Genomic DNA, 72,089 nt, shown 5'->3' on the forward strand with positions numbered 1-72,089 from the left:
ATGTATGTCATGTGTGTATGCCAATGCATGTATCTTAGAGATGAATCATGTACTCACACTCTCAGAGTACTCAATCTCACTGTCTCACACTTTCCACTCATCATGCTCAACCACTCGGTACTGTATATGGCCCATTTGGCCCAGGGAAGATCCATCCCGGAATATATACATCATTGACCATCAGTCACTCAGTACCGAGGAAGGCCAATCCGGCCCCATGGAGAAGATCCATCTCCAGGTATATAAATACTTCAGACAAGATCCATGTCCAGGGAAGATCCATCCCTCAATATAATCAATCGCGCTCACTGGGGGTGTGTACAGACTCCGGAGGGGCTCCTTCAGCCCAAGCGCTATCACAAGCCAAATCCAAGCATAAATCAATATAACATGCTGCGACGTGCAGCCCGATCCCATAATTGTCACTCATAATCAGGCTCTCGGCCTTACTCAATCATCAATCTCTCCAGTCTCACCCACGGGCTCACAATGTCATGAAGACTAACCCGGAACAATGATATAATGTGTCAATGAATAACAACTGAGACTGAGATATGATATAAATGCAAGAATATGACTGAGTACGAAATATCAATGAAAACCATTAGGATGATAGTAATAAATGACCATTATGGGTCCCAACAGTATCGACATAAAGCCTAAATATGATATCTAGCATGATTACAGCTCAAACACAGATATCAACAAGATAGGGCCACTATACAATGCCATGAAAAATAACAGAGTCACAATTCACAAGGTGCACGCCCATACGCCCGTTATCTCACATGTGTGTCACCTCAACACCAATCACATAATACGTAATTCAGGGTTTCATACCCTCAGCACTAAATTTAGAAGAGTTACTTACCTCGAACAAGCCAATTCCAATATCGAGCAAGCCAAGGATGGTCCAAAATGCCATCTCGCGCTTTCTAACCTCCAAACGACTCGAAACTAACCAAAAAAACTCAAATACATCAAACAATGCTAAAAGAAGCAATCCCAATTGAAAAAGGTCGAATCTTTAATCAAAAACCCAAAATCGGCCAAAAAGCCCAACCTGGGCCCGCACCTCGAAACCTGACAAAACTCACAAAATCCGATAACTCATTCAATTATGAGTCCAACCATACTAATTTCACTCAAATCCGACTCTGAATCGATGTTCAAAACTTAAAAGTTCACTTTATGAAACTTTAGGCAAAACCCCCCAATTTTGCTTTAAAATCATAATCAAATCCCAAAAATGAAGATGGATTCATGAAATACAACCAAAATCGAATAGAGAACACTTATCCCAATCCATATGGTAAAAATCGCCCAAATTCGATCTCCCCAACTCAAAATATGACCAAATGAACAAACTCTTATTTAATATATATTTTCTACCAGTTATTCTGCCTCGTTTCTCATGCCAAATGATTCCAAAACTCGCTTTTATGCCTCCAATAGAGTTCTTGTGAAATTTTAGTCAAGTTAGGCTTTTGAATCACTCCATTTGACCCTACAATGAAGGAGATATGTGGGTTTTAATATTTATAAATAGTGCAGATTTTAAATACGAATTCAGTGACAATTTCGTAATTAATCTGAAAAATCTTGCAACCCAATTCTTAGTAAAATGACCATAAATTCCTCATACGATGTCCAAATTTGACGGTTCTTTTTGCTATGGCTCCATAATTACGATATGGATCTAGTGCTTCAATTAAAATAGAAACTAGAGATTATTTGCTTAATGTAGTACCATTTATGCTTGAAGAAACGACGTCGAAACATAAGAAAAACGAGCGCAACGCAGCCCATACCTATCTGAAACTCACCCCAGCCCCACGGGACACCGTAGAACATACCAACAAGTCTCATTAGATGACACGGACCGACTCGAGGCCTCAAATTATGCATAATAACATTGAGACGATGAAACGCGCCTCAAATCAAACTTAATGAACTTTCGACTTCCAAAAACTCGCGCCGAAATATATCAAATCAACTCGTAATGAACTCAAATTTTGCACACAAGTCCTAATATATCATACGGAGCTACTCGTGCCTCCAACTACTGAGCAAAATGCAAATACTCAAAACAACCGGTCAGATCATTACACTTTTGATATTGGGTCGGGTGCGTGTAGATGCCGCTTAAACCTAGTGATTTTGCTTTGTGGGCTAGCATGTTTGTTGCCCGTGTTATTACTTGGGGCTAGGCTATTGTGAGGTAGGCCCATTTTTAGGCCCACTCCTTTTTCCCTTTGTTGGGTTAATTGATTGTTTATTAGCGCGCATATGGTGCATAGTACCCCTCATTTTTTGGTTGTGGTCCCCGGAATTCATGGCATTATTAGGGTGGAGTTCATGGAACATACCTAAAAAGGTATTGAACCTCTTTACCTGGGTGTTAACTTCGTCTGGCTTATTCTCCTACTTATACCGTTATGGTTGGGCACCCTTGGTGGGGTTGCGTCTGTATTTGGAGAATGGGATAGTTCGTCATTGGGAGCTTTGTTCTTTTGTGATAGTATTACTATTGGAGCCACTGGTGGGTGTGGCTTGAGGATTTTTTTATGTATGAATGGTAATAAATTCATAGTTCCTCAAGGCATGGCCAATTGTTCCACATCCCGTACATAGTATCTCTTCCCCTTCGTACACGAGTGGTTGGTTGTGGTTACCAATGGTGATATTCGTGGTTACTGGAATCTCTAATGTGACTTGTACGGATATTCTAGCATATCTGCATCTTAGTATAGAAGAGGTGCAAGTATCAATCTTTAGCAGTTTGCCGACTTTATTGCCCACCTGTTCCATAATTGATTTGTCGTAGAACTCTGTTGGCAACTACGGAAGCCTTATCTATATCACCGTTATGGCTAATTTTGATTCTGTTGGTACAAAGTTCCAATATGCGGATTGATAAGAAGTGACAATCTACAAACCATGGACCCTCGCTTAGGACTTTGCTCATGCTTTCCTCCATATTGAATTTGACAATGAAGAAGTCACATCCTAAATCAATTAGGGTGAGTGGTTTGTTTGGTTCCCAAAGATTGGCGAGTTTAGCCTTCAATATATGATGTGGGATTTATCCCCCAAACAGTTTGATGATTAAGGATTATTTCCAAGGTTTGTATAGTTTGATTTTGTCTTCATTTGACAGTGAGATTGGTATGTTTCTAAGGTTTGGCTCAAAAGCTTGGTTTTGCGGCCCAGATTGGTATGGCTCATAATTTATGGAGGAAACTAGACTTTTCCAACAGTATTTGCTTGAAGGAATACTTCACAGTGTTGTCCCTATCCATAGCGGAGCTTGGAGCTAGAATTGGTATATCGGGGGAGGGGGGGGTTCCAGTGGTATTCCAATGGGGGGGTCTCTATCTGGGAGTAGGAAGTGGCCATTCCTGAGTGGTTGTTTGGTTAGTCCAGAGTTAGTCTGTTAAAAGTGGTGATGATGACAAAAGATGGTATTTATACCACTTCAAACAATTATAAGGGAGTCATAGGACCCCTTCAAAGTTTGGATGTTCAATTGAAAATTCCGAACAAGTACAGGGTGGTAAGTATGTATTATCCCTAAAAAACATATGTTAGTACATGCTTCCATAATTAAAATTTTCATTTGATTCGATTAGAAGATATACTTGTACATTTCATTCTATTATACAAAAGGTCTTATATGCATGATGTATAATATTTAAAGTCTTCCATTGGACAAAGTTTTCATCTTGTATAATGCTTAAGATTCAAAGATTTGCATATATCTTTTTCAGAGCTCTCTCTTGAGAGAATTTAATTCTCTAGTAACTTTAAAATGTGTACCTTAGAGTTTAAGTTTTTGTACAAAGTTTTTGTACATTAGTTATGAATTTATTAATAATAAATTAGTTTTCTTTAATATTTAAGTAGTAAAATATACATATCTTTTGAGATTTTAAATTTGAATAATTTCTTAACTTTTATATGTAACATTTTAAAAAAATTAATCTTTTGATAATCTTTATCTATAACAACTAGAAAATGTTAAAATATCAAATGTTATTATAGGTGTATAACATCAATTCACTATAAAAGCCTAAAAATGTCAGAATAAATGATGTTGTTATAAAGATGTTTGATTGTACAAGATAATAAGGGTCGCTTGGTACGATGCATTAGGAAAAATAATACATGTATTAACTTTAATATTATTAATCCCTTGTTTGGTAGTGCTTTTCAACCTATGTGTAACTAATGCCTATATTAGTTATACACACTATTGAGTATTATTCTTATACATAGCAAACCATGACATTAGTAATACCATAATTTTTAATATATGGATAAATATGTATAAAGATATAACAGGCCTTTCAAAATCTTTTCCAAATCCTCTTCTAAATTGTCGAAAGGTATTTTTGTAAGCAAATAATTTTTTAAACAAATTATGTAAGACATGTTATTTCTAATACACCAAACAAACAATCGATAAGAAATAATTGTAACATAACTAATTAATTCAGCATTACTAATATATTTTACGTAGTATTACTCTTATATTCCCTACCAAACTACCCGTAATTGTATGGAGTTTGAAAAGAGACATGTTCACAAGTATAAACACAACACATACATTACAATGTCAAAATTACGTATACTTAGAAGGATTGACTTCTACATATACTTGACTAAACTGTATTTCTAGATGTATTTCTCTTATATCTCTTTTGCCATACTTGCATTTTTTATACCTCCTCAATACTCGAGGATACTATTTAGGAAAGGAAAACGGGTCAATTTTGCCTTTTTACTATGCTAAAGGATCACATTTACACTCCATTATATTTTTTACACTAAAATATCCTTGTCGTTACACAAATGCCTCAAATATACCCGGTCTCTATTAGGACTGTTAAGGTGGACATCCAATCTCACGTAATACTAACATTTTTGCGGGGTGGACAACACATGGCATGCCACCTCACTACATTTCTTTTTGAATCAGAAGAGTATTTGCAAAGTTCAATTCCAACAATGCTTTGGTTTGCGACTCATTTTAGCGTGCCTTGTAGTAATAATTAGTATATTTTAACAATACTTTAAGCAGATTTGCGTTTGGCAATCATCTCAGAATGAGTACACAAAAGTGCCTATATTTTAAAAAGTAGGTATCAAATATATAGGGAGGAGACGCATCTCTTCTTATATTTTCTTGCATTTAACTTATGTTTCAGTCTTTTTATTAATTTATTACTTACTATTTTCAACTTTTCAAATTGGCTCCACTGGTTGGTTATCGAAAATGACATGATCTCGCCTTGGTCTTCGAAATTTTTTTTATAATAGTCAAAACACCTTAAAACCACGAATAAGGTGAAGATGAGGGTGATGAGTCGGGATCTTTTTGGGAGGGGGGAGGCAATATAGTCTAGCCTCTCCTCTTCTTTATATCCTTTGTTTCATTCCGATACTAGTATTGATCATGTCCATACAAAGTAAATGAACTAGATAAAACGGAATCTTTCGGTAAAAATTGGTTCATTTGTAATATTTATGTGTCTGTGTTGTCCTTACATCTTATTTCTTCCCACTAAGCTGATCAAACTGATTACTACCTTAAGAAATAGTAATATAGATTTCATTGTAGCTGTAATTAAGTAACTTTATTTATGAAGCAAATGATTTTCCGACTACCTCAGATCAAGTCCATTTTATTTTTTCCCGCAAATATTGTGACTTTTTCATTCCAAAACAGGAAAATCACCCTTGTAATGGTTTTCAAGAAAAATGCGTCAATGCTTGATGGTTTATATTAGCCAGTGCATATTCAGTTACCGGAAATGAGTAAAAATAAAGATGTACTAGCTATCTTTTACATTTAAAACAACTAGTATTCTTATAATAGCCTAAGAACTTAATTCGAAAGGTCCTCTAGTGAAAATCGTCATAGTTTGAATTTGAATTAATCGGTTAAAAATATCTTTGCTTTTCTTTACAAATCTGTTATATTATATAATTCAAATTAGGAAAGATTTAATATACAAAATTTAGTTAATTTCGAAATCCTAAATATTAGGAAATAAATTAAATACTTTTCTAAATATTAGTAAAATAGTTAGATAATTATTTTATCTTGTGTGAAATCTTCGTTTAAAAGTTAAAAAAGGCGAACCATATTTCGCAAAGGGATTTCATGTTTTTAATTAATACTGATTTTTGGACACGTGCTTTGCACGTGTTCACCTAACATTCATCAGTACTTAACTTGTAGCAAATAAATAGAATTAAGACAAAATACACAATTTACCCATCAACTTGGCAGTGAAACTCCCGTTACACACCTCTTTTTCACGAGAAACCTTTTACACACTTAACCTTTTAAAAGTGCGTCTAAGACGCACTACTTTTGCCCAGATAACACTTGCGTGTTTACATACAAAAAAAGCGCGTGAAACCGGGGAACCCCTCCCCCTCCCTCTGGTTTTCTTCCTCACTACCCTCCTCATTTTCTTCCCCAAATAGAATTTTTGAAAGAACATATCAATTTTAGATCTAAAATTGAGCGAATTTTGTTCGTTTGTTATCCAAATATTGTGAAAACTATTTATTTGTGATAGATTTAAAAGCTTTAACGGTAGTATTGAAAGTTTGGTGAAAAAATCTAGAATCCACCATTGTTAGAGTATCGAAAAAGTTTGAAAATTCAATTGGGTCTTGTTGATTATTGGGTTATTGAACTCAATTTGTTGCTCGATTATTTTCGGCTAGTTGTCTAGATAGTGTGGTTGAATTTTGGTAGTATTGGAAACTTTCTCACAAACAACCATGGTGTTAGCAACAATGGTGCGTAAGATAGAAAATGGAAAATGAAAAGATGAAGAAGATAGATTTTAATTTTAATTTCTAATATCTTTTTCCTTTTTAAAGTCAATGACACGTGTAACGACCCTATTAGGGCGTGACTTTCACGTTATCTGAAAAATTGGTCAAGCATAAAAGTAGTGTGTCTTAAACACACTTTTGAAAGGTTGAGTGTGTAAAAGGTTTCCCGTAAAAGGAAGGTGTGTAAAAGGAATTTCGCTGCAAGATTGATGGGTAAACTATATATTTTGCCTAAAATTATCAACTAAATTGCATAATGTTCTAAAGTGTTTGAGTTTAAACAAATTTATAGCATACAAAAAGTTAACCATTGTTTATCGGTTAATATCTTTAATTTTTTAACTTTCTTTCTTGAGTGATGTGTATGATTGGAAGTAATAGTTACGTCTTTAATTTGTTTGTATACTATCTAAAGAAAAAAAGAAAGGAACATTCAATTATCCCTACTTATGAAACTTCTTGCTTGAAATTTTCATACGTAATATTTTCGCAACAGTTTCAATTATAATTATCTCTTTCAAGACCAACCAGCCATCGACTGGTAAAAAAGTACTAATGCTTAAATTTACAATGTTTACCGTCATAATAAAACTCATAAAACCTAAAGATCTAAATCTTAATAAAAATGACAACAGACGAAATCTTGCAAATAGGTAACATGAAAAGTGAAGTGGTCAACCATTTGATACGACCTCCAAATACCCAAATAATACCCTTTATTTTGTCATAAATAATTACTATCAAACACTATATATTTTCTTTTTATCTCAAAAAATTGTAATCATAATACATTTAAAAGATTAAACCTTTTGAAGAAACCAGCCTTCCATATCTCACGAGTCTCCGCTAGCGTTGATAATAGGCTAGATTCATGTAATTTGGCGATTGTTTATGCCCCAACTTGACTATGCTTCACTGTTCTAGGATAGTTAAATGATAATAAATTAGCTCTAATTGTGAGTTTCATGTTTTGCAGGAGCTAGTTGCGCTTATGAGAACTTAGGACAGTGGTTGGAGCTAAATTAAGGCAAAGGAAGCCCCTCAGAGCTGAGTACATTGAAAGAAGAGAGAAAAGAAGAGCTGAAATGATGACTGATCACGCCCAACTATGTCTTATAAAAAGGACAATGCGGTCGTTGCAAATATAACCCGGTTTACAAGTCCGGAGTCGAATCCCACAGAGAACAAAGGCTTAGCTACAGCTGTTCACTATCACCAAGAAGACAAGCTTGAACAATTCCTAACTTATAGATATTTAGATTCTTGTGTTTAACTAATTGATTAACAAATTAAAATAATAAATTAACAACTAAAGATACTAAGAGTTAGAGACAAGATTAAGGAGGTCTAGAGTTATGATTTTCCCAATTGTCGGAATCCTTCCCGCTATGTCTTCTATAATTTCGCCTAAGTATTCTCTACCAATCATGAGCACTCTTATTACCGTAAATCTCTCCCGAGTAATCACGACAATTTACTAGACGCACTCTCCCGAGCTACGCTAGCTGGCTTTTGATACAGCTCACTTCAGATCGCACCCAAGGCTTCGTTATCCCTAATCCCGCCTTTAAACCCTCGGTTATTGATCCCTCATATACTCTGGGAGTGGTGTTGTTCAACAATTACCTAAATATGCACTCTCTCCCGAGTTATGCATACTAAATAGGCACAACTAATTGAGAGCTCTTCAATTAACTACAATAAGAACGTAGTTGAACAAACAGAGAAAAACTATGGCTCAATTATATAAAAACATAACAAGAATTTATCCTTACAAAAGGTTCTATCAAAACTCTAGATAACAAATTAGCTATTCATAATAGTATGTAAAACTACGATACTAAAAGTCATAACCAACAATGAAAAATAGGAAGAGGAAGGAAAAACTTGTAGAAGAATTCCCAAGCCTTGCTCCTATTGTGTCTTTGCCTCCTTAGGTCAAATCTATGTCAAAAATATGTCTAATCTCTTTCTTGGCCGACTTCCTTGGTTTAATATAGGGTTTGGGGCTTAAAATCCCGTGTTTTGCACTTTAGTCCCTGAAATTTTCGCCTCCTGCCGCGGTTCTACCGCGGTCGCGGTCAAACATGGCCTCTGCTGCTTCAATTGTCTGCGAGTAGCCCTCACCGCGGTTCTGCCATGGTCGCGGTAAAACTGCAGTATTTCATCTTGTTCCGTTTGGAATTTAAAAAAGCATAAAAATGAAAGTTGTAGCCCTTTGAGTTAGCTTTCCAACCATATATTGTGGAGCCCAAATGGGATTCTGAGTAAAAAGTTATGTCTATTGTACTAGACAGTGCGCAATATGCCTCTTCGAGTTTTCGTTTTGTTGTTTTATCATCCGTTGATCCCCGAACGCGATCCCGGCTTAATTCCTTGAGTTATTACTCAGACTTAAAAGCTCCCAACCACTTAAATTCATTACATAACATCTATATAGCTCGGAATCACACCTACAAGGCATAAAACACACAATTAGTGCAAAACACTAGCGATTAAAGCGCAAACTCAACTAAAGTGCAGTAAATTAGAGTGTAATAATCGACTAAAATACGTAATTATAGCCTATCATCAACACCCCACACTTAAACCATTGCTCGTCCTCGAGCAATCAAACTACACTTTTTTTTATAGACACGACCTTTTTAAACAATTCTCCTAACTCATCACACCAAGAGTATTTAAAATAGACTAAGCACAAAAGCGTAACATCTTCACCTCAAGATTTGACTCATAAGTACCACGCATTATTCACAATTCACCTACTTACTCTAACATAGAGGTCACTGACATTACCTTTCCTTCATGAATCAAGTGCCCTCACACAACAAAAGAGAGTAGTTCCACACAATAAAATTTAAGAACACTTAGGAACTCAAGATAGAAAGAATTCACTCACTCTCAGAAATAACATTCATATGCCACAAAAGATGCACCATAAGCTTGCCCGTAGTGTACTACTCTACTAATGGAGCTCATTCAATCTAGGATCAATTAGGACTTTATTTGGTTGTAATGTAGGCTGAGGGACGGGTAAGATACATTTAGATATAAGAGTGACTACACCTCCCCAAACACTTTAATACATACACTTTAATATTTAAAACCCCACTTATGTCAAACCAAAACTCCACCTTCATATCAATGTATATTAACTCCATACTTCTTTAAGCACAATTACATCAAAAGTCACCGCCACAAGAAATATTCTTCACAACAATACAACTCTTTTTTTTCTTTTCTTTCTTTTACAATTCAAGTGGCTCTTACTTTTTTTTTTAGAAATAGTGCATCTTTCTCCTTATTTCATTAGTTCCACTCAAAAGCCAAACCAACCACCCCACACTTTAACTTTTATAAAGTTCATAACAATTCAAGTGCTCATGAGAGGTGAAAAGGTTCAAAAGATGGTTAATTCAAACAAATGGGTAAGGCTTGTAATGTGGTTGCTAAAGAAACAGGATTACAGGCTCAAAGGGGTTAACTACGATACATAACAATTAGGCGGATAAAATATAGATATCTGGCTCAACAAAAAAAATGCCTATATCACTTCCAAGACTGAACAAAACTACTATTTCGCTTTGCAAACACACGGGGCAAGTTCTAGGCATCAAATGCAATGCACAGAATACAACAAACCTCACGCACACATGGCACATGACTCGCTCAAGATTGGATCATCAAGACACTCTAGTCAAAGCAGTTAAACAAAGTTAAGATCATACAATTTAAGGTACTTCTACAAGAGTCAAAAATTGAGCCTAAGCGTCACAACCAAAGTACTCACTATTCTCAAGGCATAACAAAGTCAAGAGATATTGCTTCACTTCAAAACACAACATAATGGCTCCTACTCCCAAAAAAAAACTAACTACACCCGGTACAAATAAAACCCTTGGAAAAGAACTGTGGTTTAAAGAAAAACCAAGGGATAATTATTACACTACCTAATAAAAGAAAATCTTTTTGTACTTTTTCTTTAGACTTAAATCCCTCAAGAAAATTGTCTAATAGATCCATCATCGGGAAAAGTCCAATCTTTTCTATTTAAAAAAAATTGTTCAATTAAACTAATACAACTAAAATAGCATAGAAAGTCACCCAGACAATCTTCTCACCCCACACTTAAAATTGTGCATTGTCCCCAATGCACACCATAACTAATAAAAAGGGTAAAAGAGACTCCCTGGTAGGCCAAAGGCCGAAACATTAACAGCTCATGGGGTACTCAGACTTCTCCCAAGTTTGGTCCTTTGTGCGGGTACCTCACACTTAGTTTCAACCATTTGGTTTGTTGTTGCATCCGTCCAATACCTTTACTTTCCATGCTCTTAGAAAATAAAAAATTGACACTACAAAAATAATACAATTAAAAAATAAAAATAAATAAAAGAAAGCAATAAAGTTAGGTTGCCTCCCAACAAGCGCTTGATTTAACGTCGCGGCACGACGCGGATCACTTTTTGCCTCCACCTCGAGTTTATGAATTGAACCCCAAGTTTTGATTCAAGCTTATGATTATGGTCATGGGGCGGTGGAACGAATCTGACTGGCCCAATAAAATAATATAGTATTCTGCACTTCTTGGCCTTTAGATGAGGTGTGTAATCCCGACTTTCTGAAAAGAAGAATTCCAGAATGTAAGCACTTTGTTCCTCATTCCTTGACTCCTCAAGTGGCACGGACGACTCTATTTTCATATCATCATCTAAACACAATGTGGAAAAATGCTTGGAGTGAGGACCAATGCGCTCAACTACATGAACATTGGGACAGTCTACATTCTCAACACTAATGACAATAGAGTCAACTAAATATGTATCCTCAATATCCTTGGTTGACTCTAGTATCTCCTCTACGACATCGGCATCCTCAAAATCTAGATGGTTAGAGTGTTGGGGTTCTACTTTGGATCCCTCCATTGGCACCTCAATTTCCGTCTTCTAATGCAAATTGCTCCCGGCTACTATCCATAATATTGACATATTGAGCATTAAAAGCTTCAACTAGTTGACTCACTTGAGCCTCTAAGTTGCGAATAGTTTCATCTTGCCTTTCTACCTGCAGCTGTATTTTACTTTGTTGTTCTATAATGCACTTTAACATATCTTCGATCTTCTTTAGGTCAGCTTCCCTAGGTTCTTTGTTCCTGTTATCCTCACAAGAAAACGTAGAATCATCATAATAAGGGGTTGGGGGAAGATAAGAAATATAAGCACAACCATGAAAGTTACCATCCTGACCACCACACATATCATACACATTCCACACATAAGATTGAGTTGGTGCACATAATTCGCTCTCGCGAATATTTTGATAATTTTTCCAAGGGTAGTTTTCATCACAATATTCGTAAGGAGGATTAAAAGTAGAATTACCAACATCAAAAATTTCATAATTCAATTATGCCATGTTTTTTTAAAATCAACAAGTAAAACAAAAAAAAAATATCAAATACAAAAAAAATAAAAATAAAAGTTCAAACTTGAAACCTAGCAATATGTACACCTACAGGTACACCGTTAGTTCCCCGGCAACGACGCCAAAATTTGATCACGCCCAACTATGCCTTATAAAAAGGACAATGCGGTCGTTGCAAATATAACCCGGTTTACAAGTCCGGAGTCGAATCCCACAGAGAACTAAGGCTTAGCTACAGCTGTTCACTATCACCAAGAAGACAAGCTTGAACAGTTCCTAACTTATAGATATTTAGATTCTTGTGTTTAACTAATTGATTAACAAATTAAAATAATAAATTAACAACTAAAGATACTAAGAGTTAGAGACAAGATTAAGGAGGTCTAGAGTTATGATTTCCCCAATTGTCGGAATCCTTCCCGCTATGTCTTCTATAATTTCGCCTAAGTATTCTCTACCGATCATGAGCACTCTTATTACCGTAAATCTCTCCCGAGTAATCACGACAATTTACTAGACGCACTCTCCCGAGCTACGCTAGCTGGCTTTTGATACAGCTCACTTCAGATCGCACCCAAGGCTTCGTTATCCCTAATCCCGCCTTTAAACCCTCGGTTATTGATCCCTCATATACTCTGGGAGTGGTGTTGTTCAACAATTACCTAAATATGCACTCTCTCCCGAGTTATGCATACTAAATAGGCACAACTAATTGAGAGCTCTTCAATTAACTACAATAAGAACGTAGTTGAACAAACAGAGAAAAACTATGGCTCAATTATATAAAAACATAACAAGAATTTATCCTTACAAAAGGTTCTATCAAAACTCTAGATAACAAATTAGCTATTCATAATAGTATGTAAAACTACGATACTAAAAGTCATAACCAACAATGAAAAATAGGAAGAGGAAGGAAAAACTTGTAGAAGAATTCCCAAGCCTTGCTCCTATTGTGTCTTTGCCTCCTTAGGTCAAATCTATGTCAAAAATATGTCTAATCTCTTTCTTGGCCGACTTCCTTGGTTTAATATAGGGTTTAGGGCTTAAAATCCCGTGTTTTGCACTTTAGTCCCTGAAATTTTCGCCTCTTGCCGCGGTTCTACCGCGGTCGCGGTCAAACCGCGGTCAAACATGGCCTCTGCTGCTTCAATTGTCTGCGAGCAGCCCTCACCGCGGTTCTGCCACGGTCGCGGTCAAACCGCGGTATTTCATCCTGTTCCGTTTGGAATTTAAAAAAGCATAAAACATGAAAGTTGTAGCCCTTTGAGTTAGCTTTCCAACCATATATTGTGGAGCCCAAATGGGATTCTGAGTAAAAAGTTATGTCTATTGTACTAGACAGTGCGCAATATGCCTCTTCGAGTTTTCGTTTTGTTGGTTTATCATCCGTTGATCCCCGAACGCGATCCAGGCTTAATTCCTTGAGCTATTACTCAGACTTCAAAGCTCCAAACCACTTAAATTCATTACATAACATCTATATAGCTCGGAATCACACCTACAAGGCATAAAACACACAATTAGTGCAAAACACTAACGATTAAAGCGCAAACTCAACTAAAGTGCAGTAAATTAGAGTGTAATAATCGACTAAAATACGTAATTATAGCCTATCATCAATGACCCAGCTTAGCGCAGCCATTAGCGCGACCGCGCTAGCCCAGAAATTCGAGGCAGAATACTATGCCATATGCGCATTAGCGCGCCCACTGGCGCGACCGCGCTAGTCCAGTTCAGAACATATAATTCAGGGGTAAACTTGAAAGTTCGGGGATAATTTCACTTAACCTATAAGAGGTCCAGCTCGCCTAAAAGGGACATTATCAAGGTTTTTACAGCTTAGTTGAAGGCAAGGAGAGGCAAGAGGCAAGGATGATAATTCAACATCGAGTTCTTCCTTTCTTCCTTGTGTATTTTACCTTTTATGATGAATTTTCCTGTTGTTAGTATGAATACGATTATGAGTAGCTAAATATTTAGTCTAAGGTTTTGATGGAACCTGTTGAAGGATGAACTTCGTGTTATGTTAATATAGTTTGCCCGGTTTAATCTCTATTTGTTCAACTACGTTCTTGTTGTAGTTAATTGATAGGATCCTCACTTAGCTGTGCTTATTTAGTATGTATTATTCGGAAGAGAGTGCATATTTAGGTAATTGTTGAACAACACTACTCCTAAAGTATATAAGGAATCAATAACTGAGGGTTTAAAGGCGGGATTAAGGATAACGAAACCTTGGGTCCGATCTAAAGTAAGCTGTAATAAAAGTCAGCTAGCGTAACTCGGGATAGTGCATCTAGTAAATTGTCGCAATTACTTGGGAGAGATTTACGGTAGTAAGAGTGCTCATGATCCATAGAGACGATTAGACAATTCTATGCGAAACATAATCGGAAGGGATTCCATCAATAGGGAAAATCATAACCTTAGATCCTTCTCTTATTTGCTTACAACTTAATCATAGTTAGTTGTTAGTTTACTTGCTTTTATTCAGTTATAGTTAGTTAAAACATCTTCAATTGTTATTCAAAATATATGGGAAGTTGATTACGAAGAATTTAGTGAGTCTAACAAAAGTAATTGGTAGGTTAATTCTCTGAGGATTCGACTATGGGCTAAATACTCGGATTTTATTTACAACAACTGCTTTGTCCTTTTTATAAGACATAGTTGGACGCGATCAAGCGTTATCGGCGATTTTCATCATCCGTGAAGTTGAGAGTAATGGGAGTTGAAATCCAACATATCTACGTGCTTCTTTCTTCAAGGGAAAAGAAAGGAAAAGAAAAAAGAAAGAAAACAAAAATATAAGATCAAAGAAAATCTACTGCCCAAAAGTGTACTTGTGGGAAATTAATGGAAACCTTTATATAGTTCTTTCTTAGTTGGTGTCTTTGACACTTTCACATATTTATTAGTAGAATTAACCAGCATTAATTTACTTAATATAACTCCTCGTATCCTACAGATTGTTATACTGACGAAGAAGTTTTTTCTTTTCAACACCAACTAAGAGGTTGGCTAATAATTAAAAAATATAGCTGAAATTATTCATTTAATATAAGAATTTTTTGGGTGAAGGATAAATGGTCACTCTACTTTTAATGGACAATTTGGTAATTCAATCTTAATATTTGGAGGTGAAGTCATGGCGACATTATATGCCAAAATAATGAGTCTAAAAAAACATACAACATTTATTTCTTAATTTTTGAGAAGTAATTTTTACTAATTAGCATAAAGGACAAAATGGAACATACTTTTTTAAAATTCACGAGGTAGGACTCTTCCCTACACAAAATTAAATCTGAAACATATAATTGATTTAGAGCTAATGAGGGATGGAAACAACAAAAGATATTAATTATGAGAAGTTGAGAACAATAGGAGCTTTTCTTAGTGAAAATCTCAAATAAATTAGTTGCAAAATTATAAAATCTGAAGCCATTTATAAACTTCAAATATAACAAAATTAACTTTTCTCATAGACAGATTATAGAAAAAAATTATTAAAGTAATGCTTTTCATAACCTCGAAGCAAATTATTTTTGTGCAATCATATCATTTTTACTGCGCAAATCAAAATTAAATATTACTTCATAACAAATAATAGATTGTAGTAAGTTGGAAATAACCATAGCCTCTAAATTTATTGAATTATTTCATAGAGCAGCACATAATGCTTAATTTTTTTAAATCTCCAAATCCATATTCAAAAATGACTTATCGGATGTTGGCTTCAAATTAAAGATAATGAGTTCATATTTAAATTGAAAATTACTTGCAAGATAAGAAATAATATTATACCTTCTCACTACTTAATTTAATTGGATATAAGTACTCGTTCTCACCTGAACTTCTTCCATTTTATCTTCTTCTTGCCATTGTGTTAATATGATCTTTGTTTATGCATCAATTTTAGTCATATCCTATTTTATGTTTCTATCTTTTCGCTTCAGATCAATCTCTAATGCAAAGATTTATTGAACTAAATACAATATAATAATCTTCAGATGACCATATTATAAAGCAAGCCAAATAAAATGCTCCGACCTAATGTCAATTAAGTGCTTTAATGTTATCTTCTATTGATTTATCATCCAAGATATAAGGTACAATGTAACCAACCAGATTTAATCATAGTAGAGTGATTTATTTTCTCAACTACACAAAGAGTAGTACTATAGCCGCCAACACCAGCCTCAACAATAATAAAATCAAAATTAAAGGTTTGAAGGAGTTTAGAGAGACAAAACAAAAAAGAGTAATTCTAATAAATAACAAAAAGAAAGCACAAAAGAGTGAAAGGAAATGATTCTTACACGTAGACTTCTCTATTCCTTCTCGTGTTATATGTGTCAAAATCATCATATAGTATACCATCATCCTAAAAGAAGCATATTTAACCAATAAAAATAAGGAAAGAATTGCATACTAAAGTATCCAAATTAGATTCACATACTAAAGTATCCAAATTTATCTGTATACACACTATCCTCCTCAGACCTCACTAATAAGATTTAACTGGATCTTCATCGTTATTGTTGTTGTTGAATCATAACAATTACCATAAGAAATTCATCTTGAGAATAGAAGCCTAGAAGAAAAAAGACAAAGCAATGAAGTGATTTGACACTTTGGTGTCTACTTTTATATAGTATACTATAGTGAAGTATAATTAAAGGATAGACATAGTTATTACTATAACCTTTAGAAACTCAAAGAACCAAACAAATAAAAATTGGAATGTGAAAAGGTGTTATTCTAATCCTCCCTCATTTACCCGGGTAAAAAATTATTTTTTTTAGATTCTAATTCCTCCCAATAATTACTGGCACACGAAACAATTTTCTCCCACTCATCCAATTCAATGCACCTAACGATTCAATGCACATGAAATTGTCTTTTATATTCATGTAATTTAATAGAAGGAATTGTTTTTGTTTAAGGGCAAAATTGTCAGTCAAGTTTTTATGGGTAATTTTGTAAATTAAGTTTAACTTAAAATGCTCCCACTTATAATATAATATGATATGATGATGATTAACTTTAGTGTACGTGTGTTGCACGTGTGTTCCGCGTCTATTAATAAAATATTGTATACAAGTACAAAAAGTAATTCAGATTTCAATGATAAGAAGAAATAACATATAATATCGCTTTATTATCAATTCTTTTGAGAAACTGTTAAATAGTATGATACCAAATTGTTATATTGTTTTTTTAGTATTCATCAAGAAGAGAAGATTTATCCCCAAAAAAGTGTCTTGTTATAAATTATATAGTAGTTATTTCATAAATTGATATGGACTTAATGATCAGAGTATTGTCGTGATTCAACCAACAGAATATCAAACCAAAAGGAACAATTATTTATTATCATTTTGAAGTGATAATTCAGATTGTTAGGAAAATTTAAAAATTATTCTATTTACCAAAGTAGTCTATAATTTGTTGTTAAATTTAGGTAGAATAATTAAACCACTCGCAAACCATGCACCTAATAAGAGTCAATCAATATTTTTAAATATTTTTGTGATTGACATCCCACTTTAAGAATTCATTCTTTTTTATTATAATGGTCTCTATATCAATTGCTAAGAGCAATAAAAGTAATAACTACACTCATATTTGTTTCAAACATGAAACAAAAACTTGGAAAGAAATCAATGTGGAGATGAATCCTTAGGAAAATTAATATGAAATGTATTATATTTATATAAAATAATTCAAATAAGGAAAAAAATTATGTAAGCTATAATTGATTTTAAATTTTTTAAGTTTTAGAATTTCTACATAGTTCGAATAAGGAAAGATGTAATAAGCAAAATTTTAATTGCTTTTAAAATTCTAAATTAAAAAAGTGAAATTACAAGTTTGTAAATCTATTTTTAAAATGTACCACACTTGGTCCACGGGTAGATATCTTCTAAAAGCAAAAAATTATTCTCTCATCATTAAAAAACAATCCACAATAATGAACAAACATGAATAAGAATTCGATTTCTAGATTAAGATAAAATCTTCAGCGATACCTTTAAAATTACGAAATCAATGAGTATATAATTACATACAATCTGATTCAAAAGATCTTTTTGGGTTGAATCTTTTGCAGGGAAAATATAAAGGCATTCAACGACAACACATAATCTATGAACAAACAAATACAAACACTTTGACCATGTTTTATAGTCCTCTTCAATTTCAGTAGTCTCTTACTGCATATGCACAAAGCATCCGTAGTCTAATCAACCTACCTACAAAATCTTCTGATACTATGTGTTGCACACAACGAACAGATTATTAAAAATTAATGATTAAATACATGCGGGATAGATCAAGTTTATTTTTTTTTAAATATCTAAGAAAATAAGTTATATATAAGATTAAAAAAATGGTAACAAGGTGTGAAAAACATAACTAAAAATTTTAATATGACTCATTCTATTTCGCCTAAAATAAAATATAATCAAGCTCCAAATAAAACTGTTACCACGATGAACATGGATGAATCAATATGAACTTCACTTCTTTGTTAGAGAATTTTCAAGTCCATTAAAAATTTCGTGATCACTTACTGTTTTCTTATCAATTTAGTCTATATAGCAAATTTACGAAGGAAAATTAATAATTGAGCCTATCTTTTGGCCAGACCTTTGGTCTGAGTTATAGGATACATAAATTAAACAAGATATATAGAATTAAAAAATTTCGTAGTCATTATAAAATAAAAAATAGAAGAATACACAGAATAATTCATACTCATTCAAGAAAGAAAAGAAAAAAAGGTACTCATGCTATCTTCACTCTAAAAGATACTCATGCCATGTTCCCTCTAGTGCCCCGAAGAATCTGGAGAACATATAAGCGTTAATAAATTTAATAAATTGTAAATAATAAAAAATCAACCAACAAATTGATTTCATAATCAAGGCGTTTCCACATATCAATACTTGGTAGTCACAAAAGTTCTATATGAAAGATATACAAGAGCTTCACATAAACAAAAATCAGCTTTTATACCATAACATAGGAGAACGAAAAATATAAAACAAACAAAGATAAATAAAATAAAGATCCGAACTTTATTAACCCGACCAAGAACGCATAAGTAGCGACGATTTGGTCGGAGGCCAACTTTAACTTGCACAAAAAATACTTGTAATAGTTTACATCTTAGATTTTGATTTGGACTCAATAATAACTCTATGAATCCCTTTATGACTATAAGGCAGTAAAAAATATACATTAAATTTTTGTCGAATGGATATGAGTTATATTTGTATTGAAATTGTTCATAAAGGCAACATTTATTTAGAATTCTATTTTTGGTTAAGTAAAATATTATGCTACCAAAGGAGAAAAAAGGATTTCTTAACATAAAAGAAATAGCAAGAAGTCTAAAATATTAGGATAATAATAAAATGACTATTTTGTCTAGTGCAAACTTTATTTTTTAAGAGTAAAAAAGGCGAACGACATTTCGTTAAGGGTTTTCATGATTTTAATATAGTATAGATTAAAACTAATTCTGTTGTGCATTTTACTCAATAGTTACCTACATGTTCTTTTTAAATTTTGGTGTCAATTTCATGAACTAAAAAGGTGGGGAACATGTTCACTTATATTGATTGGGTGGCCGGGGATAGGGATGACAATGGGGCGGGGTGGATTTGGATATTAGCGGGGCGGGTTCAATTTTTAAATTTAAAAAAAAATGCAGGACGAGGCGGGTCGCGGGTGGAGATTTAATTTTAAAAGGCTGAATAATATTTAAAACCCTAATCCCAAATACTCTCAATTTCACTCAGACTTAAAACGGCTCATCTCTCATCTCTAAGATTTTGGTAACTGATACAAATGCCAGCAAACGACTTCCTTTTTCGAAAATATTTGAAAACGGGAATAAACTTAAATTCGATTTTAAACGTTAGATTTAATTATTTGATTAAGGATGGGTTCTGGTTCAGTAAGTAACTGATACTCCATGTTTAGCTATAACAAAATATAAAACAAAGTAACAAACAACAACAACGACCCAGTGTAATCTCACAAGTGGGGTCTGGGGAGGGTAATATGTACGCAGACCTTACCCCTACCCCGAAGGGTAGAGAGGCTGTTTCCAGGAGACCCTCGGCTCAAAAAAGCAATAGGAGATGATATATTAGTACCATAAAAATGCGTAATAAAAATAACAACAATATATAAGAGATATGAAATATGAAATACAGAATACGAAATACGAAATACGAAATAGATGGCTATAAAAGCGAGAAAAATACGGAAGAAATACTTTCTACTCCATTAATTATTAGAGAGGAGTTGTAGGGCATTAAATTTTATATTTATTTATATTTATAGTTGTATCCAATATTTTTGGCGATTTGAGTGTATGTTTAGTAACAAAGTACGTATAACTTAGATCAGTATTTTGAGAAGTTTGAATTACCTAACAAATGAAAATGAAAAATTTATTTGGTATCTTTTATTAGACACAAAATAACATAGTGAAGATTTTCGCTAAAGAAAATATAATAAGAAGACGAACAAATGCTTCATTTCACCAGTCAAAATCAGCTTGCCTTTTCTGAGGATTGTCTTGATTGCTCAATCCTCAAGTTGAGATTAGGATTAGGTTTAAATCAAATTAAAATTAAAGAAGTTTATCTACCTTAAATTGCATTGAAGGTGAATTTATTGGCCTCTTTATATACCAACGTTAAAGTTGTTAATTTTGACAACAAATTAATTAGACTCAAAATTCATAAATTCTATTTAACCGTTCAAATGTTTCTTCTTTGTTTTTTTCAAAGAATAAATAGGTAATTTGTAATTTAGAATCGTCCGAATGACTACTGTGCCACTGTTATAAATTTAAAAAAAAATGCGGATGCGAGGCGAGGCGGGTGAACGCGGGTGGAGTGCGGGGCAGGAGAATGCGAGTTTAAATCCTATGTGGGCGGGGCAGGTTTAAATTTCACGGTTTCAGACAGAACCTGCACGCACCCGCACCGCCTGCCATTCACAGCCGGGGAGGAGATACTGGAGGTTCAAGAAGTATAGAGGTGAGAGTAAAATGGGTTAGGGGCGGTCTGTGTGGTGTTCACCATATAAAAATTTAAGTTCATGGCAGTGCTAACGGAGGAGGGGTTTTTGTAGGAAAAATACAACAAAGGATAAACGATTGTTTTCGCATAGTAAAAGTAAAAATCTGACCCTTTTTCCTCTAGAAATTTTTGTAACATGTTTCCGTACAAAACAAATTTCTATTTTCTTAGGCATAAAGAGTCCCAAACAAATTGGCAGTACTTAAAAAAGTTTAGTATAGCTTCTTTCGGGAAGAAAAAAAAATGTTTACTAGCTTTATTTAATTATTTATTTATTAACATTTGACAACAATTTCTAACTCTTGAGAGTTGACAGATAGGTATAAGTTTAACTCTGGTTTATTTCTCGATAACATTATCTTCCTGAAAATAATTTTTATTATATGGTTGAATTATATAGATAAAATATTTTTGATGAACAATAGCGTTAATATTAGTAGAAACCTATTCTTGCAATTTTTTTAGTTTCTTAAAAGAAAAGAAAACCTTCTTTAAAATCACTCATTGGTGTCATTTTATATGACATGCTTTCAATTTTTCTTATCTATTTCAGAAAGAATTTCTTTTGTGCCAACTATTAACCTTATTTTCCATGCTACTTATTTTAAAGAATAAATTTGATATTTTATATAGAATTGACTTTTATTCAGAAGTCATTATTTATTTTTAAAATTTTATACTCAATAAACACATTCACACAAAATGTGATAGTAAAGTAGTACTACTCTATTATTTTTATCAAGTATCGACAGTGATGGCGGTGTTAGCATGGAGTATTTCAATAAACTTTCATTTTTTGGGATAGAAAAGGAACTTTTGTGTTGATCCCAAACCCAATTCCCAAACTTGTGTCTTTCTCAGCACTAAATTAATACTAAGACAAAATGTGAAATCCTTTCCTCTCTACCCTTTCACTTTCCCTCTAAAAACTCATTTTCAACAAAACGGTACACAACCCAAACCTTAACCACTACGATCAACAGTCGGAATGAGGCCGGGGAAAGAAGAGGACGAGTGGTGGAACGACGAGACGATTATTGAGCTAGGGTTGAAGCCGCCGGATGATCTCCGTTGCGAAAGGTCAGACGGCAAGAAATGGAGGTGCAGCGGCTACAGGATCCAAGGTAAACCCCTGTGCCAGAAGCATTTTCTTAAACCACTTATAGAACATTTACGCCGTGAGAAAAGGGTTTCAGTGGTCAAGAGGGTGAGAAGGAGAGAAGAAGAGGAGCCGTCATCCGTAGTGAAACCGCAGAAGAAACTGCGGGCAAGACGCAATCTAATAAGGGATAGCGATACGAGTGATTCTGGTGAGAGTGAGACGCATGATTTAAGTGAAGAACCAGAGGATGTAAAGCCTGTGAAGAAATCTCCTTTACGTGAGACGAAAATAGGGAGAAACGGAGAAGGTTACGAGGAGAATGACGTACCAGAGGATGTAAAGCCTGCGAAGAAATCTCCTTTACGTGAGACGAAAATAGGGAGAAATGGAGAAGGTTACGAGGAGAATGAGAGGATGATGAAAGATAGTAGTGTGAAAGTTGAAAATAAAGATAGTTTAGATGATCAGATAAAAATAGGAGGTAAGGGTGAAAAGAAGGAAGATCTGTTGTTTAATGAGGGATTTTCGGGAAGTATAGAGGAAAAGAATGTCAGCGCCAATGAATCAGAGGAGAAAGGTTGTTCCAAATTGGTCAAATCTGCTGAAAAGTGTGTCACAACTGAATCTTCTTCGTTAGAAAAGGATAGAATGAAAGGGATTTCACAAGAGGAAGAAGAACATGGGGATGTTGAGAGGGATAGCAATGAGAATAAACCTGAAGGTGAGAAGGTTTGTGGAGTGGTTAAAAAAGGGATTGGATGTGATTTAAGGAAAACGAAGTTAAAGGGGAGTAGAGAGGATATTCCAAGTGCCGAGGAGGAGAAAGATGGTAACTTCTGTAATTTAAAGAGGAAGCATTCAGCTAAATCACTGGAATCTCTTGCAGAAGGTGATAAAACTGCATCTGTACTTAGGAGAAACAGTAGGAAATTACCAGAGAAGAAAAGAGTGGAAGTTTCTTCTAAAAAGCAGGATGATGATGACCAGGATCACTGTGAAGATCCAAAGGGCGTAAGAAGTAGTAAGGGTAAAAACAAGAAGATCGACCCAAGAAGGAAGCATTTTAGTACTGATGTGAGTTCGTTTGCTCTACTCCTGATTTAATCTTTCTGTTGTAGGCTGGAATTTGTGATCATAACCTTACATCATTTTACTAAGCAGGACCCACTGGATGATTGCCAGATGTGCCATCAGTGCATGAAAAGCGATCGGAAGGTTGTTAGGTGCCTAAGGAGATGTCGCAGACGCTATTGTAGCCCTTGTATTGAGAGATGGTAATAGTTTATTGATTTTACCTTTGAGAGTTTCTCACTATTCTTGGCTACTGAAATTCTGTCTTTTAAGTTAAAGAGTATTGTTCTAGGTTATCTAAGCTCTTTTTGGTGTCATCTCATATTTCAACTGAACAGCATAGTTGTAGGTTGATAGAACGGGAGAAATGTGTTCCTTTGGTTGCGAATTTTACATGGAATAAGATTACTTGAAAATAACACCCTTTTCAGATGCATAACTTACACATGGAAAATTACAACATTTTACTTTGATTTGTGTTTCTGGATGATTAGATAGATCATTTCTTGGTGTTCTGTGCCTTCTGCAGTCATTTAGTCGGTGTCATTCTGAGTTATTGATGTAATTCATTCTAAGTAGTGCTGTTGTTTATGGACAACATAACCATATAATATCCATGCCAGCATTAATGTTTTGGTATGCGATGAAGGGTTCAATCTAAGCCAATATCGCATTATCTTTTACATGGTTACACCTCTCAGATGTTTGTTAAATCACAGGGCTGGATCTAGTGGAGGTTTATCCACAATAGCGATATCTTGCTCAGCTGAATGATCTAGCTGGCTGGATATTTTAGTGTTTACTGTGGGGATGCCTGGGGAGAACTACTTAATAGAATGCCAATTAATTCTCTTTTCTCCACAGGGTGATATTGGAGTAACTTGTTCATGAATCCACCTCCTACTGAGTAGCTTGAAAGATGGGTCAGACTTGTTAACAACGGTTATTCATGCTTCGTGGACATTATAAATGTTTTTTTATCTCCTTTCAATTGACTACATTATGAATTTACTGATTTCGCTTAGGTAAAGCTAATCGGGGGCCTCTTATAGTTTGAAACTGTAATTGAATAACAAAAGTATTGATGAACAAGCGCCCATCTGATTGTAGAATCTGTTGGCTAATGTAACTGCAACCATGCATACACACATATGTTTATTTTGTTGGTAGATGATCTATTTGCAAATGTATTTCTTTTGAAACCATAAATGTAGGTACCCACATCTGTCAAAGGAAGAAATTGCCGTGAAATGCCCATTTTGTCGTGGGAACTGCAATTGCAAAGATTGTTTACGCAAAAATGTTATCCTTAAGGTTAGATTTTTCCTCCTATATATTTCTTCATTCCACTTTCCGCTGTAGACCTCAGGGCTTGTGATTGTGGCATGCTGATGCATTATCTGATCTTATACTACAGGATCCAAAATATTCAGGAATACCACTGGAAAAGAAAGAACAAATTAATTGCTTGAAGTATCTTGCGAATGCACTTCATCCATTTTTGAAAGCATTTATCCATGACCAAACTATTGAAAAGGAGATTGAGGCAAAGATTAAAGGTATTATGCATATGATTCTTTTTCCTATGCATAAATAGTCTCCTGGTGATATTGTACCCTTTTAGTGACTTTTGCCTTTCCTCTGCTGCTATTTGTCCACAAGGTCCTTGTTCTGAGGTATTATTTGATCTTTCTTAGATTGACTAGTGTACACAAGTTTTCTGCTACTATGCTTATTGGTGAAAGCATTGGTAGCTTGAAAAAAGCTTATAGGCCAGAGCAAAGTTCATTTGGCAGTAACTTGAATTCATTTTACTAAATTTATCACCTTTCTAAGAAGTCTGATTTATTACCAAACAGTAGGAAGCCTTTCGAAAGCGGTATAGACGTGTAGTAATTTAGCAATGCCTGAGATACTTTTCTTTGTATTAACTACAATAGACTGCAACTTCACTTGAAGCATTTTTTTCCTTCCACTTATATGTCTTAGTCAGTTTGATACAAACTTTAATCCCCTTTCCTTGAGGGCTTAACGGTGGGGTAAATTTACATGATGTTATTACTGAAAGAAATTTTGGTCATTTGTCCTAGGTGGGAAACTTCCTGCGATCTGCTAGTCTTTAGTTGCTATTCTGCTGCTATTTCCTGGTGAATTTGTGTACTTTGACAAAGTAGTTACCTGTTTATTTATTTAAAGTGGTGGCTACGGTGCAGGATTGTCACTGACACGGGTGTCGATACCAAAAGCTACCTGTTATGAGGATGAGCGTGTTTACTGGTATGCCTCCTTCTTTGACTTGTAGGATTTCTCCCTTGCTCCTGTTGTCTTACGCATTGCCTTAATATGCTATGTTTCATGGCAGCAACAATTGCAGCACCTCCATTGTTGATCTCCATCGAAATTGTTCGATTTGTTCTTATGATCTATGTCTGACCTGCTGTCAGGAAATTCGAGAAGGTTATTTTCTAGGAGGTGAGACTGTGGTATTTGTTCAGTTTCATAATAGATGAAAACTTTACCTGCAAGGGGGAAAATCTCGTGTCATGTTCACCTTGTAAAACTTCTTTTGGCTTGATCAATAATGCATATTGTGCAGATGAAGATGGAAGGCTGCCTGGATGGAGAACAACAGAAACTGGTGATATCCCTTGCCCACCAAAGGAAAGAGGTGGTTGTGGAAATAACCACCTAGTACTTAAGTGTCTCTTTGGTGAAAAGCGAGTTCAACAGATAATGATGGAAGTTGAAAACTTAGTCAAAGCAACTTCATCTGCCAATGAGACCTTCTCTATTAAAGAACAGTGTTCCTGTAACTCTAAAAATAGGAGGAAAGCAGCTTCGAGATCAGATTCTGATGACAATTATTTGTTCTGCCCTGCTGCAAGCGACATCCAGGAAGGGCACCTGGAACACTTCCAGACACATTGGAGAATGGGAGAACCTGTCATTGTAAGCAATGTTCTTGAATTGGCATCTGGATTAAGCTGGGAACCTATGGTCATGTGGCGTGCATTCCGTAATATAGCAATCAAGGAGGGCTCATCAGATTTGATGGTGACGGCAGTTGATTGTCTTGATTGGTGTGAGGTGCATCATCTTTGATGGTCCCTTCTCTTTTATTTCCTGTTTTACTGGAACTCGTAATCTTTTATTAGAACTTGCGCTTCTTGTGCTATTCGACAATACTTTTAAGAGTTCAAGCAGGACGTAACCAAAACGAGTAAGTAATTTCTGGAATTACAACATTATATTGTCTGAGGGCTTTTTCTCTTTGAGAGATATTTTGTTGTCTATGAGGAAACCCATTTACAATATGTATTCCTTTTCCTAGTTTAGTTTCCAGGTCTTTGAAGAGTCTCGTATATTTCAAACATCAGTTATTGCTATGATATGCAGTTACCGTCTGGCAGTAGGTTCCTTTCACATAAGTGATATCAATTAGTGTTATGAGTTTATTTGTTTTGCATTATTTATTCCTTGGATGCAATTAGCTTTTGACTTCCATTTTGATGCCACATAATGATATTTAGAGAATCCTATGTAGCTTTCAAATGTCATAGCCTGAGTGTTGTCTGATCTAATTCAAGCCTGAAACTGATGTGTAGAAACTTGAGGTGAGATAATCCTCCTTTATAATTTTTTCCTTTCTTAATGCGAAGTGATCTAGTGTGATGCGCTGACCTGATCCATGAATTAATAGTTGTTACCGCTAAAGCTTCATATGATATGAGCAGAAAGAGCATCTCATAAAATGTTTAAATACAGTTTCCTACAGTCAGAGTGGCCTTTTATTGCCTACCAGTATTTCAAAAATAAAGTATCTAACATTTTGGGAAGTCCAAATTGGGAAGTGATGCGTTAAATGGAAGGGAGATGTTTGTTGGAGAGACATGAAATTATACCACTACATGGTTTACCTATAAAAAGATCGTCAGAGAATTCATGCTAAAAATCACGTGCTTACACTAGGTTCACCTGAAATATGATATTGTTAGTTCAGATAGTTCATGGTTCTTGGTTGAATGAGTCACCATGGCTCTAATCTAGCTGATTAAAGTGTCTTCAGTTTATCAATGCTGAGATAAGCTTCTCTTTATCTTCATGTCTTTCAGGTGGATATAAATATTCATCAATTTTTTAAGGGTTATGTTGAAGGTCGAAGGCACCGACGAAGTTCCTGGCCCGAAATGCTTAAGCTTAAGGACTGGCCCCCATCTACAGAATTCGAGAAGCGGTTGCCTCGCCATGGAGCAGAATTCATTAGAGTCTTGCCATACAAAGAATACACACATCTGCATTCTGGTATTCTTAATGTTGCTTCCAAACTTCCAGATGGTATACTGAAGCCAGATTTGGGTCCAAAAACATATATAGCATATGGATTTGCCGAAGAACTTGGACGTGGAGATTCTGTGACAAAGCTTCATTGTGATATGTCTGATGCGGTATGAATATTATGAGTTGAATAGTTGGTTCCAGCGCATTAATTACCCCTGACCTCTGTTGTCATTGGAATCTGGTAAAATCTTATGTCAGAATACTTGTGAAAACAGGTGTGGAGGGGGGGGGGGCAAACAAGATTTAGTTATTCATTTAACAGGGTGTCATCATTTAAGTAATACAGAGTGATTTTGGGTAATGGAGAACTTAAGGTTCCAAGGTGGAGGATATATATTTGTTTGGGTACTCCTTGGCACCCCCTTAGCCCCATTTTGCATTTCTTCTTCCTTTGCTGAGAATCGAGCTGTATATACTATAATATTTGACTATGTTGCTTGGACTCTGGTGCCGTTAATCGATTGGGGTGCTGGTTTAGAGGTCTGATTCTTCATCACATAAATTTTGGGATTAGAGGGTATGGATCCGAGTGCGGATACGGGTGCTAGGATACGACCAATAAATGTATAATACGACATATAAAGTGTATATTTCAATTAATTAAGTTACTGAACTAAAATTAATAAATTTAGTTCTTTATAAACACCTAATATTTTATGCTTAAGATATCTCATGTATTAGCAAAGCAGTCTCATAAGGCAAAAATCAAACCAAATACCCAATTGATCTATACTTCTCGGTCATAGATGTAGCCAAAGCACCCAAGGTACGTTGACAAAAACTGGTGTGGATCCCATACACACAGCCATGGGATACTGATTTTGAAGAGTCCGAGCAACATAGATAGTTGACCCCAACTAGGACTTTTTGATTTGATCTTGCATAATTGTTTTTTAAAATATAAAATTTCCTGTTTATATGAACTTTGAAGTTTTATTTTGAAATCAAAAAAAAAAAAAAAGAAAAGAAAAGAAAAGAAAAGAAAAAGAAAATCAGCTTCAAATTTATATCTGGAACATAATTATTTGCACTGGATTTACTGGTAATACTGGATTTACACAAAGGACTACTGAACTTGGAGAAAAGTATAGAATCCAGAGAAACTTCTACTTATGGAATAGATACAGGGGTCCTCAGGACTAGAACTATTGTTTCACATGCAGTAACACAAACAATAGACTTTTCTGGACATAAGTTTCCCAGATGAAAGATCAATGTTTTTGCCTTAAAAGTGAGCCATTAATGTGGCCTCTATATTCACCATCAAAATCGGAGACCTGCACAGTCTTGCATTGATAACTCAATGCAGGGATTTCCTTCTCCTAAACCTGGTGGTATTTGTTTGTAACTGCGAAGAACTTAAGCTTACCCTTTAATATAATTTCACACAGTTTTCCAGTCTTATTTTAATTGTAATTGACTTACTATTTTTCTTGATATTGCAGGTGAATATTTTAACGCATACCGCTGATGTAACTATTGATAAGCAGCAGCTTTCAAAAATTAATAAGTTGAAGGAACAATACGCTTCTCGTGATCAAGAAGAACTCTATAGTACCGATAGAGATGATCATCTAATTCTTAATAGTGATTTTGCATCTGCAAAACAAGAAAAAGGAAGTGATTTTTTTTCCTCTGACCGGAATGTGCAATTGGAGGGCGGGTTATCTTCTGATCAGGTGGTTGATCCTGGAAACAAGTTTGACGGTTCAGAGGAAGAAAATGGTGGTGCAGAATGGGATATCTTTAGGAGACAGGATGTTCCCAAGCTCGAGGAATATCTTAAAAAGCACCACAAGGAATTTAGGCACACGCGTGGTTCTCCGGTGGACCAGGTGCATACCTCATTAATGTGAAGCATATGCATAAGTGTGAAGAAAGAATATATCCTTCAATCTATTAAACTAATCCTACTTTGGCCTGTGTTATTATTAGAAGTAAATAATTTTAGTTAATATTTTATTGGTATTGGTAGAAAAAGAAGAGCGTTTTAGGGGATTGGAAGCTCATATGTGAATATTTCTGGTTTATTTCTATATTGTTTACACTTTTGGAGTACATGAGACATTCCAATAAGTTGTGAGGATTGGATGTTTTTCTGAAGAGAAACATGTCTCACTCCATAATCTTGTCATTTTTGTACATAACTCATATATGCAGTCTTTTTCTCCTTAATCACATAAAAAATGATATGTCCACGAATAGATAAAGAAAACAAAGAGCACTGTTATAGAGCTTTAGAGCATTATTTTCATGCCAGTGCATGCTGGCTGGTGATAGTTGTGCTATCTTGTTTACTATGTTGTTTACACTTTTGGAGTACATGAGACATTCCAATAAGTTGTGAGGATTGGATATTTCTCTGAAGAGAAACATGTCTCGCTCCATGATCTTGTCATTTTTGTACATAACTCGTATATGCAGTCTTTTTCTCCTCAATCACATAAAAAATGATATGTCCACGAATAGATAAAGAAAACAAAGAGCACTATTATAGAGCTTAAGAGCATTATTTTCATGCCAGTGCATGCTGGCTGGTGATAGTTGTGCTATCTTGTTTACTTTGCTGTTCATTAATTTGTAAACTGCAGTATGTAGTTGCAAGAACTTTGTATTCCATCAAATTCTTTAACTGTTTCTCTGGTTTATTCTTTTGTCTTAAATAGAACATACACATTCCAATGCTGTAATTGAAATAATTGTCATTAATGATTATTGTTATGCTAATTTAACTTTGTAGGTTGTTCACCCAATTCATGATCAAGTTTTCTACTTAACTGTGTATCACAAGAAGAAACTGAAGCAAGAGTTTGGTTAGTGTGATACATATTTAAACTTCATCAGTCTTGTGTTTCCTTGGTAACTTATTTTGATACTGTAGGCATTGAACCATGGACATTTGTACAAAAACTTGGAGAAGCAGTTTTCATACCTGCTGGGTGTCCTCATCAAGTTAGAAATCTGAAGGTACAATATTCTTTTGTCACTTTTACGCCATATCCTTCTTAATCATGAATCTAATTGTAGAAGCTATGAGTCACAGGTACCATATTTCTTGCTTTGCCCGCAGACCAACCTAAAAGTTCAGTCATGCACAAAGAAATAGGGGGAAATGAACCAGAGGCATAAGAAAAGATTTGAAAATTAATTTATCTTTCCCTATAGGTTTGGCATGATAGATTTTGTTAGAAAACTGTATGGTGGATATCTTCTCATCTTCATGCACATCCATGCTGTGTTGAACCTTAACACTGTCTCCTTATAATCTTCTGATCTCTTATGGAATGTTAGAGTAGAAACCTTTATCTCTGATTGATAGCAAATGTTGCATACCTAGTAAGAGCTATGACTGTTGTTTCTTGTAACTCATTTTTTCTAGGCCATTTCTTTCTTTTGCAATCAATTGCATTACATTACTGGATAACTGGAACTATCAAAGTGCATATCACCACAATAGAATTCTTATGTAAACTTGTAAAGTTATAACCGTGAACTGTACCTGGCTATTACAACTAGCAGGTTGAGCAGGAAGTGTGGTATGGTGAAATTTTCGTCATTTGGGGTTTAAAAGTTTTACACACTAGCAAGACACGTGAATAATTTATAAATCTCCTTTTGCTTCTTTCTGTATCATGATTCTATTTTCCCCTACTACCTCATCTGCCTCAAGTTCTCTCTTTTTTTTGTGCACTACAGTCTTGTATAAAGGTTGCTCTAGATTTTGTCTCACCTGAAAATGTGGGCGAGTGCATTCGCTTGACTGAGGAATTTCGTATTCTTCCCCCAAAGCACAGGGCTAAAGAGGACAAATTGGAGGTGAGCTCTATTTCTTGATTCCAGTGGCATGCCAAATACTTCTGTTAATGATCTTCGTTAACTCTTTAAGTCTAGAGTTCTGGACAAGAAACCTTGAGGAAATGGTTGTTGAGTCATGGCAGCTTTACAAGGTGTTATTACTAATTCGAAAAAGGGGAAATTCTTGCTAATATGTGCTTTGTTGTAAGCTTGAATTCTATATATACTGCGAAACCAGGAATTGTACACTGTTTTTGCTTTATTGCCATTTTTCAAAAGAATGAATGGTCTCATGGAATTTGGTGCTTCAAATCCGGGACCTCATTTCATGATCTTGTAATTTTTTGAGTTGTTTAAGCCTTTTCTTGGTCTAGTTTGTGAACCCACGGAACTACATACAAACCGTCAGGTTTGTATGTACCCACACTCCTGTTTATTATTTTCTAGAACCTCAGGAACTATCCTTTCTGGCTGCCCCCTCCCCCTCGCCAAGCCTGAAGAAAAGAGCAACTTAGATACCTCTTTGTTAACTATATTCCTGCTTTGCTAAAAGGGTCCTTGGGCCCAATCAATCTCTATACTCTTGATTAGATTAGCAACAATTGGAATTTGTTGGAACGGTTAAAATCTATGATAAGGCCTGCCATACTCCCCCTCCTCCCTCTCCCCCTTCTTTTTCCCATAGTACGATTCACTTGAATATGGACGTATGTTTTGGGTACGATTTTGTAGAAGTACTGTTTTACTCTCCTCTCCTGTAATGCGATGGCTGCTGAAAGTCTATCTAAATGTCTTCTTCACTCTTCATTGACAAAAGTACGACATCTCATGAATGAAGTTTCTTTCTCAGTTAGCTTCTCCTTTAACACCATTTCATTTTACACACATTTAGAACATGTTATGTGGCTATGATGGTATGGGTGATGATGGGTAATAGTGGTGGCTGGCGGCAGTGATGTGGTTGTTGACAATGGTGGTGATGGTTGGTGGTTGTGATTGGCTGTGGTGGTGGCTGATGGCTATGTTGCTCGGACTCTCAGAAAATGTTGCCGGATACGTGTCGGATCCTCCAAAAGTAGTGCATTTTTGAAGGATCCGACACGGGTGCGGCTACATTTTGGAGAGTCCACGCAACATAGGTTGATGGTGGTTGTGCAGTGGACTGGTGGTTGTAGTTGGCGGTAGTTGTGGACAAAGTGGTGGTGTAAAGGCATCTTTGCAAAAATCTTTAACCAAACAACCGCTTAATAAATTTAAGACTATTCAAGAGACTCATTAAATGGTTCACTTTATTAAAAAATCAAATTCACTTTAATAGTCTAAGATCTGAATTTCAGATTTAGACCTCTTTTAAATGCGAACAAATGGGGGTTTAGTTTGAAACCATAATAAGATGTTAGAGATACATTTTGTACACCTTTTTGGGCCTCAATAATGGGTTGTAGAAGAAAGAGGATGTGCTGACTGATTTCCTCTTTAGATGTGTAGTAGTTGAGCTAATCGATTATATTAGTCGTAGTTTTGTGGAAAAGGTTTTGCCTAGATGAGAATAGACTGAAATATAAATTAAGATAGTGGAGAGGACAATGTTTTCTCTTTGCTGACCATAGAGGGCAGTGTTGCGGAAGCTAAATGTATATAGTGTGAATGAGTCACAACTACTATACCAAAATTATGACAGCCACCAAATAATAAATAAGACAATAAAGCAACAATAAAAGGAACACCAGAATTTACGTGGTTCGGCCAATTTTGCCTACTTCCTCGGACACAACTAATATTTTATTCCACTCCAAAATACAAGTGAAATAATACTAAAGAGAGAAGATACAAATGCCTTAAGAAGATAAGAAGGCAAATGAGAGGTGTGTTTAAATCCTAAACATTAGGCCTCCTTTTATTGGGAAAAAATCCCAACCAAATATGTCACCCACCGATGTGGGACTTTTGACATTTTCAACAAATCTCCACCTTGGCAAAATTCCACATCTTCAATTTTCTCTCAATAACAAATTTTGGTTTTGTCTAAATCTTCAATCTTCAGTGTTCAACAATGTTGATCAAATCCAAACAATGTTGAAACTTGACCGCAGTCACCACCTTTGTTAGCATATCAGCAGGATTCTCCGTAGTATGAATTTTCTTCACCGTGTCTTCACCTTCTTCTATGATTTCTCGTACGAAATGATACCGAACATGAATGTGCTTTGTCCTGGCATGATAAACTTGGTTCTTCGCTAATTGAATAGCACTTTGACTATTACAAAAAATTGTGATACTTTTTTGTCCAATACCAAGCTCCTTTAGCAACCCCTGAAGCCAAATTGCCTCCTTTACAGCCTCTGTAATAGCCATGTACTCTGCCTCTGTTGTAGACAAAGCAACTGTTGACTGCAAATTAAACTTCCAACTAACTGGTGCCTTTGCAAAAGTAAACACATAACCAGTAGTTGATCGTCGTTTGTCCAGATCACCCGCAAAATCTGAGTCACAATATCCAACTACAGATTGATTGCCTTCCTGCTCAAAAACTAACCCAACATCTACAGTATTATGAATATACCGTAGAATCCACTTCACAGCTTGCCAATGCTCCTTTCCTGGATTATGCATGTATCTGTTAATAACTCCAACAGCTTGTGAAATGTCAGGTCTCGTATAGATATTGCATACATCAAGCTACCAACAACATTTGCGTATGGTACCCTTGACATGTACTTCTGTTCAGCTTTATCTTTTGGCGACATAGTAGTACTTAGCTTAAAATGGGGAGCAAGTGGAGTACTAACTGGCTTAGTCTTCTCATCTATGCCAAAACGTTGTAGTACTCTCTTCAAATATTTCTTTTGAGATAAACAAAGTTTCTTTGAACGTCTATCTCTTATTATCTTCATGCCAAGAATTTTCTTTGCCTCACCCAGATCCTTCATCTCGAACTCTTCTTCAGTTGAATCTTCAACTTATCAATTTCTTCCGAATTCTTGGAAGCTATCAACATATCATCAACATATAGGAGAAGATATATAAAGAAACCATCTTCAAGCTTGCGCAAATACACACAATGATCGTATTTGCTTCTCTTGTACCCTTGCCGCAACATAAACTTGTCAAATCGCTTGTACCGTTGTCTAGAAGATTGTTTCAATCCGTACAATGATTTTTCAAGTTTGCATATCATATTTTCTTTTCCAGCAACTTTGAATCCTTCTGGCTGAGTCATGTAGATTTCCTCCTCCAAGTTTCCATGTAAAAACGCAGTTTTTACATCCATCTGAACTAGTTCCAAATCCAACTGTGCTACTAAAGCCAACATAATTCTAATGGATGAATGTTTTACAACTGGAGAAAACACTTCATTGTAATCAATTCCCTCTTTTTGAGCATATCCTTTGGTCACCAATCTTGCTTTGTAGCGAACATCTTTTTGGTTAGGAAATCCTTTTTTTTTGCAAATACCCATTTGCACCCAATTGCTTTCTTTCCCTTCGGGAGATTGGCCAATCTCCATGTATGATTCTGATGAAGGGACTGTATTTCATCATTCATGGCAATCCTCCACTTATCTTCTTCTGAACTTTGGACTGCGTCTTTATAAGTGGTAGGAACATCATCAGCTACAATTGAGGCGGCACAAGCAACCGTCTCTATAAGACGAACAAGTTTTGTTATTGTCCTTTTTGGCCTGCTAGTTGCAATTGATTCAAGTTGTTGTTGAGGCTCTTGAGTTGGAATCTTCCTCTCTACTGGCTCTTCTTCCAGAGGATAATCTTCATTTGTTTCCTCCTCTGTTTCTTGTGTAGGAAAAATAAATTTTCCCTCAAACTCCACCTGCTTAGAAGCACCCTCATTTTGTTTGATATCTTCTGTTACCTTATTTACCATAGCAGATTCATCAAAGGTAACATCCCTGCTGCTGAATATTACTTTCTTTATCATAGGACACCATAAGCGATATCCTTCGACTCCAGAATTAATCCCCATAAAAATAGCCTTCTTTGCCCTTGGATCCAATTTTGACGCTGTCACACGTTAATATGCAGTTGAGCCAAACACGTGCAAAGAGTCATAATCTACAGCAGGCTTTCCATACCATTTTTCAAATGGTGTCTTGCCATCAATAGCAACAGATGGTAAGCGATTAATGAGGTGGCATGCATATGTAATTGCCTCAGCCCAAAATTCTTTGTCCAAGCCAGCATTGGACAACATACACTGTACCTTCTCCAGCAAGGTCTGGTTCATACGTTCTGCCACTCCATTCTGTTGTGGTGTATGTCTAGCAGTGAAGTGTTGGACGATGCCATTATTTTCACAGACCTTATTGAAATGATCATTTTTGTATTCACCTCCATTGTCCGTGCGAATACACTTGACAATTCAACCCTTGTCTGTTTCCCTTTGACACAATGCTCGCAAAACTCCAAGTTGCAAGCCTTTATTCCTTTTAACAATTCTTGATCTGATAGAGTTTTCAAGGATTTTCCTCCAGCATGTCCCAAGCGCATGTGCCATAGCCTGGTTGCTTCTGCCTCTTTTTCGTTACTGGATGTTACTGTCGCTATCCCAATAATTGTACTACCGCGATAACGGTACATGTTATTGTTTTTCTGATTGGCCTTCATTACCACTAGTGCACCGGAGCATACTCTCATCACTCCATTTTCTGCAATGATTTTGAATCCTTTTGATTCTAGGGCTCCCCCAGAGATGAGATTTTTCTTCAAACCCGGTACATATCGAATATCTGTTAATGTTCTGATCATTCCATCATGGTTCCTTAATCGTATTGAACCAATGCCATATGAGGTAAGAGGGCTGTTATCCGCTATGTGGACGACTCCATATTCTCCTTCTTGAAAATTCACGAACCAATATGATAGCTACAAGCCTACTCCATCAATCATATGTCTGATGATGTTGATGGCTCTGTTGTAACTAATGAGAAGTCTGAATCATCACCAACAGCTACATTTTAATCCATAATGACCTTTCCATTGTTATGTTTGGCCTTATTCTTCAACTTCGGACAGTCTTTCTTCCAGTGCCCCTTTTCTCGACAAAAGGCACATTCATCTTTGCTGGGTCTAGATCTTGACTTGGATCTTCCTTTCTTTGTCCTCGTTTGATTTTGAGGACGACCCTCACAACCAGTGCTTTTCTTTCTCCGCCCTTCTGTTTTTCTCCCTTTCTTTGTTCATAGTTGTACAAAGCCGAACAAACTTCTCTGAGAGAAATTTCGTCATTCCCATGGAGTAGAGTAGTTTCAAGGTGCTCATACTCATCAGGAAGTGACTCCAACAACATCAAGGCCAAGTCACCATCATCAAAAGTTGCATCCATATTTTGTAAATCTGTGACCAACTTATTGAAACTGATGATATGTTCATTCATCGTGGTACCAGGAACATAGGTAAAGTGAAACAATCTCTTCTTTATGTACAATTTATTTTGATTGTTTTTCTTCAAAAATTTATCCTCCAGTGCTTTTCATATTTTACTTGCAGAAGTTTCTTTTGTGTATGGATATTTCTGCTCTCTAGCAAGGTAGAGCAACACGGTTGATAATTCTCCAATCATCTTCTCCAATAACATCTGGTCTTTTTTCTTCAATGGCAAGATCTAGCCCTTGTTGAAAAAGGACATCTAGAACATCACCTTGCCACATCCCAAAATGTCCTGACACGTCAAAAATTTCTACCGCAAATTTCGCATTTGGCACAATTCTTGTCATAAGCGAAGATGCCAATGGTGACGTATTGCTGACACTTGATGTAGATTCTTCTTGTTTATTGTCTCCCATCTTTGACGTAAATATTATTTAATAGCTGACGACACAAATCAAGATTATTTCCTTTCTGGTGTGGAAGATCAGACTAAGCTGCAACCACAGAGCATATTCAGACAGAACCTTGACTCAGTTACCAAGATAAATCTTTTCTGATGTGGAAGATCAGACTATGCTGCAACCACAGAGCATACTTTGACAGTACCTTGGCTCTGATACCAATTGTTGCGGAAGCCAAATGTATATAGTGTGAATGAGTCACAACTACTATACCAAAATTATGACAGCCACCAAATAATAAATAAGACAATAAAGCAACAATAAAAGTAACACCAGAATTTACGAGGTTCGACCAATTTTGCCTACTTCCTCGGATACAACCAATATTTTATTCCACTCCAAAAATACAAGTGAAATAATACTAAAGAGAGAAGATACAAATGTCTTAAGAAGATAAGAAGACAAATGAGAGGTGTGTTTAAATCCTAAACATTAGGCCTTCTTTTATAGGGAAAAAATTCCAACCAAATATGTCACCCACTGATGTGGGACTTTTGACATTTTCAACAGGGAGAACATTGTACAAGTGGTGAATTGGTCAGGAAGGAGGAAAAAAAATAGAAAGAAAAAAAGAGGGGACGAAAAGTACAACTTATTCCTTTATTTTTGAACTTTAAAGTTTTCCTTTTTGTTTATGAAGTTCGTTTCCACTTCCATATTTGCCGCGGAGTTATAAATTTTGGGAGAATTTCACATAAGAACAACTGGGTTCCCCATTTTTCAATTTTATAGCCAATATTTCAATTTACAACCGACTAGCCCAAAAACAATAGGCTAAGATTCAACATCCAACTCCAATAGGTTCTCAAAATTACCATTTAATTTTTAAAAAAGATTGCTCAAGCTTTTAAGTTAATTTTTGAATCAATAACTGTGACTCAAATATTAGTTCAACAAATCAAATCCATTTGGGTGGTGAAAATTAGATTTTTAACAAGCTTAAATATGTGGGTTTAAATTCCGAATTTGATTTTGTGAGAAATTTAGAGTGAGTGTTATTTAGACTTGTTAGAAATAGTATAAGAAGGTTGTATATAAAATTTGAAGTCATTTAATGGAGATTTGGACTGGTTTTGAACAAGAATTGCAACTGAAAATAGTCAAAGAAGTTCGTCTACAGATGTTTGTACAAAGGTGTATAAATATGTATAATAGTGTATAAGATGTGTTTATATACTATTATACAAGATTATACAAAAAACTGACTTCGTCTTCTTCCTTGCGTTTTTTCTGAAATTTAACTCAAATCTTGCTCAAATCTGCTCCAAATCACTTCAAATTTAAACTTTGAACTCCTTTTGATATTTTCAATCAATTGGAACAACACCCAATCCAAACAACTAAGAATTACAAGAAATTATATTTTCTAAAGCAAAACTTTGAATGACCTTTAATGGTGCACTTCCACTCTTCAATTTTTTTTACATTGCAACCACGTGATATAGGGGGAGAAGCAGTAATGACGGACGGCCCCTTGAAGCATATGTAAAAAAATGTGAGAAGAAGAGAGAGTGAAAGCAATGGTTGTGAGAACACAGATTTAACTCCATAACTTTTAGAAGCAATGGTTGTAAGAATATAGATTTTGAATTTGCAAGAGCTAGTGTTTTCAAAATATGTATAATATGGGCTAGGTCGGGTAAAACTTAAAAACATGAGCCACTTTTTGTTATGGTGTGAAGTCATGTGTATTTTCTTGTAATTCTTTCATAAATTTTCATGTTTGCTGTCTGCATTAGGTGAAGAAGTTGGCTTTATATGCACTGGAGAAGGCTATAGCTGATTTAAAGGACCTTGAATGGTGAGTGGAATAACTCATTTTGTTTCCTATTTTAGTTAAAAATGCACGTATTAGCTATTTAGCTGCTTCTCTGTGTTATTAATTGTTGTTGTTGAGATTTGAACTTTTCTTTGTTCTCCCGTACCTCCTTCTACACTTACCACCATTTCAATTCTTGAATTAGCACTAATTTTTTGATCTGGATATACTTGGTAAATTCTGCTGATAAATTTTTTGAGAAATAGGGAGTTTCTCAGTTTAGTATCTGCTAAGAAGTCCGAGCATTGCATTTGCTTCTTATCTTGAAATTTTTTAGCGTTGTTCAGCACATCTGCAAAATATGATTATTCTTCTCACTTCTAATAGAATTTATCCGAATGTGCTCAGTAACGACAGAGTCCAGGTTCAGCAACCACATTTGAGTACTGAGCTGTCTTGTTCAGACTAAAAAGTGATTGGAATAGTTTCATTCTGTCATCATCATGTACATAAGCTTGTGAACCACCAGACTATTATGTGGTGAGCATGGAAAGAGTGCCACAAATGACTCTTGTATATCATCTAATCTTTACTGTCTCAGCCAAAACTTGGATGCTAAGCACGTCAGCCCTGATGCATCATCTTACAGTTCCAACTTAGAAGCACTAGGAGACTCAGGGATATATGAATGGTTTTTGTTTCACAGGGTAAACTAGCAAAGCTTTTAGCTTGTATCTTATTTTGAAACTTTTGTTGACCTGATTTAGTGTGTTTGCCTTTTGAATCAAACGATGCTTTGCCTTAAACCTCTAAGCAATTACCATGGGTAACTGTGTGATTTCTGCTGTTAGGTCACTGCTGGGAGAAAGTACGCGCGTCTGTTCTCCTTTGCTTATGATATAGTTCAGATTATTTTTTTGTGCAAAGTGTTCTCAGGGAAGGTGATACTTCTTGGTGCCTTTTTCCCGCATGGTTTCTGTTCTCTTTGGAGAGGTGCTGTGTAAATGTAGGCCTCCATTCTGCCGTCAATTTCACTTGTGTGACCACTGACCACCCTGAAATCAGAAAATTTGAGTAGTTCCTTTTGCATGATAATCAACTCAAGACCCGTTAGTTGTAACAATCATGTACCTATTAGTCAATCTGCCATTTTATTTTGTTAATAAATATTACGGAATTAGAAGAAACCTTTATGTTCGTTCACTAAATTTAGGAATCAACAAAACATAATTTTTTTATCGTTTCGCGTCAATCCTTTCGACTTTCAATTCTCTGTTTCTCCTTGTCTCTTTTCATTATCCTTGATCTTCACGTAGAAGTCCCAGGTAAAAAATTATGCTTTGTTTGATTTTTACATTTGGTATTCTTGAAACTTCTTAATTGTGTGGGGATCAAATGTTTATATTTCCTTCCGTTCCTTAAATTAGATATTTGATATTATTAATGTAGTAACCTAGGGGTTGCTCAGATGGTTAGCATTATCACCTACAACCTCAGGGTTGTGGGTTAGCATTCTCACCTACAACCTCAGGGTCGTGGGTTCGAGTCAATGAGAGACTTCGAAGTAGGGCCGTTCGTGGTTCTGTCGATTTTTTCTTTAAAATAGTCAAACCTATCATGCCTATTTACTAATTTAAGAATCTAACAAAGAATAAATTCTTACTGTTTCGTGTCGACACTTAAAAATCCTCTGGGATAACGAATCACTCTTAAAGCTGCCTCCAATTATTTATCCTGTGGACAACAGTGGCTGAACTTACCCCATACTTAGGTTTCAGGCGTATTCATATATGCTCATAATGTACTGCCGACTGACATGGGCGGATTTACATTACTATATTTGGCTTCAGCACCCATTAACCTTAATACAATGTATGCTTAGTTCTATAAAAAATTTGAGGCATTTGATATAGAAAGTCAGAAAGCACCCAGTAAACAAAGAATTTGATGGGTGCTTTGGTTAGAGAAGGTACCAGCTTTTAATGAAGTGGGGTGGCGCGAGTTCAAACCTCAGCCATAAGCATTTTCATTTTTGCTTTCTTTCTTTTACCCTAATTAGGTTTTTATTTTATTTTATTTTATTCAGTACCTATTTTTTTAATCCAATACTACTACTACTTTATTTATTGGCAAAATACCTTAAACCACTCCTAAATTTGGCTCATATTATTAGTATCCTTCCCAAACTATGCCCGGTCTTAATTCCCCCCCCTCCCCCCAACTTGGCTTTTTGAGAGACATTACCCCCCTAGACGCTGATGTGGCAAAAAGTGTGGGTGCACTCGTCTGCCACGTGGATTTTTCTGTATATGTGGCATTTTTTTGAAAAATAAAATATATTTTTACCGTTTTAAGAATATTACCTTTTTAGATAACTTTTTTTCAAATATAATTTATATTGGATAGAACTATATTATTTAGGCTAAATATTATTATTTGGCCAAAAATAATAAAGTTTTAATTAATCTTTTTTTGAATTTGACCTGAAAATAAAGATTTATACAATTGATATAAATAGTCAAGGCATCTAAAAAGTTATAAAAAATACATAGTTTGAAATTAATTATTTTGGCTATAATTTTTTATATAGCTCTAAATTACAGTGCTCTATTTTTTTTTTTTTTTACCTAAAAAAGTAAAAATACAAAGTTGAAATAAATAGTCATTGCATCAAAAGAAGAAATAAAAAGAATGTATTGATGCAATGACTATTTATTTTTTATAACTTTTTAGATGCCTTGACTATTTATTTCAATTGTATAAATCTTTATTTTCATGTCAAAACAAAAAAAGATTAACTAAAACTTTATTATTTTTGTCCAAATAAAAATATTTAGCATAAATAATGTAGTTTTATCCAAGTTTTATTATAAATTGTATTCGAAAAAAATTATCTAAAAAAGTAATATTCTTAAAATGGTAAAAATATATTTTATTTTTCAAAACAATGCCACATATACAGAAAAATCCACGTGGCAGACGAGTGCACCCACACTTTTTGCCACATCAGCATCTAGAGGGGTGATGTCTCTCAAAAGGCCAAGTTGAGGGGGGGGGTAATTAAGACCGGGCATAGTTCAGGGAGAGTACTAATAATCTAAACCAAGTTTAAGGGTGGTTTAAGGTATTTTGCTCTGATGGTAAACAATCTCCACTTCCAACTAAGAGGTTCTGAGTTCGAGTCTCCCCAAGAGCAAGGTGGGAAGTTCTTGGAGGGAAGGATGTCGGGGTTCTGGAAACAGCCTCTCTACCCCAGGGTAGGGTAAGGTCTGCGTACACACTACCCGCCTCAGACCCCACTAAGTGGAATTATACTGGATTATTATTGTTAAGGTATTTTGCCTTATTTATTTCCTTTTCAAACTATTTTTCCCTAGAATTTTCTTTTACCTTTTCCTTTTTAAATATTTTATTTTTTATTTTACCTAATAATTCTCTATAACATAGCAAATAAAGAAAGAAAGAAGCTCCAAAGTTCGACCCTTTCTAAAAAGGAAACAGTTACTCTAGAGTAGCAAAATTCATCTAAAACATTTCTGGTTGTTGCATTTTTTGTTACACGCGTCAAATAATATTAACACGACTTCTTTTATTAACTTTCTTTTATTGTCATGTTTAAATAATTGTGCACTTTATACAAAAAAAAAAAAAGTTAAGCACCCACGAATTGAAAATCTTAGATCCGTCACTGACGACTGACATTGATATTTGTGTCTATTCAATTATTTTTCAAGCCAGGAACATGGTCAAGATTCCAATAAATTTCAGTATATCACATATCGATAGTACTAATAATAAAAGATTAAAAGTACATATAGAAAAATATATTACATCTGCAGACTGATTCTGGTGTAGCAATCACCGCCAGTTTGTTCGCTTATATAACACAGGGCTGCAAAACAAACTTTCTAATGTATTAATGGTTAAAAAATTAAAAGAAAGAGACTTCTCACGATTTGTCTAGAGCTCACATGTCTTGCATGTGCAACCTTATTATGACTATTGTCGGTCAAGAACAAGAAAATGAAAACAACAGAAGACTTCTTGATTAGCTAATAGGAGTTGTTAAATTCTCCAATAAATTCCTATATTTTGCTGTCATGTACTCCCTATTTCTCATTATCAGTCATGTTTTTCTTTTATACACCTCTTAAGAAACATTAATTAGGAAATAAATTAGACTATTTATCCTTATTTATGTCTTAGATAAAATCTCTCTTTATTGAATATTTATTCTATTTTTGTATTATCTCCATCTTCAAGAACAATTATTACTAAGGGAAAAAAGAAAAAAATAATCGATTTTGTCTTGAATTTCTAAAACGATAAATAATTTGAGACAACTATTTTTAGTAATCACGACTGATAATATGAGACAGAGGGAGTAATTAAAAGCTAAAAATAGAAACTTTTCCTAATTATGTCACCAATATTAATTGCGCATACATAGTGATGCTAACTTGACTGTGATATTAAAGGATTCTGTTATTCCATGTGTACTCTCCTTCAATACCTCTTTTGTAGCTATGAATCTAGACTATATTGTATTATTCCATTGCAAATTTTGGGAATGCCTTTTCATATTCGTAATGTGGACAAGTATAGTAAAAAATAATAAATATGTGTTTCAATATAAGTATCTTCAATTCCCTCTTCTTTTCTTTTTAGAACTATTTAGGTGGAAACTGAAGAAAGAAGAAGAAGAAAAGAAGAAGGAAGATGACAATTGTTTTCGGTTTGGAAAAATGAAAAAATCTATATACATATTTCACATCGATTGTTAGAAATTAATATGTAGGGGATGCAATGATACTATGCATTTATTTTAATCTATTGAATTAAGATCTTGAATCTACTATGTGTAAATTACGTATGATTTTAGGCAATACATCTAGTAATTCCAACTCTTTAGTTAACGCGAACGAATCATTAGGGTTTAGTATTAAAAGCTTAATTAGGTAAGATACTGAATAATGCTGTGATATCCATGCATGCTAGCCTCTTTCTAAAAGAAAAATTGGGAGGGAGAGAGACTTATAACATTATTCATATACTAGTAAATTTATCTGCGCTTCACGCGGTGATTATAACCTAATGAAATTTACAAACAACTTTTTTTTTAATATGCAAATCTTGTCAAAAATAAGTCTCAAACCATACAAAAGGATAAAAACAAAAACAAAGCAATTCCTTATCAATAGCAACACTAAACAATTTGCTTCTTGAAGTTGAACAACAACCAATTATCAACCTTCACCCGAGTGCTTGTTTCTTTTCACATTGACAGACTTCCACATTCTACAAAGGGAAAAGATTCAAAAATATTTATACTGTATCAATTAATGCAAAACATACTAAAAATATGAAAACTTATAGACATACATATTAATTCTATATTTTAACAAATACTCAATTATAGAGGAAGGGGAGAATAACCAAACAATAATGCAGAAAATAACCAAAGTACTTAAAAAAAAGAAGAACATGAACAGTTAATAAATATGTTCGGAAAACCTCAAATAAGTATCGTAATTTTATGGAAGTCTTTTGGACGAAAAATTAATGTACCACATTTTATAAATGAAAAAAAGGTTATTAAAAAATTTAACAAAAAATTAGATAGATAGATTTTCCGATCCTAAACTATAATCATATAGGATTATTAAACATGTATACATGAATTTACTAAATACTGTAGAGTGTAGGGTGTAAGCACGTGATTTTTGCCCTATATGAGAATTACTCCCAAAAAATTCAAAATCAAATGATTTTTATTGGTGTGCAATTTTGTGAGATTTTGTGATATTTTTGGATAATTATTTGTATTTGTCTATGCATGTTTATTTGTTAAATTAATAAAAAATACAAAAATATGTCGCATTTTGCATGTAGGATTTAATTCTACAATTTGTTAGTAATTAAGTTTGTTTACAAAAAAATAAAAATTACAAAAATAGGCATCTTTTGCATTTTTAGCATTTAATGTCCAAATATACAATTTTATGCTTAATTATTACTTAATTGTGCGTTAATTGTTATTGGGAGTTAATTTACGCTTTTATAACTTAATTTAGTTCTTAATAATAATTTAAGTATTTTTAGAATTTAGTTTTAGAAAAATAAAAGAAGAAAAGAGAGCAAAAAATATAAAGAAAAAATCGGATTGGGCCACTTCTTCAAATTTCAACCCCAGGCCCAAATAATTACCCAACCTTCCCCATGACCCGGTCCACTTCAAACCGGGTCGACCCGGTCCGCCCCATTAACCCAAATACCCAACACCCCTTCTTCATTTTTGTCCAACACAAAACAAAACAAAAAAAAGACAAACACAAAAACCCTAAAAACTAAAAACATCCGCCCCCTCTCTTCATCCTCTCCAAACACCAACTTCCCCATCAATGGCTACCTTCACCTCTGCAAGACCAGCTCCCATGGCTACCTCCCCATCGACAACACACACACACACACACACATCGACAACACACACACACGCACACATACACAACAAAACACACACGCACACACGCAACAACCCATCCATGGCTGCTACTTCTTCTTCTTCCTCGACCTCACCATCGTGAACGTCCACCATTGACGTAGCCAGCAACTGCTTCATCTTCTCCTTCACTCCACTGCTTCTCCTTCTGCTTCACCATCCAAACGCTTCGTCTTCTTCGTCTTCCTCGTCGCACAGCTCGCCATGGCCAGTCACTACTGCTGATCACGCAGCTGCTACTGCGTCAGCCTTCTTCTTCACCTCCAGCTGTTGCTGCTTAGGCGTTCAACCTCAAGCCCCCGAGCTGCCTCGCCAACAACCAGTTGCTGTTGTGTTCGCCACTGTCCGTCGACCTCCCCTACTGCTTCATCTATTTCAGCTGCTTCGCTACGTCCAAGCACACCTTGTTTTGCTGCGTTGTTGCTGCCCACGAGCAGCTTATTTTGTTTCAGCTATGCTGCTGCCACCATTTCGTTGGTCGAGTTTTAGTCGAGGTCGTCGAGCATCGTTGAGTTTGTCGTTGAGTCCGGACAGATTTATTCCCATTCGAGGTTCGTCAAAACAGTCCGTACATATTTCGTTCAATCCGGTTAGTAGATTTTGAGTTTTATTTTTGTCCGTATTTCGTTTTGATATTCTCGAATCTAAAATCGGCAAATGTTTGTGTTGTTCATTATTTGGTGAATTTTTTAGTTTGTTTCATGTTTGTTGTATTGTTCTTGTTTATTGTTTAGGTAAAAATTTGTTAGTTTAATGTTTGTTAGATTCAAATTGAAATCTAATTAATTATTTCTTCAATTTGTTTCATGTGTTATGTATTTTTCCAGAAATTATTAATGTTGTTTGAATCATTTAATCCGTCATGTTTGTTGTTTAAAAATATATTTAGTTCATGTTCATCTTTGTTTGAAGTTCATTTTTAATCCAGTGATTTAATGTGAGTTTATGTTTTTGATTTATTGATTTAGTTTGAATCATGTATTTTGTTGTTTCTTTGCTCATTCATTTTTGGTCTAAGTTAACCAGGATTGGTTCCCGATATGGTTAATTTACTTCCATTAATTTTGAGTTGTGTTGTTCATCGTGTTCATATGATTTGTTGTTGAAGATTGTTGAGAAATTGGTCATCTTGGCTATATTTTGGTTAAGTTATGATTAATTGATTGTTTAGAGCTGATGGGGGTAGTCTGGTAAATTGCAGTATCGTTCAGGGGTAAAATGGTAATTGTAATAAGGTCGGAGAGGTAGTTTGGTAATTAAACATTATTATAATTGTTTATGTAGGCATGAGAGACAAAATATAATGGGGTGGTGTTTGATATAATTGTTTAACATAATAGGACAAAACATAATGTAGTGGAGAGGAATATTGCATTTGTTTATGTTAAGCATGGGGGACAAATTATAATGGGTTGGGGTTTGATGTATTTATTTAATGTAGGCATGGGGGACACGGTTTAAAATAAAGAAAACATTAAGTAGTGGAGACAAAGCATGCCATTGGGGAATATTTCGGGTTGGGGATTCAAGACTTGTCTTGCTATATATAGAGTCATTCTTGACATTAAATGGGGAGGAGGACCAAGATTTGAGAGAGGATTTTTAGGACTTGAACATTAGACAGACTTTTTACACTTGAGAGCTGACAGACTTGAAACATTTTGAGAGTAATAGAGAAATGCAATTTGAACTTTCACTTGAATAATTTCCGTTTGCTTTTCTCGAGTGTTATTCAAAAATCAGTAAACTACTGCATCTTGTATCCGTCTCTCTTCTGCTTTGATTGCGATTGTACTTTGGTATTGCTGATTTTTCAATCCGTTACTGGGATATTCTACTGGTTGTTACTGGTTTGCGGTGTTGCTGAACCTGCTGTTGCTGTGTTATTATTGCTGCTGACTTCTCCTTCTTTTGTTCTTGTACTGCCATTTCCAGGTACACATTTGTACACTCTCGGCTTGAAGCGAAATGAAATATTAATCAGGCTTTGTTCCTGTTGAATTCCTCCTGTTTAGATTTGTGTTTGAATATAATTTTCCTTTCTTTGTATAAAAATGTAATTGATTGATTAATGAGTAATGATGTTGCATATGTATAACTTCTTCATCTAATAATGTTAGTTTAAATTAATCAAAGAATAGTTAATCTGTTTTGATATTATTGTGCGTCAATCTCATGTTCCAGTGTTATTAAATAATAGGATATAGAACGGAAGTAATCTCTCTTTGTACAAACTCGATTGCAATTTTCCATTTGCATTAGCCGTAAATTAATAACTAATAAGTTTGACCTTTTCAGCATGTAATTAATTGAGGGATTTCCTTTTATTTTTAGAGACGAACTTAATAGAAAAATGTAGTCATTATAGGTTTATCCTTTAAAATAAAAATGAGACGATCCTCGCTAAATAAATCACACATCGCCGGGGCCCTTAATAAAATACATAACCATTGACTAGACTTTGGATTTGGCCGTTTAATGAACCTTCACGGCCTCTTCCTAAAATAACAATACGTTAGTCTCTTTAGGACGCGCCTTAATAAACCTTACCTTCTTAAACTCGGGTGCACATTTATGTGACCCAAATCCAAATCTCAACGGAGTCGAAATGTGTCTCTAATCACGGGTACATTGATTGTGACGTGGTTCGAGATGCGTGTCCATGACGTTGCAAATTCCTTTTGAAAAATAAGAACGAGATGAGCCTCGCCGAATAAAAATACAAAATTGCGGGGCCCTCAGTAAATACTTGTTTTAAAATTACTTAGACTTCTGGATGGACCGTTTAGCAAAGTTCCACGGCCCTACCCAAAGTAGATGATACGCTAGTCGCTTTAGGCGCGCCTTTAATAATTTAATTTTCTTAAACTCGGGTGCACATTGATGTGACCCAAATCCAAATCTCAACGGAGTCAAAGTGTGTCGACGACCACGGGTACATTGATTGTAACGCGGTTCGAGATACATTTTCACAACGTTGCAATTCCTTGTAAAAAATAATAATAATAATTATGAAAGCGGTAAAAAGCTAAAATTTGCACATAAGTTCATATTTGTATAAAATCAGATAATCAAGCCGAATATAACAGTTGAGCGACCGTGCTAGAACCACGGAACTCGGGAATGCCTAACACCTTCTCCCGGGTTAACAGAATTCCTTATCCGGATTTCTGGTACGCAGACTGTAATATGGAGTCATTCTTTTCCTCGATTCGGGATTAAAATTGGTGACTTGGGACACCCTAAATCTCCCAAGTGGCGACTCTGAAATAAATAAATAAATCCCCTTTCGATCGTCCTTTAATTGGAAAAACTCCCTTGTACCCTCTCGGGTATGTAAAAAGGAGGTGTGACAGCTCTGGCGACTCTACTGGGGACAAAACCCAGAACCACTGGTTCAGGGTTAGAAATTCGAGCTTAGATGAATTGTTATATTTGGTTTTATCTGATTTTGTTACATGATACATGTCTAATATGCTAAATGATGCTTTTACCGCTTTGATATTATTTGAACTGTATATAAACTGTGCCGAAACCCTTCTCTTCTTACCTCCGAGGAGAATCTCGCTGGTCAAGACTCCCTATTCTGTTAGTGTCATACCTTGAAATAAGAAAGAGGCCGGACAAGTTACAAAGCCGGACGACCCCGCGGGTCCCCGGTACGTAGCCCCCTCCTCGAATCGAGTTGTCCGCTCGAGTACACAGTCTAGAACAAACACCCAGGCTATGAACCTAGAATAACTCAGCTTCATGCCGGATCCCTAGTAGGAACGTTTGTTTGCATCACGTGCATTTGACTTTGGAGGCTCAACACAGGGGTTGGGTCTGTCTAGGACAGGTGTACCAAAAAATGAAAATGACCATCCTGATGCATCTTACTTGCTACTACTTGCGCATTTATTTGATTCGGACTTGTGTGTTGACTGACTTGTGAATATCAGGAATAATATTTTGAAATTGAAAAAAAAGAAATAGCGGTTAGGGAATTGATTGTTTATTTTGAAAAGAAAACAAATGCCCAAATACTGTCAAAACTCTGCCGAAATTTTAAGAAAATGAGGAGGAAAAAAAATGTCTTATTAGTTTGTTTTATTAAAAGCTAAGAAAAGAAAAAAAGTCGTTGTTCTATTTTATTTTTCAAAAAAAAAAAAAATATATAGTTTGTCTTGCCATGAAAAGGAAAATGAAAAAGAGTCTTATTCTTAAAATGGTTTTTTTTATTTTTTATTTGCTTATGAAAATGCAAAAAAAAAAAAGAGTCTTTCATTATTTGTCGTAAAGGTCTAAAAACTTTTCTAGACTTTTTGGCAAGACAAATATTTTTGCAACAAATAAAGACATATATATATTTTTTGGAAAAATAAAAAAAACTTTTTGGATTTATATATATATATATATTTACGACTAATAATGAAAGACTCTTTTGCAAAGAACGGACAAGTTTGCAAAGTATCATAAAATAATCCTCCCCGGCCTCAAAATTCATGTGAAATTTGGAAGGGGCCACATTTGCAAAAATAACCGTTCGGTTGCATTTGTCAAACGGAGGAAGGAATCCGGCCATTTGTTTTTGGAGTTTGTAAATCTTTTAATTAGAATATGTGGGTTGTTTGATTTTCATGTTTGTAGGTCATTTTTAAACCTTTGAAACCCAGTTTGTTTTATTATGAAAACTGATAATTCCAAAAAAAAAAACATGTTTCATTGTTGTTACCTTTCATATTGGTCCGAACTACGCAAGGTCTGATTCATGCGGGGTCATGATACGTATGCAATCTCCATAAGATTCGACCACCACTAAAAAAATAATAATAAAATAATAAATGAATAAAGGAAAGTGTGGGAGATTTTCAGAGGGGCACAATTGTCTAACTGCTTAGGTGCATTGTATCTATGATATATGATTATCTGTCAAATGCCCTAACACTAACGTGATGGCTTCCCTTTGCTGTGTTCATATATAGAAAAGTGGTTGGTTGTGGTAACTCCTCCCTGCAAAGCAAAGTCAAAGGACAATGGCTCAGAACCGCAGAACCGAGTGGGTCGGTACTGATGACCGACAACAATTGGTCGAACGGAACAACGGGTTGGTAGAAGAAGTGAAAATGCTGAGACAGCATGTGGCAGACATGTATCAGGCATGGATAACAGGAAAAGCACCACCCCCTCCACCGCCAAGCCTCTTGAACTCTGTCATTACCCAAGCACCCAACACCATAACGGAAGATCCCCCATACTCTCCATCCCAACCCACTTATGGCAGCTTTCCCAGCTACCCGAGTAGCTCCTTCACTCGTCAGCACTACTCCCCTCCCCAACGCTACTATTCTCCACGAGATTCCCAAGGACGGACTTCACTGACCAAATACCCAGCTCCACAAAAGGCCTATCCACCCTCACAAGCCTACCAGAAGCCCCCTGGATCAGGTTTCCGGCCTAATCAAGCATTTAGGAATGAGAGGTTGCTGAAACGAGAAAAAGCTCTCACCCCTATCGGAGTATCTTATGCAAATTTGTTCGAAAGGCTAAGGCATGTTGGCCTGATTGAACCGCTCCCCGCATATAATCCAGATCCACGTGCAAGAAATTTTGATCCGGCAGCACGATGTGCATACCACTCCAATGTCAGAGGGCACAACATTGAGAGCTGTCGTAATCTGAAAAGGGAAGTAGAAAAAATGATTCAAAAAGGGTGGATTGTGATCGATAACAGTGACATGGAGCACTCGAACCCCCTCGAGAACTTGCCGATGGAGGTTGATGATGTTGCAGCTGGTAATGGTCTTGGTAGTATTGATGCAAAGCTCAGTGGCTAAGATGCCAGTTTTTGATAAAATGAGAGGACACTTCGTTCCTTGGTTAGCAAGAGAGAAGCTTGTGGTGGCTTATTTTGTTGTCCTTTCTGTTGTTCGGATTATTAGGGTTATAATCGGATATTGTCTTGTGTCAAACTGACTTAACTTTCCGTTTTGTCATAGCGTTTGTTTAAATTTTGTCCAGTTTGTTTTAGGATTTTATTTTGGTTTGTTTTTATTCAAACCATTTCGCCAGTAGTCTAATACAAAAGCTGGTCTTTTATTGTTTCCAATCATCTTTTTGTTTAGTCCTTTTATCATTTTTGTTCAGTGCCGATTCTCGTGACATGACATGCGCACACAGTTTGGGCCTAATTTTAAAAGTTAATCATAAGACTCTGGGAAGGTGATCAAAGCATTTAAAGGAAATAAGAACGGTTTGGGATTATTTGAAGTCCGAGTCATGTGGAATTGGGGCAAGTTAAACACAAAGAAAACCGTTAAAAGCAAGATTCGCCAAATTGGCATGAGGGTCGTTCATGATAATGAGAGTGTCGCCCAACGGTGCTTTAGAAATGACAAAGGAAAAATAAAATGTTTAACATAATTGTCAAAGTCCAGCATCATCGGAAGCGACTATAAATCTATGTTCAATTGTGTTGTTTGCACTTGGCATGTTTTGAAGACTAGAATGACGAAGGCATTTTGTTCTGCTACCTAAACACTTTATCCTTCGTTACCCCTTTTGAGCCTTATTTATTTTCTTTCATACCCCTCGTTCGGAATCAGTGGCAACGAAAAAAAGAAGAAGAAAGAAAACAACAAAACGAAAAAAAAGAAAAAAAAGGGAAAAGAAAAGAAAAGAAAAATGATAAAAAAAAAACAAAGGAAAGTCAAATGAAAACAGAGGAATTGGGAACTACGTTTGACCTGATTCCTCAAAGAGGATACGTAGGCGCTTCACGGCTCGGTCATAGGGTGCATAGTGTGCATGGTGTAATAAAAATAATAAAAAAAATATAATAAATAAATAATCCCCAAGCAAGAAACTGGGGCAAGGGTTGCGCTTGTTGCAAGAAAATATGGTTCCGAAGGTTGTAATTTTGAACCCCAAATTTATCTTGTTTTTTGTCGAGCCTTTAATACTCTTTCTTTCTAGCCCTATCCAAAAACCCACATTACGGTCCAAAGAAAGACCTTCTGATCAGTCTCCAAAAGATGCCAAGTCAGACAAATGAGAGTCTTACCGGCGAACATAACATTCTGTTCCACAGCAGAAAGGACCCTAATCTCCAGCAGAGAGAGTCATACCGGCAACACTCCAAATCCCTAGCTGGAAAGTGATACAAATGAGAGAGTCTTATCGGTGAAAATCTTCACGGACACCATAAGGCGATGAAAGCTGAGAGAAAAAACAAAATGAGAGAGGCTTGATAGTGAAAACCCTTTGGGCAGTACAAGTCGAATAAGATTGAGAATTAGATGGGGAATTGCCAATTGAAGGTCTTGAAAGACGATTGACGGCGGAGGATAGGCCACATGTACATGTTGTGACCATTAGAGTCGGTGTCTGTGTTTGATAGGTTTTTATTTATAGTTTCTTTTGTTAAAGAGTCATCTTTTTCCTTTGTCTTTTATTTTGTTCCTTTTTATCTTTTTCCTTTCATAGAAAAATTCCCCAATAGAGTCTGTTTGGTCAGAACAAGTAAGAATTGACTTCAAAATATGCCATCAGCTTTCCAATTATACAAAATGAGATCTGACTAGTACATCCAAATGGTATAGTCAGTAAGGAACAAGCCCGAGGCCAGTGTCAAGAAAGATATCCCCAGCAAAAGGGAATTGACAAAAGGATTGACGAGTGTCAAGAGGGATATCCTTGCCAAAACCAAGGTAATAAACCTCAAGGCCAAGGCCCATGAATAAAGCAAGGAAAGCAGTGAGCATGATTTGGGGAAATTCATGCGAGACTAAAAGGTCGGAAAAATGTAAGTTTCCGAGCTATGTCACAAAAGAAGAGGGATATCCCCAGCAGGAAGGGATTATCCCCAGCAAATAATATCATCTCCAACAAGTTGTGGAACGCAGAGCAAGGAAGGAGAAAAGGGAAAAGCCATCCCAGTAGGAGTATCACAACCAACCACCATGTTTTAAACTAACAAATTCTGTTTGATTTGAAGCAGGTAAAGGAAATGGCATTGAGGCCAGAAATGCATGCCACAATGGATATTATCAAACTGGGGCAGAAAATTTTCCTTCCATTTAGAAAATTTTCTGGAAGTCAGGTACCCATTCGGGAAAGAATAAAGATAACGCTAGTCTCAAGGGAAGTGGTCTTTGAACCAGTGTTGCCCCCAACATAATAAGTTTCAATGGAGGAAGTCGTTCCCCAGCAAATGGATGAAACTTGAGCTCAGAAAAAGCAAAAGGCTAGTATCATTCCCAACAGCCTTCCGAAGAGCGAAGCACTAGTTCTGAAGGAATCAGAATCCCCCAACAGTGTTATCCTCGACAGCGTTATCCCCAGCTGATAACATTTTACCCCCCAACAGGTAAGTAAATAATTCCCCAACAGTGTTATCCCCAGCAGTTTCGAGGAGTCCAACACAAGTTTGGTGAAAATCGGTATCCTCAGCGGTTCCTTTCGGGGAAAGGCAAAACGAGTCTTAAGGGAGTTAGTCTTCAAAGGAAGAAGCTAACAATAATAATAAATAATAATAAAAAATAATAATAATAATAATAATAATAATAATAATAATAATAATAAAAATATATATATAAAAAAAGGGGAAGCAGTTTGCAGAGGAATGAAACATCCTACTTAAAAGGAAGTAATTTTGGAAGGAGTAAGATAACATATTTACCCAGCAAAGTTATCCTCAACAGTGTTATCCCCAGCGGATCATCGAGATGTAGAAGCATCTTCGACAGATTTTCGACCAAGTTTCAAGAGGGTCGGACAACCCATAATGGGGAAGGAAGAAAGGGAAAATTCATCCCCAGCAAAATAATCCCCAGCAAGTTTTCGTGGTAAGACATTTTCCAATTTTAAGGATATTTTGGGTTCATCCGCCCTCGAACAGGATATGTTGGGTTCATCCGCCTTCGAATAGGATATTTTGGGTTCGTCCGCCCTCGAATAGGATATTTTGGGTTCGTCCGCCCTCGAATAGGATATGTTGGGTTCGTCCGCCCTCGAATAGGATATTTTGGGTTCGTCCGCCCTCGAATAGGATATTTTGGGTTCGTCCGCCCTCGAATAGGATATTTTGGGTTCGTCCGCCCTCGAATAGGATATTTTGGGTTCGTCCGCCCTCGAATAGGATATTTTGGGTTCGTCCGCCCTCGAATAGGATATTTTGGGTTCGTCCGCCCTCGAATAGGATATTTTGGGTTCGTCCGCCCTCGAATAGGATATTTTGGGTTCGTCCGCCCTCGAATAGGATATTTTAGGTTCGTCCGCCCTCGAATAGGATATTTTGGGTTCGTCCGCCCTCGAATAGGATATTTTTGGGTTCGTCCGCCCTCGAATAGGATATTTTGGGTTCGTCCGCCCTCGAATAAGATATTTTGGGTTCATCCGCCCTCGAATAGGATATTTTGGGTTCATCCGCCCTCGAATAGGATTTTATTTTCAAAGTTGTTTGTTGAAGTCAGGAGCCCGCCTGAAGAGAGGAAAGGCGTTTTATTTTTAAAAGTTGTTGAAATCTCGCCTACCTAAAGAAAGGAATGACATTTTATTTTCAAAGTTGTTGTTGAAATCAGGAGCCCGCCTGAAGAGAGGAAAGACGTTTTATTTTTAAAAGTTGTTTAAATATCGCCAACCTAAAGAAAAGAATGACATTTTATTTTCAAAGTTGTTGAAATCAGGAGCCCGCCTGAAGAGAGGAATGACGTTTATTTTCAAAGTTGTTGTTGAAATCAGGAGCCCGCCTGAAGAGAGGAATGGCGTTTATTTTTAAAGTTATGGTTGAAATCAGGAGCCCGCCTGAAGAGAGGAATGGCGTTTATTTTCAAAGTTGTTGTTGAAATCAGGAGCCCGCCTGAAGAGAGGAATGGCGTTTATTTTCAAAGTTGTTGTTGAAATCAGGAGCCCGCCAGAAGAGAGGAAAGGCGTTTTATTTTTAAAAGTTGTTGAAATCTCGCCTACCTAAAGAAAGGAATGACATTTTATTTTCAAAGTTGTTGTTGAAATCAGGAGCCCGCCTGAAGAGAGGAAAGACGTTTTATTTTTAAAAGTTGTTGAAATCTCGCCAACCTAAAGAAAGGAATGACATTTTATTTTCAAAGTTGTTGAAATCAGGAGCCCGCCTGAAGAGAAGAATGACGTTTATTTTCAAAGTTGTTGTTGAAATCATGAGCCCGCCTGAAGAGAGGAATGACGTTTATTTTCAAAATTGTTGTTGAAATCAGGAGCCCGCCTGAAGAGAGGAAAGACGTTTTATTTTTAAAAAAAAAGTTGTTGAAATCTCACCAACCTAAAGAAAGGAATGACATTTTATTTTCAAAGTTGTTGAAATTAGGAGCCCGCCTGAAGAGAGGAATGGCGTTTATTTTCAAAGTTGTTGAAATCAGGAGCCCGCCTGAAGAGAGGAATGACGTTTATTTTCAAAGTTGTTGTTGAAATCAGGAGCCCGCTTGAAGAGAGGAATGTCGTTTATTTTCAAAGTTGTTGTTGAAGTCTGGCGCCCACCTACATAACGAGAGGAATACTTTTCAGTCTTTAAATTTCCTGTCAGGAGCCCACCTACATAACGAGAGGAATACTTTTCAGTCTTTTCATTTCAAGTGTTGAAGTTGGGAGCCCGCCCATAGAACAGATGCATACATTTCAGTCTTTTCATTTCAAGTGTTGAAGTTGGGAGCCCGCCCATATAACAGAGGCATACATTTCAGTCTTTACATTTCAAACGTTAAAGTTGGGAGCCCGCCCATATAACAGAGGCATACATTCTTTTCATTTCAAGTGTTGAAGTTGGGAGCCCGCCCATATAACAGAGGCATACATTTCAGTCTTTACATTTCAAGCGTTGAAGTTGGGAGCCCGCCCATATAACAGAGGCATACATTTCAGTCTTTACATTTCAAGAGTTGAAGTTGGGAGCCCGCCCATAGAACAGAGGCATACATTTCAGTCTTTTTATTTCAAGTTGAAGCTGGGAGCCCGCCCATATAACAGAGGAATACATTTCAAGATCAAGTCAAAAGACAATAAAACAGAGGGTTACAACAGGAATCCCCAGCAGGAAACCATAAAAATCCCCAGCACCGGGAAACAGAAGGTTGCAACAAGAGGTCCCAGCACAAATTCAAGCGCCTGAGTCAAAAGGAAGAAAGGATGCGTTTTGAAAGAAGTGGCATGTGAACATTAAATCACGCCCAGCATAACAAATCTGATGAAGAAAGCCGTATCCCTAGAGGAACCGCCAAAAAGCTTAATGAGGAAAGCCATGTCCCCATCAGACCGAACAAAGTGATGAAAACTGGTATTCAGAAAAGCAAAGGGCCAGTATCATTCCCAAATTCGCGGAAGAAAAGCACCGGAGGAAACACAAGCCGACAAGAAAGCAAGGCAACAAGAACAAGTTACACTAGCCTAGCTTCTTGTTTTCTTTTAAACACGGTGTAACAAGGAGATTGGTAAGCAGTGATAACAGCATGCAACAACAGTAACATTGCAGCCCCACGGTAGTCCCAGCTACCAAAACTTCCCGAACTACATTAACTTGATTCCCCTTTAGCCAGGGATATGTAGGAAACCTTTGAAGCGAAGGTTCAGTTAAATCTTTTTCAAAAAAAAAAATGTGCTTCACACGGAGTATTCGGATGGGCAAAAATCGCTCACTTTATCTTTGCACGAAAACCCTTCGTGTCTTCGGGCAAAGAAGGGCAGCTGTAAGCACGTGATTTTTGCCCTATATGAGAATTACTCCCAAAAAATTCAAAATCAAATGATTTTCATTGGTGTGCAATTTTGTGAGATTTTGTGATATTTTTGGATAATTATTTGTATTTGACTGTGCATGTTTATTTGTTAAATTAATAAAAAATACAAAAATATGTCGCATTTTGCATGTAGCATTTAATTCTACAATTTGTTAGTAATTAAGTTTGTTTACAAAAAAATAAAAATTACAAAAATAGGTATCTTTTGCATTTTTAGCATTTAATGTCCAAATATACAATTTTATGCTTAATTATTACTTAATTGTGCGTTAATTGTTATTGGGAGTTAATTTGCACTTTTATAACTTAATTTAGTTCTTAATAATAATTTAAGTATTTTTAGAATTTAGTTTTAGAAAAGTAAAAGAAGAAAAGAGAGCAAAAAAAATAAAGAAAAAATCGGACCACTTCTTCAAATTTCAACCCCAGGCCCAAATAATTACCCAACCTTCCCCATGACCCAGTCCACTTCAAACCGGGTCGACCCGGTCTGCCCCATTAACCCAAATACCCAACACCCCTTCTTCATTTTTGTCCAACACAAAACAAAACAAAAAAAAGACAAACACAAAAACCCTAAAAACTAAAAACATCTGCCCCCTCTCTTCATCCTCTCCAAACACCAACTTCCCCATCAATGGCTACCTTCACCTCTGCAAGACCAGCTCCCATGGCTGCCTCCCCATCGACAACACACACACACACACACACACACACATACACACATCGACAACACAAACACACGCACACATACACAACAAAACACACACGCACACACGCAGCAGTCCATCCATGGCTGCTGCTTCTTCTTCTTCCTCGACCTCACCATCGTGAACGTCCACCATTGACATAGCCAGCAACTGCTTCATCTTCTCCTTCACGCCACTGCTGCTCCTTCTGCTTCACCGTCCAAACGCTTCGTCTTCTTCGTCTTCCTCGTCGCACAGCTCGCCATGGCCAGTCACTACTGCTGATCATGCAGCTGCTACTGCGTCAACCTTCTTCTTCACCTCCAGCTGTTGCTGCTTAGGCGTTCAATCTCAAGCCCCCGAGATGCCTCGCCAACAACCAGCTGCTGTTGTGTTCGCCACTGTTCGTCGACCTCCCCTACTGCTTTATCTATTTCAGCTGCTTCGCTACGTCCAAGCACACCTTGTTTTGCTGCGTTGTTGCTGCCCACGAGCAGCTTATTTTGTTTCAGCTATGCTGCTGCCACCATTTCGTTGGTCGAGTTTTAGTCGAGGTCGTCGAGCGTCGTTGAGTTCGTCGTTGAGTCCGGACAGATTTATTCCCATTCGAGGTTCGTCAAAACAGTCCGTACATATTTCGTTCAATCCGGTTAGTAGATTTTGAGTTTTATTTTTGTCCGTATTTCGTTTTGATATTCTCGAATCTAAAATCGGCAAATGTTTGTGTTGTTCATTATTTGGTGAATTTTTCAGTTTGTTTCATGTTTGTTGTATTGTTCTTGTTTATTGTTTAGGTAAAAATTTGTTAGTTTAATGTTTGTTAGATTCAAATTGAAATCTAATTAATTATTTCTTCAATTTGTTTCATGTGTTATGTATTTTTCCAGAAATTATTAATGTTGTTTGAATCATTTAATCCGTCATGTTTGTTGTTTAAAAATATATTTAGTTCATGTTCATCTTTGTTTGAAGTTCATTTTTAATCCAGTGATTTAATGTGAGTTTATGTTTTTGATTTATTGATTTAGTTTGAATCATGTATTTTGTTGTTTCTTTGCTCATTCATTTTTGGTCTAAGTTAACCAGGATTGGTTCCCGATATGGTTAATTTACTTCCATTAATTTTGAGTTGTGTTGTTCATCGTGTTCATATGATTTGTTGTTGAAGATTGTTGAGAAATTGGTCATCTTGGCTATATTTTGGTTAAGTTATGATTAATTGATTGTTTAGAGCTGATGGGGGTAGTCTGGTAAATTGCAGTATCGTTCAGGGGTAAAATGGTAATTGCAATAAGGTCGGAGGGGTAGTTTGGTAATTAAACATTATTATAATTGTTTATGTAGGCATGTGAGACAAAATATAATGGGGTGGTGTTTGATATAATTGTTTAACATAATAGGACAAAACATAATGTAGTGGAGGGGAATATTGCATTTGTTTATGTTAAGCATGGGGGACAAATTATAATGGGTTGGGGTTTGATGTATTTATTTAATGTAGGCATGGGGGACAAGGTTTAAAATAAAGAAAACATTAAGTAGTGGAGACAAAACATGCCATTGGGGAATATTTCGGGTTGGGGATTCAAGACTTGTCTTGCTATATATAGAGTCATTCTTGACATTAAATGGGGAGGAGGACCAAGATTTAAGAGAGGATTTTTAGGACTTGAACATTAGATAGACTTTTTACTCTTGAGAGCTGACAGACTTGAAACATTTTGAGAGTAAAAGAGAAATGCAATTTGAACTTTCACTTGAATAATTTCCGTTTGTTTTTCTCGAGTGTTATTCAAAAATCAGTAAACTACTACATCTTGTATCCTTCTCTCTTCTGCTTTGACTGTGATTGCACTTTGGTATTGCTGATTTTTCAATCCGTTACTAGGATATTCTACTGGTTGTTACTGGTTTGCGGTGTTGCCGAACCTGCTGTTGCTGTGTTATTATTGCTGCTGACTTCTCCTTCTTTTGTTCTTGTACTGCCATTTCCAGGTACACATTTGTACACTCTCGGCTTGAAGCGAAATGAAATATTAATCAGGCTTTGTTCCTGTTGAATTCCTCTTGTTTAGATTTGTGTTTGAATATAATTTTCCTTTCTTTGTATAAAAATGTAGTTGATTGATTAATGAGTAATGATGTTGCATATGTATAACTTCTTCATCTAATAATGTTAGTTTAAATTAATCAAAGAATAGTTAATCTGTTTTGATATTATTGTGCGTCAATCTCATGTTCCAGTGTTATTAAATAATAGGATATAGAACGGAAGTAATCTCTCTTTGTACAAACTCGATTGCAATTTTCCATTTGCATTAGCCGTAAATTAATAACTAATAAGTTTGACCTTTTCAACATGTAATTAATTGAGGGATTTCCTTTTATTTTTAGAGGCGAACTTAATAGAAAAATGTAGTCGTTATAGGTTTATCCTTTAAAATAAAAATGAGATGAGTCTCGCTAAATAAATCACACATCGCCGGGGCCCTCAATAAAATACATAACCATTAACTAGACTTTGGATTTGGCCGTTTAATGAACCTTCACGGCCTCTTCCTAAAATAACAATACGTTAGTCTCTTTAGGACGCGCCTTAATAAACCTTACCTTCTTAAACTCGGGTGCACATTTATGTGACCCAAATCCAAATCTCAACGGAGTCGAAATGTGTCTCTAATCACGGGTACATTGATTGTGACGTGGTTTGAGATGCGTGTCCATGACGTTGCAAATTCCTTTTGAAAAATAAGAACGAGATGAGCCTCGCCCAATAAAAATACAAAATTACGGGGCCCTCAGTAAATACTTGTTTTAAAATTGCTTAGACTTCGGGATGGACCGTTTAGCAAAATTCCACGGCCCTACCCAAAGTAGATGATACGCTAGTCGCTTTAGGCGCGCCTTTAATAATTTAATTTTCTTAAACTCGGGTGCACATTGATGTGACCCAAATCCAAATCTCAACGGAGTCAAAGTGTGTCGACGACCACGGGTACATTGATTGTAACGCGGTTCGAGATACATTTTCACAACGTTGCAATTCCTTGTAAAAAATAATAATAATAATTATGAAAGCGGTAAAAAGTTAAAATTTGCACATAAGTTCATATTTGTATAAAATCAGATAATCAAGCCGAATATAACAGTTGAGCGACCGTGCTAGAACCACGGAACTCGGGAATGCCTAACACCTTCTCCCGGGTTAACAGAATTCCTTATCCGGATTTCTGGTACGCAGACTGTAATATGGAGTCATTCTTTTCCTCGATTCGGGATTAAAATTGGTGACTTGGGACACTCTAAATCTCCCAAGTGGCGACTCTGAAATAAATAAATAAATTCCCTTTCGATCGTCCTTTAATTGGAAAAACTCCCTTGTACCCTCTCGGGTATGTAAAAAGGAGGTGTGACATAGGGTTAAAGACTAACCCCATAAAATAATTCTTTTTTCTAAAGTCATTGTTTTGTCATACTGAGACATTTTTCTCCTTCACATCCTTTATATCTAATTTCTCACTATCGTCTTGCACACTCCCAATCTGGAATGAGATATTTTTCATGAGTATTTCATACACAAATTCACCTTCTTTTGTCTTAATTTAACAAATACATGAAAGTAAAAGTGAAGAAACTGGTCGCGTGATCGGCTAGAGAAATTAATAATTTGTTGAAGGAATAGAAAGACAAAAGTATCAATAATTGGTTCATAACTTCTTATAATTGATTAACTGCTATACAAAAAACTTTTCTTTTTCTATACTTTATTACATTTTTAATATCATATATAGGTAGTAAATACAAAATTACTCCATAATGACCAAAAACCATTTTGCTTTTGGAAGGTAACATACACAGCAAGCAACCATTCTTTCGAAAACAGAGCCTTGATTTATTGCATCAGCGCAACTGAAAACTGTGAATTAAAGAATAAAAAATGATGGGACAATGGATTACTCTATTTTGTGTTAAAGTTTGTTGGAACATTTCAATAGCTTTTACTGTCGCACCTTAGTTTTATCTACCATTTTCTGGCCGACTGATGCCAAGTTAACATTTTAGAATACCATTTATGCTAGTAAATATCAGCTTAATATAATTTGACCACAAGCCCACCGGCAAAAGTATAATCCTATAGAGTAAGAAAGTAGTAATTAATTTGATAGTAGTACGGTAGTACTTGCAATAACATTAAAAATTAATTCGTGGTAGCACATGATTCTCTTTGTTCTAGAGTCTATTCAGTCTTCAGCATGAGTAACCTGTAATAAAAAAGACAAGAGAAGGACAATGTGCATCACTTCTAATTATTCTTAGAATTTTTATATCAAATGCCAATTACAACACATCAATATTTTGGTACAAAAAAGGCATTAAACTTTATGCTTACAGCAAAACAGTACCGATCGACCAAGCGGAAAAGAAAGAATATAGAGTTAAACACTAAAAGATAACAAAAATGAAAACATCGGGAAAAATATTATCTTCTAAAGCTAAATCATCATCGGATTTTAATGTTTTCTCTTGAATCTGTAGGAGATCAAGATGATGAAATTTTTAGTATGTAAGTAAACTTTTGAAATAAAAGAATGACTAAAAATTGAATGGCTATAGGCCAAAAGAACAATAAACCGAGGAACAAAAATAAACTCAAAGCAAAAGTAAATTTGAGACAAAGCATAGATCTGATTGTTTACTTCTCTTTCGGCGACAAAATATTGACTCTGGAATACATAAAGAGAATTTGTGGACGGAAGAAGATTTGAAGGTGGTATAGAGAAGAGGGTAAACAAAGAATTAAGATGAATGAGTTTTGAGAAGTTTCCCGTTGTAACATTTGTAGTTTTAGTAATCTTAAAAGGTGCAATTATGTAGGGAATCAATTATCATACTATACTATACTATAGTATACTATCGTATCATCATAAAAAAGAAAGCGAAAAACTAAGGTAAAAGATCCTTTCCTTCATCATATCATCATACTATACTATACTATACTATATTATTATAAGTATGAGATCCTAAATCTAAAATTGAATTACGAAAATACCCATTAAAAATTGAATGGCCATCTTACCCTTCTAAAAAATAAAGATGAAAACAATACCTCCTGCTTAATACATCGATGGAGAAAATTGGGAGGATTTGTTTCATTTGCCATCAGTTATTGCATGTTGCATGCAGCTGTGAATGTTTTGCTTAATAAATGCCATTAGATGTAATATTAAAATATCTCCTAAAGAATAGAACTTTTAATTCCACTATTTTTCTCTCCATTTTAATTTTGGCTAGGCGGAAGGTACAGGATATCTATATTCATATTTATTTTTATTCTGGATTTTTGCTTTTTTCTTCCAAATTTCATGTTTTAACTTATTTTTAAAAATCTAGAAATGTTTCGTTTCAGTTTTTAGATCAATAGCTGTTCATTGTCTAAACTTATTAATTACATGCCTTTCATTTTCTCCTACTAAATGAAGAAAACGTTTCAATTATTTATTCATCGTATAGATTAGAACTTACTAGGCGCCTTGTCGTTTTCTCCTACTAAATGAAGAAAATGATTCATTTTAAGTGAGTGGTACTGCAAATTTTCTCAAAATTAATGCGCTTCATACCCATGACAAAGCTAATGGCATTCACTTTTTCCTGGAACTCATGCAGGTACTGTCCATCTTTTTCCATCAATATATACAAAATATGGTTGGTGCATTTGATGCGAGCAAATTAAAAATTTCTTTGTGATAAATTTTTTTCATTCTCCAGATATGATTTCGAGTGCAAAAGAATTAATTTATAAAAGCAATTCACCAAGAGAATACTATTGGGCAGTAAATGGTTCACAAAATATATCAATAACAACTTATTTAGTCTCTGTTATGATTACTGTAGACTTTGTTGGCATCATAAGATGGTATGATGATATATATGAATACAAGCAGTATGATATTTTTTTTTCTTATTTTTTTATAGTAGAATGCAAAGAATGTGATGTTGAGACATTGGATGCACTAATTTTCGAACATCATGCACACTTGTATTCGTAGTCTTTCAATTAGATGTGATTCTTAGCTTATGTAAATAGAATATTTCTATTTTGTTAGGAATGAAGTGCAAAGTGAGATTTTTTTTTAGTCTAAATTTATATGATGCCCTGTTTTCATTATCTTTTAATATTGAACAATTCCTACCTTATTAGTTTTCTTTACTTCCATTTATGATATTTTTTTTGGTTACGCTTCATATATAAGCTGGTGTCGTCCTTAAGGTTATTTCTTTTTTTTTTTGTGTGTGTGTGTATACTTGAAGGTTGCACTATCCAACTAAAGTAAAAAAAATTTACCCATCAATTAAGGGTACTAATTAAATCACTGAATGATTGGTTGTTATTATCTTTTCATGATTCGAATTATTTTAAACATGAAATGGCTAAAAAAAATATGGATATATTATAATGAAAATTAAGTTAGCCTATGACTGGCGTTTTAGACCATTCAATTTGAGTTCATCTCTATTTATTGTTTTTACTACATTTCGTGACAATCTTGAAATAGGAAATGATTCATTTATTTTTCTTTTAATTTTAATTCTTATAACTCGAAACACGTTTTTCAATATGTTATTTTTAAAAAAATTGTACAAATTGATATGAGAACCACGTGCAATGCGCGTGTTTAGAAACTAGTATATATATATATATATATATATATATATTTAATCAACGTTATTTAATTAAGTATAATTAATAGATGTACGAGTCACGTGTAACCATATCGCTTCCAAAAGGACAAGAACTATATAATATAACGTATCTACTAACACATGGGATCGAGGGATATTTGGAGCTGCATGTTAGGACCGAAAAAACTAGGTGTCATGCGGAAGCTAGCAAAACAAATCTTCAACGATGATAAATCGGTTAACAAAGGAGAAATATATCAAAAGAAACACAAACATTTAACGTGGTTCGGTCAATTGACCTACGTCCACCGCGGAGATGAGCAATCCACTATATAAAAAAAGAGTACAAAATATCGAGAGAACAACCTCACGAAAAGGCAAACACAAGTGACACACTAACACTTGTCCCGTAAAGTTCTCCCCCTAAATACTACTCTCAAGCCCCTATGGCTACATTGTGGATGCTACTGAATGAGAAGGACGGATCTTCAATTTATAGAACTCCAAACCTTTTCCTACAAGAAAAAGGACTAGCCAAGTATTGGAGAATTATAATTTCTTTCTACAAAAAAGAAAACTCAATTAAGGTAATTATATTGCCCTTTCCTTCAATAAATAGGAAAACCAAATATGGTAAGAAAATTATGGCAAGCACCTAATAACTCTCCCCCTTGGCCGAAATTTTCTGACAAAATAAACTTGATCCACTTTCTTCACATAGCCTTCAACAGGTCGTATCTCCAAATCTCCACCGCAAAGTTTGTCTCAACGTGCGTAGCACATCGGTCAGATTTCTCAGAAAAAAATTACGATTATCGTCAAATATGTTGCGGCTAGAACTGAACCCGCCAAGATGAACCCGTCTTGAACCTTGCTTTGATACCACTTGTTCGGACCGAAAAAACTAGGTGTCATGCGGAAGCTAGCAAAGCAAACCTTCAACGACGATAAATCAGACAACAAAGGAGAAATATACCAAAAGAAACACAAATATTTAACGTGGTTCGGTCAACTGACCTACGTCCACCGCGGAGATGAGCAATCCACTATATAAAAAGAGAGTACAAAATATCGAGAGAACAACCTCACAAAGAGGCAAACACAAGTGACACACTAACACTTGTCTCGTAAAGTTCTCCCCCTAAATACTACTCTCAAGCCCCTATGGCTACATTGTGGATGCTACTGAATGAGAAGGACGGATCTTCAATTTATAGAACTCCAAACCTTTTCCTACAAGAAAATGGACTAGCCAAGTATAGGAGAATTATAATTTCCTTCTACAAAAGGAAACCCCAATTAAAGTAATTATATTGCCCTTTCCTTCAATAATAGAAAAACCAAATATGATAAGAAAATTATGGCAAACACTTAACATAGCATACCAATAGTAACGCGAATTAATTTAGAAATATGATAATAGTACTACTACAGTCCTACTTCACAACGTATCTGATCTTCTGATTTTAGCAATAATACTTTTCACCAACTTTTATTGACACACCATCTTTTAAGTTGCTTCTTTTTTTACTCTTATTATTTCTTTTAAATTTTACTAGTGTAAAAAAGACGTTTTACTGCTATTGTATCTGTTACGGTGGAAATCGGGGCTACCCAATTTTGTCCTTCGATGAAAAAAGCAAACACTTAACATAGCATACCAATAGTAACGCGAATTAATTTAGAAATATGATAATAGTACTCCTACAGTCCTACTTCACAACGTATCTGATCTTCTGATTTTAGCAATAATACTTTTCACCAACTTTTATTGACACACCATCTTTTAAGTTGCTTCTTTTTTTACTCTTATTATTTCTTTTAAATTTTACTAGTGTAAAAAAGACGTTTTACTGCTATTGTATCTGTTACGGTAGAAATCGGGGCTACCCAATTTTGTCCTTCGATGAAAAAAGAGATACCACGTCGAAAGGTCAGGACGTCGAGTTCGGGGTTGAAGTTTCTTTCCAAGATCGAGGTCGACATCACCGACCGAGGCCAGAAGAGGGCATACTTCGAGATGATGCCGGTATTGTTCAGTAACAGAAAGAACGAGATACCTGCAACGGACCGAAGATCATGGCGTGAATTTCGGAATGGATTGGTCCTCGGCGGTTAATCAGTTGTCAAATATAATTTTCTACTATAATTAGAAGTGTACTTTATTTAGGACTCCCCTATTATATAAAGGAGAATCCCATTCATTTGTAATCATCATTGTTCACTGATAAGAATATTATATGCACTCATTACTTTCTTGCTATTTCGCTTACTGTTCATCAGATTTGCTTTAACATTTTCTATTCTTATTATCACACCTCGAGACTACCACAAGTCGAGGTCGAAATTTGGCTAGCATATTGATTTAATTTATTTTATTCTCTAATTTATCCATTTAATTCCTTGTTTATTAATTGGTATTGGATTGAATCACATATCCTTAAAATTACAATATAAGTTTAATTGTTACTCGAATTTTAGGGTAAACAGTTTGGCGCCCACCGTGGGGCTAAGGATAATAGTGATTGTTCGATACTGATTCTGATAACACACATTATTTCACACTTGTTCTTGTCAAGTATTTTTGCTTTCAGGTTAAAACATGCCAAACTCACAAAACGCACCCACACATGGTGACGATAGTCTCGGGTTTCGCGCAAAAAACGACAATGTAATTGCTCCAGGAGCCAGGGTGCCACCGGCTATCCTCGGGGGAGCACCGGTTGCCGAGCCAGTCGATGTTAGTTCACACATTATTTTAAGTGCAGACATAGGCGCGGACCCCGAAGGGAGTGTGCGTAGGGAGGGCCGATCTGGTGGCCAAGGTACATAGGGCATAAGAGATGGGTGAGTTAGTCTCCAAGTGATACTCGAGATGCTACATGCTCAGCATGCCACTATTGCTCAGCTTCAAAACCAACATAAAACTCCGAGTGGGGTTGAGCCAGAAATCACTCGCCGTACCAAGCCAGCACCAAATAGGTCAAATGGTGACAGATCGGGGACCGATCCTGCAGTAGTGAAAATGCTCGAGGAGCTCACCAAGAGAATCGAGTCAGGATAGAATAAAATCGAATCTAATGATAAAAAAGTGGAGAAATACAACTCTCGAGTTGATCAGATACCGGGGGCACCACCTATCTTGAAAGGGATGGATTCGAAGAAGTTTGTACAAAAACCGTTCCCTCAAAGTGCGGCTCCAAAGCCTATTCCAAAGAAGTTTCGGTTGCCAGACATACCCAAATATAATGGGACCGCCGATCCGAATGAACATATTACTTTATATATATGCGCCATCAAGGGTAGCGATTTAGAAGATGATGAGATCGAATCTGTGTTGTTGAAAAAGTTCGGAGAGACCCTTTCAAAGGGAGCAATGATTTGGTATCACAACCTGCCACCAAATTCCATCGACTCATTTGCCATGTTAGCGGATTCTTTCGTAAAGGCACACGCTGGGGCCATAAAGGTCGCAACAAGAAAGTCGGACCTTTTCAAGGTAAGACAAAGGGATAACGAAATGCTGAGGGAGTTTGTATCCCGATTTCAATTGGAACACATGGAGTTACCATCGGTCACAGATGATTAGGCCGTTCAAGCTCTCACCCAAGTGTTGAACGAGCGGAGTTCGATAGCATCACGTCTGTTAAAACAAAATTTGATCGAGTATCCAGCTGTAACTTGGGTAGATGTGCACAATCGATATCAATCGAAGATCAAGGTCGAGGACGACCAATTAGGAGATCCTTCCAGGTCAGTACATCCAAACAGGTCGGCAGTTAAAACCTATAGGGACGTCGACCGTGAGCCAAAGTTGAACAGGGAATGATATCAACCATACACCGCAGATCGAAGGAACAATGGTTCATGATGCAATTATGTCCAGAATGATCAAAAAAGTGATCGAGGACAGCATTTTTGGGGGCTTATGAGCAAAAATGGTTTTGATAAGCATGACGATCCCATAGAGGCACCTTGATTATCGGAATATAACTTTAGCATTGAAGCATCGTGCATTGTATCGGCAATCAGAAGGATCAAAGATACTAGGTGGCCCAGACCCATACAGAGCGATCCTTACCAAAGAAACCCAAATTTGATGTGCAAGTATCATGGCACGTATGATCACAAGACGGAGGATTGCAGGCAATTAAGGGATAAGGTAGCCCGTCTATTCAACCAGGGCTATCTTTGAGAGTTCCTCAGCAATCGAGCCAAGAATCATTTCAGGGAAAGAGACACCAACAGGAAAAATAATTAGGAGGAACCTCAACATGCCATTCATATGATCGTCGGTGGGGTCGATATTCCACAAGGGCCCGTATTCAAACGCACTAAGGTATCAATTACCAGAGAGAAATGGACCCAGGATTATGTGCCCGAAGGCTCCTTATCATTCAACTACGAAGAAGCAGAAGGCATTTCTCAGCCCCACAACGACGCTCTATTAATTTCTATCCTATTAAATAAAGTTCAAGTTAGGAGTGTTTTAGTGGATCCAGGTAGCTCAGCAAATATCATTCAATCGAGAGTCGTGGAGCAGCTCGGCCTACAATATCAAATCATGCCCGCAGCTGGGGTCTTAAACGGCTTCAATATGGCCAGTGAAACAACTAAAGGGGAGATTAGTCTACCGATGAACGTGGCTGGAACCGTTTAAGATACCAAGTTCCGCGTGATCGAGGGTGACATGAGGTACAATGCCCTACTCGAAAGGCCTTGGATCCACAATATGAGGGCAGTCCCTTCGACTCTCCATCAATGGATGAAATTCCCGATGTTGGACGGTGTAAAAATAGTATACGGGGAGCACCATGCTGCAAAGGAAATGTTTGTGGTCGACGAGGTAATACCACGACGTTATCAACCTCGGAAAGGTCGAGCATCAAAGGTAAACAGGAAGCCAAATAGCAATCACATCCAACAGCCTCGACCGAATTGGGAAAGCAAGAGATAGAATAAGAAGATGAGGATTTTCTGACCCCTCGGACCTTTATTGTTCCCGAAGATTCCGATGCCACCAAATCAACGGTCGAAGAGCTGGAACAGGTTATATTGATCGAGTAACTGCCCGAGAAAAAGGTATACCTGGGAACGGGATTAACCCCCGAACTCAGGAAAAAGCTTATTCAATTTCTTATTAATAATATGGATTGTTTTTCTTGGTCCCATTTAGATATGACAGGGATCCCACAGGAGATAACGACGCATCGGCTAAGTCTCGACCCTAGGTTCGTTCAAAACAGTGAAACAAAAGAGAAGACCAAAGTCTGAGGTAAAACATGCATTCATAAAGGACGAGGTAACAAAACTTCTCAAAATAGGGTCCATTCAGGAGGTGAAATATCCCGAATGGTTAGCCAATGTAGTCGTAGTTCCTAGAAAAGGGAACAAACTTAGAATGTGTGTAGATTATAAAGATTTAAACAAGGCATGCCCCAAAGATTCTTTTCCACTGCCTAACATCAATCGCATGATCGACGTCACAGCTGGCCACGAGATTCTTACCTTTCTCGATGCCTATTCCGGATACAATCAAATTCAAATGAGCCCGGAAGACCAGGAAAAGACTTTATTTATCACCAAATAAGGAATGTGTTGTTATAATGTAATGCCCTTCGGGCTAAAAATGCAGGAGCTACTTCCCAACGCCTAATAAATAAAATGTTCGAAGATCAAATAGGTAAGTCAATGGAAGTTTATATCGATGACATGCTAGTTAAGTCCCTGCGCACAGAGGACAATTTGGCTCATTTGCAGGAAACATTCGAAATTTTGAGGAAATATAAAATGAAGCTCAACCCCGAGAAATGTGCTTTCAGGGTCGGTTCAAGAAAATTGTGGGTTTCATGGTGTCGAATTGGGGAATCGAGATCAACCCCGATAAAATCAAGGCCATCGAAAACATCACCGCCGTGGACAGTGTAAAAGCCGTGCAGAGGTTGACCGGACGGATAGCTGCTTTAGGCTGATTTTCTCGAGGTCATCGGATCGAAGCCATAAATTTTTCTCTCTACTCAAAAAGAAGAACGATTTCGCCTGGACCCCGGAATGCCAACATGCATTAGAGGAATTAAAGCGATACCTATCGATCCCACCACTGCTTCACACTCCAAAGGCAGATGAGAAACTTTACTTGTACTTGGCAGTATCGGAAATCACGGTAAGTGGTGTCCTAGTTCGAGAAGAGCAAGTTACGCAATTTTCCATTTATTATGTAAATCGAACCTTAGGAGAAGCAAAAACTAGATATCCACACTTAGAGAAATTGGTACTTGCACTGATAAGCGCTTCTAGAAAGTTAAAACCATACTTTCAATATCACCCCATATGCGTGTTAACCACTTACCCACTTTGTAATATTTTGCACAAGCCCGAACTATTGGGCCGATTGGCCAAATGGGCCGTCGAACTCAGTGGGTATGATAGCAAGTATCAACCTCGAACGGCCATCAAATCTCAAATTTTAGCGGACTTCGTGGTTGATTTCATGCCAACACTCGTACCCAAAGTTGAAAAGGAACTCTTGTTAGAATCGGGCACATTATCGGGGGTATGGACCTTTTTCAGAGACAATGCTTCTAATGTGAAGGGGTCCGGGCTAGGTATCATTTTAAAGCCGCCCACAGGTAGCACTATTAGGCAGTCTATCAAAACTTCTAGGTTGACTAACAATGAGGCCGAGTACGAGGCCATGATTGTAGGTCTCGAGCTAGCTAAAAGCTTGGGAGCAGAAATCATTGAAGCCAAATGTGACTCTTTACTGGTGGTGAACCAAGTAAACAAAACCTTCAAAGTTCGAGAGGATAGAATGCAAAGGTATTTAGACAAGCTACAGGTAACTTTGCATAGTTTGAAGGAATGGACTTTAGACCATGTACCTCGAGAACAAAACAGTAAGGCTGATGCACTTGCAAATTGGGGTCATCAGTTGAGGAAGACGAGATCAGCTCAGGGACTGTCGTTCAACTCTCGCGATCCATGATCTAGGAGGGTCATGCTAAGATAAACTCTACAAGCTTAGCCTAGGATTGGAGAAATAAATATATTGAATACTTAAAGAACGAAAATCTCCCATCGGATCCTAAAGAGTCGAGGGCCCTACGAACCAAAACTGCTCGATTTACGCTGGCTGAAGATGGAACATTATACAGAAGGACATTCGATGGACCATTGA

The 72,089-nt window shown here is 36.1% G+C and overlaps 1 protein-coding gene across 3 annotated transcripts; it reads left to right on the top strand.

Moving 5' to 3' along the window:
* The first annotated feature begins 22,177 nt into the window (after positions 1 to 22,177).
* LOC104233138 (lysine-specific demethylase JMJ26-like) lies at positions 22,178 to 40,570 on the top strand. 3 transcript variants are annotated; one of them, XM_009786463.2, is made up of 14 exons: positions 22,178 to 23,568; positions 23,656 to 23,768; positions 24,780 to 24,879; positions 24,983 to 25,124; positions 25,779 to 25,842; positions 25,928 to 26,037; positions 26,162 to 26,652; positions 27,678 to 28,010; positions 29,349 to 29,738; positions 30,644 to 30,716; positions 30,785 to 30,870; positions 31,600 to 31,719; positions 39,283 to 39,344; positions 40,154 to 40,570. In XM_009786463.2, exons 1-14 carry the CDS (start codon positions 22,381 to 22,383, stop codon positions 40,203 to 40,205), a joined length of 3,324 nt encoding a protein of 1,107 aa, XP_009784765.1. In that variant the 5' UTR covers positions 22,178 to 22,380; the 3' UTR covers positions 40,206 to 40,570. The 3 variants fall into 3 exon arrangements, with proteins under 3 accessions (XP_009784765.1, XP_009784763.1, XP_070024066.1); XM_009786461.2 differs by having other exon boundaries at positions 39,711 to 40,228; XM_070167965.1 differs by having other exon boundaries at positions 30,827 to 30,870; positions 39,711 to 40,228.
* The last annotated feature ends 31,519 nt before the right edge of the window (positions 40,571 to 72,089 follow it).

The sequence above is a fragment of the Nicotiana sylvestris genome, chromosome 2, assembly GCF_000393655.2.
Source record: "Nicotiana sylvestris chromosome 2, ASM39365v2, whole genome shotgun sequence".
Lineage (NCBI taxonomy): Eukaryota > Viridiplantae > Streptophyta > Magnoliopsida > Solanales > Solanaceae > Nicotiana > Nicotiana sylvestris.

Excerpts from the sequence above, each read along its gene's own strand:
- LOC104233138 (XM_009786461.2), top strand. The coding sequence starts at position 22,381 with ATGAGGCCGGGGAAAGAAGAGGACGAGTGGTGGAACGACGAGACGATT. Across the intron at positions 26,653-27,677 it reads ATTGTCTTGATTGGTGTGAG|GTGGATATAAATATTCATCA; the intron begins GTGCATCATCTT and ends CATGTCTTTCAG. Across the intron at positions 28,011-29,348 it reads ATTGTGATATGTCTGATGCG|GTGAATATTTTAACGCATAC; the intron begins GTATGAATATTA and ends TTGATATTGCAG.